The sequence below is a fragment of the Somniosus microcephalus genome, unplaced genomic scaffold (genome assembly GCF_052327205.1).
Source record: "Somniosus microcephalus isolate GS21.2 unplaced genomic scaffold, FLI_Smic_1.0 unresolved_chr2, whole genome shotgun sequence".
Lineage (NCBI taxonomy): Eukaryota > Metazoa > Chordata > Chondrichthyes > Squaliformes > Somniosidae > Somniosus > Somniosus microcephalus.
In genome coordinates this window covers 92,647,459-92,719,547 of record NW_028225180.1, presented here as the reverse complement: position 1 = coordinate 92,719,547, position 72,089 = coordinate 92,647,459, and the positions used below count along the sequence as shown (strand labels likewise).

General features: G+C 50.8%; 1 protein-coding gene across 1 annotated transcript; it reads left to right on the top strand.

The window, feature by feature from the left end:
* Window positions 1-24,718: 24,718 nt before the first annotated feature.
* LOC147093038 (ovomucoid-like) lies at window positions 24,719-32,826 on the top strand. Its single transcript, XM_085975775.1, has 4 exons — window positions 24,719-24,773; window positions 27,465-27,502; window positions 27,679-27,791; window positions 32,727-32,826. Exons 1-4 carry the CDS (start codon window positions 24,719-24,721, stop codon window positions 32,824-32,826), a joined length of 306 nt encoding a protein of 101 aa, XP_085831901.1.
* The last annotated feature ends 39,263 nt before the right edge of the window (window positions 32,827-72,089 follow it).

The following is a 72,089-nucleotide window of genomic DNA, read 5'->3' as shown; positions in this document are numbered from 1 at the left end:
CCCCCGGTACTCACGGTGACCCCGCTCCCCCGGTACTCACGGTGACCCCGCTCCCCCGGTACTCACGGTGACCCCGCTCCCCCGGTACTCACGGTGACCCCGCTCCCCCGGTACTCACGGTCTCCCCGCTCCCCCGGTACTCACGGTGACCCCGCTCCCCCGGTACTCTCGCTGACCCCGCTCCCCCGGTACTCACGGTGACCCCGCTCCCCCGGTACTTACGGTGACCCCGCTCCCCCGGTACTCGTGGTGACCCCGCTCCCCCGGTACTCACGGTCTCCCCGCTCCCCCGGTACTCACGGTGACCCCGCTCCCCCGGTAATCACGGTGACCCCGCTCCCCCGGTACTCACGATGGCCCCGCTCCCCCGGTACTCACGGTGACCCAGCTCCCCAGGTACTCACGGTGACCCCACCCCCCGGTACTCACGGTGACCCCGCTCCCCCGGTACTCACGGTGACCCCGCTCCCCCGGTACTCACGGTGACCCCGCTCCCCCGGCACTCACGGTGACCCCGCTCCCCCGGTACTCACGGTGACCCTGCTCCCCCGGTACTCACGGTCTCCCCGCTCCCCCGGTACTCACGGTCTCCCCGCTCCCCCGGTACTCACGGTGACCCCGCTCCCCCGGTACTCACGGTGACCCCGCTCCCCCGGTACTCACGGTGACCCCGCTCCCCCGGTACTCACGGTGACCCCGCTCCCCCGGTATTCACGGTGACCCCGCTCCCCCGGTACTCACGGTCTCCCCGCTCCCCCGGTACTCACGGTGACCCCGCTCCCCCGGTACTCACTGTGACCCCGCTCCCCCGGTACTCACGGGGACCCCGGTACTTCCGGTGACCCCGCTCCCCCGGTACTCGTGGTGACCCCGCTCCCCCGGTACTCACGGTCTCCCCGCTCCCCCGGTACTCACGGTCTCCCCGCTCCCTCGGTACTCACGGTGACCCCGCTCCCCCGGTACTCACGGTGACCCCGCTCCCCCGGTACTGACGGTGACCCCGCTCCCCCGGTACGCACGGTGACCCCGCTCCCCCGGTACTCACGGTGACCCCGCTCCCCCTGTACTCACGGTCTCCCCGCTCCCCCGGTACTCACGGTCTCCCCGCTCCCCCGGTACTCACGGTGACCCCGCTCCCCCGGTACTCACGCTGACCCCGCTCCCCCGGTACTCACGGTGACCCCGCTCCCCCGGTACTCACGGTGACCCCGCTCCCCCAGTACTCACGGTGACCCCGCTCCCCCGGTACTCACGGTCTCCCTGCACCCCCGGTACTCACGGTGACCCCGCTCCCCCGGTACTCACGGTGACCCCGCTCCCCCGGTACTCACGGTGACCCCGCTCCCCCGGTACTTACGGTGACCCCGCTCCCCCGGTACTCGTGGTGACCCCGCTCCCCCGGTACTCACGGTCTCCCTGCTCCCCCGGTACTCACGGTGACCCCGCTCCCCCGGTACTCACGGTGACCCCGCTCCCCCGGTACTTACAGTGACCCCGCTCCCCCGGTACTCACGGTCTCCCCGCTCCCCCGGTACTCACGGTCTCCCCGCTCCCCCAGTACTCACGGTGACCCCGCTCCCCCGGTACTCACAGTCACCCCGCTCCCCCGGTACTCACGGTCTCCCCACTCCCCCGGTACTCGTGGTGTCCCTGCTCCCCCGGTACTCACGGTCTCCCCGCTCCCCCAGTACTCACGGTGACCCCACTCCCCCGGTACTCACGGTCTCCCCGCTCCCCCGGTACTCACGGTGACCCCGCTCCCCCAGTACTCATGGTCTCCCCGCTCTCCCGGTACTCACGGTGACCCAGCTCCCCCGGTACTCATGGTGACCCCGCTCCCCCAGTACTCACGGTGACCCCGCTCCCCCGGTACTCACGGTGACCCCACTCCCCCGGTACTCATGGTGACCCCGCTCCCCCTGTACTCACGGTGTCCCCACTCCCCCGGTACACACGGTCTCCCCGCTCCCCCAGTACTCGCGGTGACCCCGCTCCCCCGGTACTCACGGTGACCCCCCTCCCCCGGTACTCACGGTGACCCCGCTCTCCCAGTAATCGCGGTGAACCCGCTCCTCCGGTACTCACGGTGACCCCGCTCCCCCGGTACTCACGGTGACCCCGCTCCCCCGGTACTCACGGTGACCCCGCTCCCCCGGTACTCACGGTGACCCCGCTCCCCCGGTAGTGACGGTCTCCCCGCTCCCCCGGTACTCACGGTCTCCCCGCTCCCTCGGTACTCACGGTGACCCCGCTCCCCCGGTACTCACGGTGACCCCGCTCCCCGGTACTCACGGTGACCCCGCTCCCCCGGTACTCACGGTGACCCCGCTCCCCCGGTACTCACGGTGTCCACGCTCTCCCGGTACTCACGGTTACCCCGCTCCCCCGGAACTCACGGTGACCCCGCTCCCGCGGTACTCACGGTGACCCCGCTCCCCCGGTACTCACGGTGACCCCGCTCCCCCCGGTACTCACGGTGACCCCGCTCCCCCGGTACTCACGGTGACCCCGCTCCCCCGGTACTCACGGTGACCCCGCTCCCCCGGTACTCACAGTCTCCCCGCTCCCCCGGTACTCACGGTCTCCCCGCTCCCCCGGTACTCACGGTGACCCCGCTCCCCCGGTACTCACGGTGACCCCGCTCCCCCGGTACTCACGGTGACCCCGCTCCCCCGGTACTCACGGTGACCCCGCTCCCCCGGTACTCACGGTGACCCCGCTCCCCCGGTACTCACGGTCTCCCCGCTCCCCCGGTACTCACGGTGACCCCGCTCCCCCGGTACTCTCGCTGACCCCGCTCCCCCGGTACTCACGGTGACCCCGCTCCCCCGGTACTTACGGTGACCCCGCTCCCCCGGTACTCGTGGTGACCCCGCTCCCCCGGTACTCACGGTCTCCCCGCTCCCCCGGTACTCACGGTGACCCCGCTCCCCCGGTAATCACGGTGACCCCGCTCCCCCGGTACTCACGGTGGCCCCGCTCCCCCGGTACTCACGGTGACCCAGCTCCCCCGGTACTCACGGTGACCCCACCCCCCGGTACTCACGGTGACCCCGCTCCCCCGGTACTCATGGTGACCCCGCTCCCCCGGTACTCACGGTGACCCCGCTCCCCTGGCACTCACGGTGACCCCGCTCCCCCGGTACTCACGGTGACCCTGCTCCCCCGGTACTCACGGTCTCCCCGCTCCCCCGGTACTCACGGTCTCCCCGCTCCCCCGGTACTCACGGTGACCCCGCTCCCCCGGTACTCACGGTGACCCCGCTCCCCCGGTACTCACGGTGACCCCGCTCCCCCGGTACTCACGGTGACCCCGCTCCCCCGGTATTCACGGTGACCCCGCTCCCCCGGTACTCACGGTCTCCCCGCTCCCCCGGTACTCACGGTGACCCCGCTCCCCCGGTACTCACTATGACCCCGCTCCCCCGGTACTCAGGGGGACCCCGGTACTTACGGTGACCCCGCTCCCCCGGTACTCGTGGTGACCCCGCTCCCCCGGTACTCACGGTCTGCCCGCTCCCCCGGTACTCACGGTGACCCCGCTCTCCCAGTACTCGCGGTGACCCCGCTCCTCCGGTACTCACGGTGACCCCGCTCCCCCGGTACTCACGGTGACCCTGCTCCCCCGGTACTCACGGTGACCCCGCTCCCCTGGTGCTCACGGTGACCCCGCTCCCCCGGTAGTCACGGTCTCCCCGCTCCCCCGGTACTCACGGTCTCCCCGCTCCCTCGGTACTCATGGTGACCCCGCTCCCCCGGTACTCACGGTGACCCCGCTCCCCCGGTACTCACGGTGACCCCGCTCCCCCGGTACTCACGGTGACCCCGCTCCCCCAGTACTCACGGTGACCCCGCTCCCCCGGTACTCACGGTGACCACGCTCTCCCGGTACTCACGGTTACCCCGCTCCCCCGGTACTCACGGTGACCCCGCTCCCCCGGTACTCACGGTGACCCCGCTCCCCCGGTACTCATGGTGACCCCGCTCCCCCGGTACTCACGGTGACCCCGCTCCCCCGGTACTCACGGTGACCCCGCTCCCCCGGTACTCACGGTCTCCCCACTCCCCCGGTACTCACGGTCTCCCCGCTCCCGCGGTACTCACGGTGACCCCGCTCACCCGGTACTCACGGTGACCCCGCTCCCCCGGTACTCACGGTGACCCCGCTCCCCCGGTACTCACTGTGACCCCGCTGCCCAGGTACTCACGGTGATCCCGCTCCCCCGGTACTCACGGTCTCCCCGCTCCCCCGGTACTCACGGTGACCCCGCTCCCCCGGTACTCACGGTGACCCCGCTCCCCCGGTACTCACGGTGACCCCGCTCCCCCGGTACTTACGGTGACCCCGCTCCCCCGGTACTCGTGGTGACCCCGCTCCCCCGGTACTCACGCTCTCCCCGCTCCCCCGGTACTCACGCTGACCCCGCTCCCCCGGTAATCACGGTGACCCCGCTCCCCCGGTACTCACGGTGACCCCGCTCCCCCGGTACTCACGGTGACCCAGCTCCCCCGGTACTCACGGTGACCCCTCTCCCCCGGTACTCACGGTGACACCGCTCCCCCGGTACTCACGGTGACCCCGCTCCCCCGGTACTCACGGTGACCCCGCTCCCCCGGTACTCACGGTGACCCCGCTCCCCCGGTACTCACGGTCTCCCCGCTCCCCCGGTACTCACGGTGACCCCGCTCCCCCGGTACTCACTGTGACCCCGCTCCCCCGGTACTCACGGTGACCCCGGTACTTACGGTGACCCCGCTCCCCCGGTACTCGTGGTGACCCCTCTCCCTCGGTACTCACGGTCTCCCCGCTCCCCCGGTACTCACGGTGACCCCGCTCCCCCGGTACTCACGGTGACCCCGGTACTCACGGTGACCCCGCTCCCCCGGTACTCACGGTCTCCCCGCTCCCCCGGTACTCACGGTCTCCCCGCTCCCCCGGTACTCACGGTGACCCCGCTCCCCCGGTACTCACGGTGACCCCGCTCCCCCGGTACTCACGGTGACCCCGCTCCCCCGTTACTCACGGTCTCCCCGCTCCCCCAGTACTCGCGGTGACCCCGCTCCCCCGGTACTCACGGTGACCCCGCTCCCCCGGTACTCACGGTCTCCCCACTCCCCCGGTACTCGTGGTGTCCCCGCTCCCCCGGTACTCACGGTCTCCCCGCTTCCCCAGTACTCACGGTGACCCCGCTCCCCCGGTATTCACGGTCTCCCCGCTCCCCCGGTACTCACGGTGACCCCACTCCCCCGGTACTCATGGTCTCCCCGCTCCCCCGGTACTCACGGTGACCCCGCTCCCCCGGTACTCACGGTGACCCCGCTCCCCCGGTACTCACGGTCTCCCCACTCCCCCAGTACTCACGGTGACCCCGCTCCCCCGGTACTCACGGTGACCCCGCTCCCCCAGTACTTACGGTGACCCCGCTCCCCCGGTACTCACGGTCTCCCCGCTCCCCCAGTACTCACGGTGACCCCGCTCCCCCAATACTCACGGTGACCCCGCTCCCCCGGTACTCACGGTCTCCCCGCTCCCCCGGTACTCACGGTGACCCCGCTCCCCCGGTACTCACGGTGACCCCGCTCCCCCGGTACTCACGGTCTCCCCACTCCCCCAGTACTCACGGTGACCCCGCTCCCCCGGTACTCACGGTGACCCCGCTCCCCCAGTACTTACGGTGACCCCGCTCCCCCGGTACTCACGGTCTCCCCGCTCCCCCAGTACTCACGGTGACCCCGCTCCCCCAATACTCACGGTGACCCCGCTCCCCCGGTACTCACGGTCTCCCCGCTCCCCCGGTACTCACGGTGACCCCGCTCCCCCGGTACTCACGGTGACCCCGCTCCCCCGGTACTCACGGTGACCCCGCTCCCCCGGTACTCACGGTGACCCCGCTGCCCCGGTACTCGCGGTGACCCCACTCCCCCGGTACTCACGGTGACCCCGCTCCCCCGGTACTCACAGTGACCCCGCTCCCCCGGTACTCGCGGTGACCCCGCTCCCCTGGTCCTCACGGTGACCCCGCTCCCCCGGTACTCACGGTCTCCCCGCTCCCCCTCCGTTCCCGAGTCCAGGACTCACCCTTTGGCCCGTTGTCCATGAGGCCATCACTGTTTTTTAACGGGTGTGAGAGGCGCTGGAGCTCGGGCCCTGACCTCCCGTGGGGGGAGCATGTTCCCTGCGCGGGGCCTATTTCAGGCCCGACAGTGGGCCTGAAGGAAATCCCAGCCCACTGTGGCCGAGTGTTAACGGAACTTCTTACTGGAGGCAGTTCAGAGAAGGTTCACGAGGTTGATTCCTGAGATGAAAGGGTTGTCTTATGAAGAAAGGTTGAGCAGGTTGGGCCGATACTCACTGGAGTTTGGAAGAATGAGAGGGGATCTTATTGAAACATGTAAGATTCTGGGGGGGCTTGACAGGGTCGATGCTGGGAGGATGGTTCCCCTCGTTGGGTAATCTAAAACTCGGGGGCATCATTTCAGGATAAGGGAGCACCCATTTAGAACGGAGATGAGGAGGAATTTCTTCTCCGAGGGTGGTGAATCTTTGGAATTCTCTTCCCCAGAAAGCTGTGGAGGCTGGGTCACTGAATATATTAAGGTGGAGATAGACAGATTTTTGAGCTACAGGGGAGTCGCGGGTTATGGGGAGCGGGGCAGGGAAGTGGAGTTGAGGCCAAGATCAGATCAGCCATGATCTTATTGAAGGGCGGAGCAGGCTCGAGGGGCCGAATGGCCGACTCCTGCTCCTATTTTTTATGATCTTACTGCTGCTGTTCGGCTGCTGCTTATTGGGAATAGCCGAGATTTTCTGATCAGCATTAGTTTAGCAGCAATTAGAAAGTCTGGGCAATGTGTTCCTGCATGGGTGGCAGTTCAACAACTACCTCAATCACCGGCCGGTGGAAAAATCACCTCCCAACTTTTAATGGAGTCACAAGAGGCTTTTTTATTTCAGATTGATAGCGTTAGCGATTATGGCTCCTGAGCTTAACCGTAGCTCTTAATGCCTTGTTCTTTTACACTTCCATTTCTGGAGGGTTTTTTTTCTGAACAGTGTCATGTCAAGAGCAAGCTTTGGTTGATAAAGAGTGTACTGAGAACACAGTATACCAGATTGGTTGGTGATGGGCCAAGAGGATATAGTTCTCAGAATATAAAGTACCAGCTTTACTTGGTGCCAGGCCAACAGGACCATGTCTGGAGCTGGGAGCTCCGTCTGATGATGGCCAACAGGACCATGTCTGGAGATTGGAGCTCCGTCTGATGATGGCCAACAGGGCCATGTCTGGAGCTGGGAGCTCCGTCTGATGATGGCCAACAGGACCATGTCTGGAGATTGGAGCTCCGACTGATAATGGCCAACAGGACCATGTCTGGAGATTGGAGCTCCGTCTGATGATGGCCAACAGGACCATGTCTGGAGATTGGATCTCCGACTGATGATGGCCAACAGGACCATGTCTGGAGATTGGAGCTCCGTCTGATGATGGCCAACAGGACCATGTCTGGAGATTGGAGCTCCGACTGATGATGGCCAACAGGACCATGTCTGGAGATTGGAGCTCCATCTGATGATGGCCAACAGGACCATGTCTGGAGATTGGATCTCCGACTGATGATGGCCAACAGGACCATGCCTGGAGATTGGAGCTCCGACTGATGATGGCCAATAGGACCATGTCTGGAGATTGGAGCTCCATCTGATGATGGCCAACAGGACCATGTCTGGAGATTGGAGCTCTGACTGATGATGGCCAACAGAACCATGTCTGGAGATTGGAGCTCCGACTGATGGTGGCCAACAGGACCATGTCTGGAGATTGGAGCTCCGACTGATGATGGCCAACAGGACCATGTCTGGAGCTGGGAGCTCCGTCTGATGATGGCCAACAGGACCATGTCTGGAGATTGGAGCTCCGACTGATGATGGCCAACAGGACCATGTCTGGAGATTGGAGCTCCGTCTGATGATGGCCAACAGGACCATGTCTGGAGATTGGAGCTCCGACTGATGATGGCCAACAGGACCATGTCTGGAGATTGGAGCTCCATCTGATGATGGCCAACAGGACCATGTCTGGAGATTGGAGCTCCGTCTGATGATGGCCAACAGGACCATGTCTGGAGATTGGAGCTCCGACTGATGATGGCCAACAGGACCATGTCTGGAGCTGGGAGCTCCGACTGATAATGGCCAACAGGACCATGTCTGGAGATTGGAGCTCCGTCTGATGATGGCCAACAGGACCATGTCTGGAGATTGGAGCTCCGACTGATGATGGCCAACAGGACCATGTCTGGAGATTGGAGCTCCGTCTGATGATGGCCAACAGGACCATGTCTAGTGCTTGGAGCTCCGACTGATGATGGCCAACAGGACCATGTCTGGAGCTGGGAGCTCCGACTGATGGTGGCCAACAGGACCATGTCTGGAGATTGGAGCTCCGTCTGATAATGGCCAACAGGACCATGTCTGGAGATTGGAGCTCCGACTGATGATGACCAACAAGACCATGTCTGGAGATTGGAGCTCCGACTGATGATGGCCAACAAGACCATGTCTGGAGATTGGAGCTCCGACTGATGATGGCCAACAAGACCATGTCTGGAGATTGGAGCTCCGACTGATGATGGCCAACAGGACCATGTCTGGAGATTGGAGCTCCGTCTGATAATGGCCAACAGGACCATGTCTGGAGATTGGAGCTCCGACTGATGATGACCAACAAGACCATGTCTGGAGATTGGAGCTCCGACTGATGATGGCCAACAAGACCATGTCTGGAGATTGGAGCTCCGACTGATGATGGCCAACAGGACCATGTCTGGAGCTGGGAGGTCCGTCTGATGATGGCCAACAGGACCATGTCTGGAGATTGGAGCTCCGACTGATGATGGCCAACAGGACCATGTCTGGAGATTGGAGCTCCGTCTGATGATGGCCAACAGGACCATGTCTGGAGCTGGGAGCTCCGTCTGATGATGGCCAACAGGACCATGTCTGGAGATTGGAGCTCCGTCTGATAATGGCCAACAGGACCATGTCTGGAGATTGGAGCTCCGTCTGATGATGGCCAACAGGACCATGTCTGGAGATTGGAGCTCCGACTGATGATGGCCAACAGGACCATGTCTGGAGATTGGAGCTCCGACTGATGATGGCCAACAGGACCATGTCTGGAGATTGGAGCTCCGACTGATGATGGCCAACAGGACCATGTCTGGAGATTGGAGCTCCGACTGATAGTGGCCAACAGGACCATGTCTGGAGATTGGAGCTCCGACTGATGATGGCCAACAGGACCATGTCTGGAGATTGGAACTCCGACTGATGATGGCCAACAGGACCATGTCTGGAGATTGGAGCTCCGTCTGATGATGGCCAACAGGACCATGTCTGGAGATTGGAGCTCCGACTGATGATGGCCAACAGGACCATGTCTGGAGCTTGGAGCTCCGACTGATGATGGCCAACAGGACCATGTCTGGAGATTGGAGCTCCGACTGATGATGGCCAACAGGACCATGTCTGGAGCTGGGAGCTCCGACTGATGATGGCCAACAGGACCATGTCTGGAGATTGGAGCTCCGTCTGATGATGGCCAACAGGACCATGTGTGGAGATTGGAACTCCGACTGATGATGGCCAACAGGACCATGTCTGGAGATTGGAGCTCCGTCTGATGATGGCCAACAGGACCATGTCTGGAGATTGGAGCTCCGTCTGATGATGGCCAACAGGACCATGTCTGGAGCTGGGAGCTCCGTCTGATGATGGCCAACAGGACCATGTCTGGAGATTGGAGCTCCGACTGATGATGGCCAACAGGACCATGTCTGGAGATTGGAGCTCCGTCTGATGATGGCCAACAGGACCATGTCTGGAGATCGGAGCTCCGACTGATGATGGCCAACAGGACCATGTCTGGAGATTGGAGCTCCGACTGATGATGGCCAACAGGTCCATGTCTGGAAATTGGAGCTCCGACTGATGATGGCCAACAGGACCATGTCTGGAGATTGGAGCTCCGTCTGATGATGGCCAACAGGACCATGTCTGGAGATTGGAACTCCGTCTGATGATGGCCAACAGGACCATGTCTGGAGATTGGAGCTCCGTCTGATGATGGCCAACAGGACCATGTCTGGAGATTGGAGCTCCATCTGATGATGGCCAACAGGACCATGTCTGGAGCTGGGAGCTCCGTCTGATGATGGCCAACAGGACCATGTGTGGAACTGGTAGCTCCGTCTGATGATGGCCAACAGGACCATGTGTGGAGCTGGGAGCTCCGTCTGATGATGGCCAACAGGACCATGTCTGGAGCTGGGAGGTCCGTCTGATGATGGCCAACAGGACCATGTCTGGAGATTGGAGCTCCGTCTGATGATGGCCAACAGGACCATGTCTGGAGATTGGAGCTCCGTCTGATGATGGCCAACAGGACCATGTCTGGAGATTGGAGCTCCATCTGATGATGGCCAACAGGACCATGTCTGGAGATTGGAGCTCCGTCTGATGATGGCCAACAGGACCATGTCTGGAGATTGGAGCTCCGTCTGATAATGGCCAACAGGACCATGTGTGGAGCTGGGAGCTCCGTCTGATGATGGCCAACAGGACCATGTCTGGAGCTGGGAGCTTCGACTGATGATGGCCAACAGGACCATGTCTGGAGATTGGAGCTCCGACTGATGATGGCCAACAGGACCAAGTGTGGAGCTGGGAGGTCCGTCTGATAATGGCCAACAGGACCATGTGTGGAGCTGGGAGCTCCGTCTGATAATGGCCAACAGGACCATGTCTGGAGATTGGAGCTCCGACTGATGATGGCCAACAGGACCAAGTCTGGAGATTGGAGCTCCGACTGATGATGGCCAACAGGACCATGTGTGGAGCTGGGAGCTCCGTCTGATAATGGCCAACAGGACCATGTGTGGAGCTGGGAGCTCCGTCTGATAATGGCCAACAGGACCATGTCTGGAGCTGGGAGCTCCGTCTGATAATGGCCAACAGGACCATGTCTGGAGATTGGAGCTCCGACTGATGATGGCCAACAGGACCAAGTCTGGAGATTGGAGCTCCGACTGATGATGGCCAACAGGACCATGTCTGGAGCTGGGAGCTCCATCTGATAATGGCCAACAGGACCATGTCTGGAGATTGGAGCTCCGTCTGATGATGGCCAACAGGACCATGTCTGGAGCTGGGAGCTCCGTCTGATGATGGCCAACAGGACCATGTCTGGAGATTGGAGCTCCGTCTGATGATGGCCAACAGGACCATGTCTGGAGATTGGAGCTCCGTCTGATGATGGCCAACAGGACCATGTCTGGAGCTGGGAGCTCCGTCTGATGATGGCCAACAGGACCATGTCTGGAGATTGGAGCTCCGTCTGATGATGGCCAACAGGACCATGTCTGGAGATTGGAGCTCCGTCTGATGATGGCCAACAGGACCATGTCTGGAGATTGGAGCTCCGACTGATGATGGCCAACAGGACCATGTCTGGAGATTGGAGCTCCGTCTGATGATGGCCAACAGAACCATGTCTGGAGATTGGAGCTCTGACTGATGATGGCCAACAGAACCATGTCTGGAGATTGGAGCTCTGACTGATGATGGCCAACAGGACCATGTCTGGAGATTGGAGCTCCGGCTGATGATGGCCAACAGGACCATGTCTGGAGCTGGGAGCTCCGACTGATGATGGCCAACAGGACCATGTCTGGAGATTGGAGCTCCGACTGATGATGGCCAACAGGACCATGTCTGGAGCTTGGAGCTCCGACTGATGATGGCCAACAGGACCAAGTCTGGAGATTGGAGCTCCGACTGATGATGGCCAACAGGACCATGTCTGGAGCTTGGAGCTCCGACTGATGATGGCCAACAGGACCATGTCTGGAGATTGGAGCTCCGTCTGATGATGGCCAACAGGACCATGTCTGGAGATTGGAGCTCCGTCTGATGATGGCCAACAGGAACATGTCTGGAGATTGGAGCTCCGACTGATGATGGCCAACAGGACCAAGTCTGGAGATTGGAGCTCCGACTGATGATGGCCAACAGGACCATGTCTGGAGCTTGGAACTCCGACTGATGATGGCCAACAGGACCATGTCTGGAGATTGGAGCTCCGACTGATGATGGCCAACAGGACCATGTCTGGAGCTGGGAGCTCCGTCTGATGATGGCCAACAGGACCATGTCTGGAGATTGGAGCTCCGACTGATGATGGCCAACAGGACCATGTCTGGAGATTGGAGCTCCGACTGATGATAGCCAACAGGACCATGTCTGGAGATTGGAGCTCCGACTGATGATGGCCAACAGGACCATGTCTGGAGATTGGAGCTCCGACTGATGATGGCCAACAGGACCATGTCTGGAGCTGGGAGCTCCGTCTGATGATGGCCAACAGGACCATGTCTGGAGCTTGGAGCTCCGACTGATGATGGCCAACAGGACCATGTCTGGAGATTGGAGCTCTGTCTGATGATGGCCAACAGGACCATGTCTGGAGATTGGAGCTCCGACTGATGATGGCCAACAGGACCATGTCTGGAGATTGGAGCTCCGACTGATGATGGCCAACAGGACCATGTCTGGAGATTGGAGCTCCGTCTGATGATGGCCAACAGGACCATGTCTGGAGATTGGAGCTCCGACTGATGATGGCCAACAGGACCATGTCTGGAGCTGGGAGGTCCGTCTGATGATGGCCAACAGGACCATGTCTGGAGATTGGAGCTCTGTCTGATGATGGCCAGCAGGACCATGTCTGGGGATTGGAGCTCCGACTGATGATGGCCAACAGGACCATGTCTGGAGATTGGAGCTCCGACTGATGATGGCCAACAGGACCATGTCTGGAGATTGGAGCTCCGACTGATGATGGCCAACAGGACCATGTCTGGAGCTTGGAACTCCGACTGATGATGGCCAACAGGACCATGTCTGGAGCTTGGAACTCCGACTGATGATGGCCAACAGGACCATGTCTGGAGATTGGAGCTCCGACTGATAGTGGCCAACAGGACCATGTCTGGAGATTGGAGCTCCGTCTGATGATGGCCAACAGGACCATGTCTGGAGCTTGGAGCTCCGACTGATGATGGCCAACAGGACCATGTCTGGAGCTTGGAGCTCCGACTGATGATGGCCAACAGGACCATGTCTGGAGATTGGAGCTCCGACTGATAGTGGCCAACAGGACCATGTCTGGAGATTGGAGCTCCATCTGATGATGGCCAACAGGACCATGTCTCGAGGTTAGTGCAGATTTTGCGGGTATTGTGTTTTATTCAAAACAAGAGAAAAATCTTTCCTTTAATTGTTGTGGAAGGAATTATTCCCATTCCAACGTGAACAGTGATAAGTGGTATTTTATTGGAGATAATAGGATTAGGGAATGTTAGCGAGAACCATTTTAACTATCGCTATTCCAAACGGTTGCTGCAACTTGGACCCTTTTTGAACATGTGACTTATTTAAATGTTTAATATGGTTTCAGAGAGAATCCCCATCACTTGTCATGAAAGAAAGACTTGGTTTTCTACAGATCTTTTCACCACCTCAGGACGTCCCAAAGCGCTTCACAGCCAATGAAGTAATTTTTGAAGTGTGGTCACTGTTGGAATGTGGGAAACTCAGTAACCAATTTGCGCACAGCAAGCTCCCACAAACAGCAATCTGGCGGCCCTGCAGTACTCACCAGAGCATGTCTCAAGATTCGCCGTGGTCTGTTACAAGCTGCACAACCTCACCACCATGAGGGAACAGTCATTGCCACCAAGTATACAGTGAAGAGCGGAGGAGGAGGAGGGGGAGCAGGAAGAAGAGGGGGAGGAAGTGGAGGAGGAGGGGAGGAGGAGGATGAGGGGGAGGAAGAGGAGCAGGGGAGGAGGAAGAGGAGGAGGAGGGGAGGAAGTGGAGGAGGAGGGGGAGGAAGTGGAGGGGGAGGGGAGGAGGGGGAGGAAGTGGAGGAGGAGGGGGAGGAAGTGGAGGGGGAGGGGAGGAGGAGGATGAGGGGGAGGAAGAGGAGCAGGGGGAGGAAGGGGGGAGGAAATGGAGGAAGAGGAGGAGGGGAGGAAGAGGAGGAGGAGGGGTGGAGGAGGGGGGAGAAAGAAGAGGAGGTGGGGGAGGAAGTGGAGGAGGGGAGGAAGAAGAGGAGGAGGAGGGGGAGGAGGAAGAGGAAGAGGAGCGGGGAGGAGGAAGAGGAGGGGGAGGGGGTGGAGGGGGAGGAGGATGAGGGGGAGGAAGAGAAGGAGGAGGGGAGGAAAAGGAGGAAGAGTAGGAGGGGGAGGAGGAGGGGGAGGAAATGGAGGGAGAGGAGGAGGAGGGGAGGAAGAGGAGGAGGTGGGGTGGAAGAGGAGGAGGAGGGGTGGAGTAGGAGAAGGGGAGAAAGAAGAGGAGGTGGGGGAGGAAGAGGGGGAAGAGGAGGAGGAGGGGAGGAGGAAGAGGAGGAAGAGGAGGAGGAAGAGGAGGAAGAGGAGGAGGGAGAGGAGAAGGGGGAGGAAATGGAGGAAGAGGAGGAGGGGAGGAGCAGGGAGAGGAGGAGGGGGAGGAGGAGGGGGAGGAGCAGGGAGAGGAGGGGGAGGAGGAGGGAGAGGAGGAGGGAGAGGAGGAGGGGAGGAGGAGGGGGAGGAGCAGGGAGAGGAGGAGGGGGAGGAGGAGGGAGAGGAGGAGGGAGAGGAGGAGGGGGAGGGGAGGAGCAGGGAGAGTAGGAGGGGGAGGAGGAGGAGCAGGGGGAGGAGGAGGGGGAGGAGCAGGGAGAGGAGGGGGAGGAGGAGGGAGAGGAGGAGGGGGAGGAGCAGGGAGAGGAGGAGGGGGAGGAGGAGGGGGAGGAGGAGGGAGAGGAGGAGGGGGAGGGGAGGAGCAGGGAGAGTAGGAGGGGGAGGAGGAGGGGGAGGGGGAGGAGCAGGGGGAGGAGGGGGAGGAGGAGGGAGAGGAGGAGGGGGAGGGGGAGGAGCAGGGAGAGTAGGAGGGGGAGGAGGAGGGGGAGGGGGAGGAGCAGGGAGAGTAGGAGGGGGAGGAGGAGGGAGAGGAGGAGGGAGAGGAGGAGGGGGAGGAGCAGGGAGAGTAGGAGGGGGAGGAGGAGGGGGAGGGGGAGGAGCAGGGAGAGTAGGAGGGGGAGGAGGAGAGGGAGGAGATGGGGAGGAGCAGGAAGAGCAGGAGGGGGAGGAGCAGGGGGAGGAAGAGGAGGAGGGGGAGGAGGCAACCAACACAACTCCTTTCTGGCCGGGCTGTCACTGATCAACTCATCTGACTGCGGTACCACTGAATGCAACCCCAATTCCCCATTCACCAACAGTCCCACACATTACCTTCCCTGTCACCGAGCATCACAACACCCTCTTGGCCACAATGCTACAGTAAAAGCCACCACAAAGCAAACTTTCCAAAGCAACTTTATAAATCAAACCATCCAACATTACATTCCAAAGTCAACTAGTGCATTTATTCATTCACAGGATGTGGGCATCGCTGGCAAGGCCGGCATTGATTGCCCATCCTTGCCCTTGGAGGTGGTGGTGTTCCCATGCGCCTGCTGCCCTTGTCCTTCTAGGTGGAAGAGGTCGCGGGTTTGGGAGGTGCTGTCGAAGAAGCCTTGGCGAGTTGCTGCAGTGCATCTTGTAGATGGTACACACTGCAGCCACGGTACGCCGGTGGTGGAGGGAGTGAATGTTTAAGGTGGTGGATGGGGTGCCAATCAAGCAGGCTGCTTTGTCCTGGATGCTGTCGAGCTTCTTGAGTGTTGTTGGAGCTGCACTCATCCAGGCAAGTGGAGAGTATTCCATCACACTCCTGACTTGTGCCTTGTAGATGGTGGAAAGGCTTTGGGGAGTCAGGAGGTGAGACACTCACCACAGAATACCCAGCCTCTGACCTGCTCTTGTTGCCACAGTATTTATGTGGCTGGTCCAGTTAAGTTTCTGGTCAATGGTGACCCCCAGGATGTTGATGGTGGGGGATTCGGCGATGGTAATGCCGTTGAATGCCATGGAGAGGTAGTTAGACTCTCGCTTGTTGGAGATAGTCATTGCCTGGCACTTCTGTGGCACGAATGTTATTTGCCATTTATCATCCTCCTCATTGTTTACTACATTTCCGAGTTTTGTATCATCTGCAAACTTTCAAATTATGCCCTGTGTGCCCAAGTCCAGGTCACTAACATATATATCGAAAACAGCAGTGGTCCCAACACCGACCCCTGGGGAACATCACTGCACCTCCCTCCAGTCTGAAAAACAACCGTTCACCACTGCTCTCTGCTTTCTGTCCGTTAGACAATCTGTATCCATGGTGCCACTGATCCATTAATCCCATGGGCTTTAATTTTGCTAACAGGTCTGTCATAAACCTCATCCTCATAAAGAAACTACTCATGAAATAACTCTGGACGGCCAGCTGGTGGCGCCGTCCAAGGAGTATAAATACTCGGGCGTGGGCCCAGCTTACCAGGGACATTTTGTAAGACAAGGAACTACTGAAGTACAACTAGACTTCCATGTTCTGAAACAAGTTGATTAAAGCCTTGCTTTATACTCGAACCAAGTGCGTAGTGAGTTTTATTACATCAAGGTCCTGTGGCACTTTAACAAACGCCTTCTGAAAGTCCATATACACAACATCAACCACACTATCCTCATCAACCCTCTCCGTTACTTCATCAAAGAACTCGATCAAGTTAGTCAAACACGGTTTGCCTTTAACAAATCCGTGCTGACTTTTATTTATTAGCCCATACTTTCCAAATGCCAATTCATTTTGTTCTGGATTATTGGTCTGGATTTTACCAATGTCGGTGCGTCGGTGGCGGGTCCCGGCTCCAGCTCGCGCGGCAGAATGATTTCCCCTGATTGGGCTTGTTAAGCACCGCCCAGCGCATTTGCCAGCCAATTGAAGGAAGCGGGTCTGATTACATCATTTGATGACGCGTCATCAGCCGGGTTCCTTAAAGGGACCGTGCGCAAATTTACTTTGACATTTGTGCTGTCAGTGTTCTACAGCATTGAGGTGCTGCAAACACCGACGAGCACTGCACAGATGCACAGGGCTGCACCCAGGCTCTCCCCTGACTCCCTCCATATGCTGATGGAGAGAGTCACAGCATGCAGGGAGGTTCTCTTCCCTTCCAATGGGTGAAAGAGACCTCCCCAGAAGATCAACGCAGCCTGGTTGCACATTGCACAGGAGGACACAAGCAGGGATGTGGTCAGGAGGACCAGGCTGCAGTGGTGCAAACCTTTCAATGATCTCAGTAGATCACAAAACGTTACAGCAAAGCCACACTCAACCTCGTCCTGCTGTGCCTCTCATCACATCCCCATCACTCTGCCTTCCCTACCCTACTCCTGCACATCCTTACTCACACCAACTTACCTTGCACCTCCACCCATCTCTCTCTATCTACATTATCACTTCCCCATCTCACTAGCCACCCCTCACACTCACCCTCATCCTAGTCCAATCATACCAACTAACAACACAGAAGGGTAGGCACTTGTGTGTTTTAGCCAATGTTCATGTGAAGTTTCTGTTAATGTGCTGTCAAACATTGAAACCTTTATTTTCAACACTTTGCATTCTTGGACAGATTTGTGTGCACCTTTGGAAGTGGCTTAGTGAGTTGCAGTGAATGGTGAGACATAACGGTATCCCCCACAATGCTGATGAGTGTGAAAGGAATGGCTTGGACATTGTAAGGATGCTTTATGGTGTTGGTGTGGGGTGGTGCCAATCTGGCGCATTATGTGGCAGCCAGGGTGTGCAGCGTCAAGTGAAGTAAATCTGGCCATGGTGAGGCCATCCCTGGCGTCCTGGGCAGCAATGTGGTCGGGTGCTGATGCCCTGTGTCCTGTGCAGCATCAGTTGATTGCGGAGAAGATTGGTGTTGTTGGTGCTGCTGGTGTTGGGGCTCATCGTGGTGGGATTCTGAGGACCCAGGTGAGAGAGTTTCAAGGGCACCGATGCGGAAGGAATAGATGGCAGGAGATCCGTCAATGGTGGGAGGGGTGATGAGGTCAGACTGGATGGAGACTTGTGTAAACACTTGCAGCTTCCTGAATCTGTAGTGGAAATGCAGTTTAGAGAAGCTAGTGGCTAAGGGAAGCTACTTGATTCAGCTGGGAGCTTTGACTTGACATTTGAAGCTGTCAACTCATCAGCTGAAACAATGGCGAGTGACCTCCCGCCTCAGCTTCACTGACGCGGTCTAGGCACAGCGGGAAACCGGTGGGCGACCTGTCAAAATCAAAAAGCTGGGGAAAAAGCATTGCTAAGTGGCTGTAAACAAGCATCTAATGATTTAATTTGCCTCCCCTGCCGCTGCGTGTCGGATCTGCTCAGTGCTGGCTGACCCGACATTTGACCCCGCTGTCAAAAAAAAACAATTTCCCACCCGACCCGCCACCGATTGTGTCCACTGACCGCCCCCCCGCCCCCCGCTCCCCCCACCCCCCCGGAAAATTCCCCCCATTGTCTGTGAAAGTTTTCCCACCACTGGCGTCAGGCTGACTGGCCTGCAGTAGTCGGGTTTATCGCTCTCCCCTTTATTAAACAGGGATGTAACATTTGCAACCCTCCAGTCCTCTGGCACTACCCCAACATCCAAGGAGGATTGGAAGATTGTGACCAGAGCCTCCATAATTTCCACCCTGACTGCCCTCAGCAACATAGGCTGCAACCCATCCGGACCAGGTGACTTTCCTACTTTGAGTGCTGCCAACCTTTTAAGTAGCTCCTCTTTATCTATTTTTATCCTAACTAATTTCTCTACCCCTCCTCCTTTACTGTGACATTGTACTGCAGAAAAAGGAACACAGGAACAGGAGGAGGCCGTTCAGCCCCTCGAGCCTGTTACACAGGAACAGGAGGAGGCCGCTCAGCCCCTCGAGCCTGTTACACAGGAACAGGAGGAGGCCGTTCAGCCCCTCGAGCCTGTTACACAGGAACAGGAGGAGGCCGTTCAGCCCCTCGAGCCTGTTACACAGGAACAGGAGGAGGCCGTTCAGCCCCTCGAGCCTGTTACACAGGAACAGGAGGAGGCCGTTCAGCCCCTCGAGCCTGTTACACAGGAACAGGAGGAGGCCATTCAGCCCCTCGAGCCTGTTACACAGGAACAGGAGGAGGCCATTCAGCCCCTCGAGCCTGTTACACAGGGACAGGAGGAGGCCATTCAGCCCCTCGAGCCTGTTACACAGGGACAGGAGGAGGCCATTCAGCCCCTCGAGCCTGTTACACAGGAACAGGAGGAGGCCATTCAGACCCTCGAGCCTGATACACAGGAACAGGCGGAGGCCATTCAGCCCCTCGAGCCTGTTACACAGGAACAGGAGGAGGCCATTCAGCCCCTCGAGCCTGTTACACAGGAACAGGAGGAGGCCATTCAGCCCCTCGAGCCTGTTACACAGGAACAGGAGGAGGCCATTCAGCCCCTCGAGTCTGTTACACAGGAACAGGAGGAGGCCATTCAGCCCATTGAGTCTGTTACACAGGAACAGGAGGAGGCCATTCAGCCCCTTGAGTCTGTTACACAGGAACAGGAGGAGGCCATTCAGCCCCTCGAGCCTGTTACACAGGAACAGGAGGAATCCATTCAGCCCCTCGAGCCTGTTACACAGGAACAGGCCATTCAGCCCCCTCGAGCCTGTTACACAGGAACAGGAGGAGGCCATTCAGCCCCTCGAGCCTGTTACACAGGAACAGGAGGAGGCCATTCAGCCCTCGAGCCTGTTACACAGGAACAGGAGGAGGCCATTCAGCCACTCGAGCCTGGTACACAGGAACAGGAGGAATCCATTCAGCCCCTCGAGCCTGTTACACAGGAACAGGAGGAGGCCATTCAGCCCCCTCGAGCCTGTTACACAGGAACAGGAGGAATCCATTTAGCCCCTCGAGCCTGTTACACAGGAACAGGAGGAGGCCATTCAGCCCCACGAGCCTGTTACACAGGAACAGGAGGAATCCATTCAGCCCCTCGAGCCTGTTACACAGGAACAGGAGGAGGACATTCAGCCACTCGAGCCTGTTACACAGGAACAGGAGGAAGCCATTCAGCCACTCGAGCCTGTTACACAGGAACAGGAGGAGGCCATTCAGCCCCCTCGAGCCTATTACACAGGAACAGGAGGAGGCCATTCAGCCCCTCGAGCCTGTTACACAGGAACAGGAGGAGGCCATTCAGCCCCTCGAGCCTGTTACACAGGAACAGGAGGAGGCCATTCAGCCCCTCGAGCCTGTTACACAGGAACAGCAGGAGGCCATTCAGCCCCTCGAGCCTGTTACACAGGGACAGGAGGAGGCCATTCAGCCCCTTGAGTCTGTTACACAGGAACAGGAGGAGGCCATTCAGCCCCTTGAGTCTGTTACACAGGAACAGGCGGAGGCCATTCAGCCCCCTCGAGCCTGTTACACAGGAACAGGAGGAGGCCATTCAGCCCCTCGAGCCTGTTGCACAGGAACAGGAGGAGGCCATTCAGCCCCCTCGAGCCTGTTACACAGGAACAGGAGGAGGCCATTCAGCCCCTCGAGCCTGTTACACAGGAACAGGAGGAGGCCATTCAGCCCCTCGAGCCTGTTGCACAGGAACAGGAGGAGGCCATTCAGCCCCCTCGAGCCTGTTACACAGGAACAGGAGGAGGCCATTCAGCCCCTCGAGCCTGTTACACAGGAACAGGAGGAGGCGAGTCAGCCCCTCGAGCCTGTTACACAGGAACAGGAGGAGGCCATTCAGCCCCTCGAGCCTGTTACACAGGAACAGGAGGAGGCCATTCAGCCCCTCGAGCCTGTTACACAAGAACAGGAGGAGGCCCATTCAGCCCCCTCGAGCCTGTTACACAGGAACAGGAGGAGGCCATTCAGCCCCTTGAGCCTGTTACACAGGAACAGGAGGAGGCCATTCAGCCCCTCGAGCCTGTTACACAGGAACAGGAGGAGGCCATATAGCCCCTTGAGCCTGTTCCGCCATTCAATCTGATCGCGGCTGATCTGTATATTAACTCCATCTACCTGCCTTGGTTCCGTAACCGTTAATACCTTTACCCAACAAAAATCTCTCCATCTCAGTTTTGAAATTCTTTTTTTGGCGAGAGTTCCAGATTTCCACCACCCTTTGTGTGAAGAAGTGCTTCCTGACTTCACCCCTGAACGGCCGGGCTCTAATGTTAAGGTAATACTCCTGTGCAGCGCCTTGGGACGTTTTACTACGTTAAAGGCGCTATATAAATACAAGTTGTTGTTGTTGTTGACCAACACCACCAAAACCGAGCAACTGGTCACTTCTCTCATCGCTGGAAGGGTTTGTCTTGCTTGCCTACTGACTAACCGTGGCTACACGTGAAATGTCGATCACTGGCTGTCAGGCACTTTGAGGTGTCCCAGGAATGTGAAAGGCGCTAGACAAAAGCAAGTTCTTTCTTTCAAACCCCACTTCAGAAATATCGAAATCACTTAGGCCACAACTGGAGTATTGGGCCCAGTTCTGGTCACCACACTTTAGGAAGGATGTGAAGGCCCTTGAGAGGGTGCAGAGATTTACCAGAATGGTTCCGGGGATGGGGGATCTGAGCTACAAGGACAGGTTGGAGAAGCTGGATTTGTTTTCATTAGAGCAAAGGCGGTTGAGGGGTGATTTGATCGAGGTGTACAAGATTATGACGGGTTTGGATAGGCTAGACGGGGAAAGGCTGTTCCCACTAGTTGAAGGTACAAGGACTAGGGGACACGGATTGAAGGTTTTGGGCAAGAGATACAGGGGGGGACGTGAGGAAAAACTTTTTTACGCAGCGAGTGGTGAGGACCTGGAACTCGCTGCCGACGGAAGTGGTGGAAGCGGAGACACTCAGTGTTTTCAAGGGGAGACTGGACAGGCACTGGAGGGAAATAAACTTGCAGGGCTCCGGGGATAGAGCGGGGGAATGGGACTGACTGGATGGCTCTACAGAGAGCCGGCACCGATTCAATGGGCCGAATGGCCTCCTTCTGTGCCGTTATGACTGTATGACGTGTTTGAGGGGCCGAATGGCCTCCTTCTGTGCCGTTATGACTCTGTGACTCTGTGACTTGCCATTTTATGTCATTTTTCCTTGCGCAATAAATGATGTAATATTGGGTCTGCCTCCAGACAACATTGTCACGAGCTTGTGTCCCTCACGGCTCTTTCAGTTGAACTCTTTGTTTTCACATCATAGACATTTACTTTTCACAGATTGAACTGCGGAATGGGATCCCTAAAATTCTGATGAAAAATTAGGGACCTCATTTAATTAAAAAAATGCAATTCAATCACCGTGAAGCAGTGACCCTGGACTTTCAGAAGGCTTTCGATAAGGTCCCGCATAAGAGATTAGCGTGTAAAGTTAAGGCACATGGGATTGGGGGCAAGGTACTGACTTGGATAGAGAACTGGTTGGCAGACAGAAAGCAAAGAGTTGGAATAAACGGGTCTTTTTCCAAGTGGCAGGCAGTGACTAGTGGGGTACCGCAGGGATCGGTCCTTGGGCCCCAGCTATTCACAATATATATTAATGATCTAGACGAGGTAACTAGATGTAATATCTCCAAGTTTGCAGACGACACAAAGCTGGGTGGGCGTGTGTGCTGTGAGGAGGATACAGAGAAACTCCAGTATGATTTGGACAGGTTGGGTGATTGGGCAGATGCAGTATAATGCGGATAAATGTGAGGTTATCCACTTTGGTACCAAAAACAAGAAGGCAGATTATTATCTGAATGGCAATAGATTGGGAGAAGGGGAAGTGCAACGAGACCTGGGTGTCCTTGTGCACCAGTCGCTGAAGGTAAGCATGCAGATGCAGCAGGCGGTTAAGAAGGCAAATGGTATGTTGGCCTTTGTAGCGAGAGGGTTCGAGTACAGGAACAAGGATGTCTTGCTGCAGTTGCACAGGGCCTTGGTGAGACCACACCTTGAGTATTGTGTGCAGTTTTGGTCGCCTTATCTGAGGAAGGATGTTCTTGCCATGGAGGGAGTTCAGCGAAGATTCACCAGGCTGATACCTGGGATGGCAGGAATGACGTACGAGGAGAGATTGTGTTGATTGGGCTTATATTCGCTGGAATTTAGAAGAGTGAGAGGGGATCTCATTGAAACTTATAAAATTCTAACAGGACTAGACAGACTAGATGCAGGAAGGATGTGCTCGATGGTCGGGGTGTCCAGAACCAGGGGGCACAGTCTAAGGATAAGGGGTAAGCCATTTAGGACAGAGATGAGGAGGAATTTCTTCACCCAGAGAGTGGTGAACCTGTGGAATTCTCTACCACAGAAGGCAGTAGAGGCCAATTCATTAAATATATTCAAGAATGAGTTGGATATATTTCTTAAGGCTAAAGGGATCAAGGGATATGGGGAGAAGGCAGGGACAGGGTACTGAATTTGGATGATCAACCATGATCGCATTGAATGGCGGAGCAGGCTCGAGGGGCCGAATGGCCGACTCCTGCTCCTATCTTCTATGATGTTTCTATGGTCACAACCCGCTGGCCCGGATTCTGGGCTGATACGGAGCTGTCAGTTGAGTGTCAGATTTTACATACGAACATACAAATTAGGATACTTCCTTTTTATTCTTCCTGTCAAAATGGACAATTTCACATTTTCCCACATTATACTCCATTTGCCAGATCTTTGCCCACTCACTTAACCTATCTATATCCCTTTGTAGCCTCCTTATGTCCTCTTCACAATTTACTTTCCTACCTACCTTTGTGTCATCAGCAAGTTTAGCAACCAAACCTTCGGTCCCTTCACCCGTGTCATTTATATTGGGGCTTGCTTGAAGATATTTAAGAACATAAGAACATAAGCGACAGGAGCAGGAGTAGGCCATTCGGCCCCTCGAGCCTGCTCCGCCATTCAATAAGATCATGGCTGATCATCGACCTCAACTCCACTTTCCCGCTCTCTCCCCATAACCCTCGACTCCCTTACCGTTCAAAAATCTGTCTATCTCCACCTTGAATATATTCACTGACTCGGCCTCCACAGCTCTCTGGGAAAGAGAATTCCAAAGATTCACCACCCTCGGAGAGAAGAAATTCCTCCTCATTTCCGTCTTAAATGGGTGCCCCCATATTCTGAGACTATGCCCCCGAGTTCTAGATTTCCCCACGAGGGGAAACATCCTCTCAGCATCTACCCCATTGAGCTCCCTCAGAATCTTATATGTTTCAATAAGATCATCTCTCATTCTTCTAAACTCCAATGAGTATAGGCCCAACCTGCTCAACCTTTCTTCATACGTCAACCCTCTCGTCCCAGGAATCAGCCTAGTGAACCTTCTCTGAACTGCCTCCAGTGCAGGTATATCCTTCCTTAAATAAGGAGACCACGACTGTACGCAGTTTAGTCCGCTTTTGCTCATTTTTTGAGCTTTTTGAACGCGCAAAGCGTCAGACAGGTGCTGAGCGAAGCTCCAGTCACACTGCCCTCAGCCAAGTAGCTCGGGCTAAATTCTGGGTCCCAGAGGTGAAAGGCCACGTTCTCACTCGGCAGGGCATGGAATTTTGTCCAGCTGCCCATCCAAGTGCGAATGCACGGCAACCCATTCCTGAAGAGGACTCGAAGAGCAGCATTTAGTCATTCATTCACCACAGGATTGCAGGTGTCTCTTGGTGCAGGTGACTCCCAGGGTATCACCGTATAAATACCGCCTGCACCGAACTGTTTAACTCACTCCCAGGAACCTCACCATGAAGATGGATGGGGTGTTTCTCATCGCCGCTATTGTGGTTCTTGTTTGCACTGGTGAGTGAGATTTATACCCGTAACGTGGACATTATCACTTAATAGGTGTAGAATAAGCAACTCGGGAAAGGGAATTCTTTTATATGTAAAATACCATGTGTGCTGTTAAAACTTGGCATTTTTTAAATTACAAATATGCGATGATTTAAGTTATAGAGGCATAGGCCTAGAAATTCATTGTAGCCACTTTTGGGGCGGTAAAGTCGGGCGGCCGCTAAAGTTTGCGCCCGCCGCCAAATCGAGGCCACTTCTCCGATATTCATTAGCTTCGCCCTAAGAGTTTGCTCGAGCGCTAAAACTGGCACTGCATGCCTCTCTTTAGGCGCTAAGCCGGCGGGCCGGGGCGCTTAACCGGAAGTTGGGCGCAGGGCAGGTGCGGCGAGCTGCTGATTGACGGCAGACACTCTGGCTCCGGTGAGCTCTTAAAGGGGGAGGGGGGATTTGTTTTTTTGAAAGGCCGACACTGGTGTATTTGTGGTTTTGGGGAGGGTTTCTCTCCATCAGTTTGTTATGTGCCACCACCACCACCACCACCACCACCACCACCACCACCACCACCACCACCCTTCCTCCTCCGCAGCCAGCCGTACCATTTCTAGTACAGGAGCCCTTTAATTTGTGCTCCCTGCAGCCCGCATCGGCTGTGTACCGTTCCACTTCACAGTCGTTAGGGCCGCCCGGCGCACAATGGGCCGGCGCAAGTGAAGTTCCGGTTCGGGGTGCACAAAGGGCGTTGCACGACGAAATGACGTCATGATCTGCGCGCGCAGCAGGGCGCGCGCTAAGACTTTGCGCCGGCGCTAAATGTGTACTGAAGTTGGGGCGAGGCGCAGATCGCGCTGCGCCCGGGCGCTAAGCGCCTAGCGCTCGAGATCTACTCCTCCTAAGGCGCTAACGGCTGGCGCGCCCAACTGAATTTCTAGACCATAGAGTCATAACGGCACAGAAGGATGCCATTCGGCCCATCGAGTCCGTGCCGGCTCTCTGTAGAACAATCCAGTCAGTCCCATTCCCCCGCTCTATCCCCGGAGCCCTGCAAGTTTATTTCCCTCCAGTGCCTATCCAGTCTCCCCTTGAAAACATTGAGGCCTAGAAATTCATTATAGCCACTTTTGGGGTGGTAAAGTCGGGCGGCCGCTAAAGTTTGCGCCCGGCGCAAAGTCGAGGCCACTTCGCCGATATTCAGTTGCATCGCCCTAAGAGGTTGCTGCTGCGCTAAAACAGGCGATGCACGACTATCATTAGGCGCTAAGCCGGCAGCCTGGGGCGCTAACACCGGAAGTTGGGCGCAGGGCAGGTGCGGCGAGCTGCTGATTGCCGGCAGACACTCTGGCTCCGGTGAGCTCTTAAAGGGGGAGGGTGGATCTGTTTTTTTGACAGGCCGAGACTAGTGTATTTGTGTTTTTGGGGAGGGCTTCTCTCCATCACTTTGTTCCTCCTCCTCCTCCTCCTCCTCCTCCTCCTCCTCCTCCTCCTCCCAAAGAAGGAGTGTTGCAAAACGGCTGCCTTTTCTACTGCAGGAGTGCCCTTTAATTTGCGCTCCCCGCGGCCCGCCTCGGCTGTGTACCGTTCCACTTCACAGTCGTTCAGGCCGCCAGGCGCACAATGGGGCGGCGCGAGTGAAGTTCCGGTTCCGGGCGCACAAAGGGCGTTGCACGACGAAATGACGTCATGATCTGCGCGCGCAGATGAGCGCACGCAATGACTTTGCGCCGGCGCTAAATGTCTACTGAAGTTGGGGCGAGGCGCAGATCGCGCTGCGCCTGGGCGCTAAGCGCCTAGCGCTCGAGATCTACTCCTCCTAAGGCGCTAACGGCTGGCACAGCCAACTGAATTTCTAGGCCTGAGTGTCTCCGCTTCCACCACTTCCGTCGGCAGCGAGTTCCAGGTCCTCACCACTCGCTGCGTAAAAAAGTTTTTCCTCACGTCCCCCCTGTATCTCTTGCCCAAAACATTAAATCTGTGTCCCTGAGTCCTTGTACCATCAACTAGTGGGAACAGCCTTTCCCCGTCCAAGCCTATCCAAACCCGTCATAATCTTGTACACCTCCAGCAAATCACCCCTCAACCGCCTTTGCTCTAATGAAAACAAATCCAGCTTCTCCAACCTGTCCTTGTAGCTCAGATCCCCCATCCCCGGAACCATTCTGGTAAATCTCCTCTGCACCCTCTCAAGGGCCTTCACATCCTTCCTAAAGTGTGGTGACCAGAACTGGACGCAATACTCCAGTTGTGGGCTAATCAGCTCTTTATAAAGGTTCAGCATAACTTCTCTACTTTTGTACTCAATACCTCTATTTATGAAGCCCAAGATCCCGTATCTATTAAACTATTTTCATCTGAAGCATCCTGATGTCAATCGATGGCGAAGCCTCGATACTGCAGGAAGAGTTTTATTCAAATCTTGGCTTCCATGCAGGAACCAAGCACATTCCAAATCCCAACAGCAACACTCGGAATTTTATTGGAGAGAACAGGATGGGGAGTTTCCAAGGAAGCCCTGGGCTAATGGACGATAATCTGAGAGGTTATTGTTTGTTGGAGACAGTTTGAGGATGTGATTCACTGAAACATGTGAGACAGCTTCAGGGAGAATCTCCAGCACTTTCCAAAGTCCTCGTGTTGAAAATAGTCAGTGTGTACAAGTGGTCTCGTATTTCAATTAATGATCTGTCCGCTTTTATATTTCAGACTTGGCCACCACAGCTTGGGGCTCTGCTGGCATTGAGGTGCTCCTGTGTTTAAATCTGTTTATTTTCTGAATTACCCCCTCCCCCACCCACCCCCCCACATACCTACTTAAGTTTAATATTCCCTTGCTTTGGTGAGCTTGTTTCTCGTTTTAAAATAAATGGTGACTGTTCTATTATTCTTCATTCTAATCTAATAATCTTATCTCTCGCAGCCTAAATGCCAGGATTTCCCCTATCACCCAGTCTGTCCCTTGTATGTACAGCCATTGTGTGGTACCAACAGTGTGACTTACACAAACCTCTGTAACCTGTGCCTTTATAACTGGTAAGTCCTCTTACAGTTTGTTCTCTGCGTGAAATATTTTACTGAAGGTTCATAATATGAACAGAGACTAAACGGAGTCAGTAGATCGAGTAACAAGAAAGACAAAGGGCTCACTGGGGGATTCGCATTTTATGCTGAGATACAACTGATCGAGCTCCCCTCTACCCCACCCCCAGCGTTGTAAAATCTACAAGTCGTTTTTCATTGAATTGGACAGGTGAGGCGAATGTTCCCTGTGTCAAGCTGACTGGTTTTAGCCAGGGCAGGCTGGGTCAGGTTTTCCCTAATACAAAGTAGCCTGTTGACGATTACTCTCACAGCTCATACAAGACCAGTTCTGGTCACCACATTACAGGAAGCATGTGATTGCGCTGGAGAGGGTGCAGAAGAGATTTACGAGGATTTACTAGGAATTGAATACAAAAGTAGGGAGGTTATGCTTCAGTTATACAGGGCATTGGTGAGACCACATCTGGAGCACTGTGTACAGTATTGGTCTCCTTATTTAAGGAAGGATGTAAATGCGTTGGAAGCAGTTCAGAGAAGGTTTACGAGAATGGGCGGGTTGTCTTATGAGGGTAGGTTGGACAGGCTAGGCTTGTATCCGCTGGAGTTTAGAAGAGTAAGAGGTGCCTTGATTGAAACATAAAAGATCCTGAGGGGTATGGACAGGGTGGATGTGGAGAGGATGTTTCCTCTTGTGGGAGAATCTAGAACTAGGGGTCACTGTTTAAAAATAAGGGGTCGCCCATTTAAGACAGAGATGAGGAGAAATTTTTTCTCAGAGGGTGGTGAGTCTTTGGAACTCTCTTCCTCAGAGGGCGATGGAAGCAGAGTCTTTGAATATTTTTAAGGCAGAGGTAGATCGATTCTTGGTAAACAAGGGGGTGAAAGGTTATCGGGGGTCGGCGGGAATGTGGAGTAATCGGATCAGCCATGATCTTATTGAATGGCGGAGCAGGCTTGAAGGGCCGAGTGGCCGACTCCTGCTCCTAATTCGTATGTTCGTATGTTCGTGTGATGTTGCCAGGACTGGGGAAGTTTAGCTATGAGGAAAGATTGGACAGGCTGGGGTTGTTTTCTTTGGAACAGAGGATGCTGAGGGGAGATTTAATTGAGGTGTATAAAATTATGAGGGGCCTAGATAGAGTGAATAGGAAGGACCTATTTCCCTTAGGAGCGAGGTCAATAAACAGGGGCAGAGATTTAAAGTAATTGGTGGAAGGATTAGAGGGGATTGGAGGAGAACTTGTTTCACCCAGAGGGTGGTGGGGGTCGGGAACTCACTGCCTGAAAGAGTGGTCGAGGCAGAAACCCTCATCACATTTACAAAGTACTTGGATATGCGCTTGAAGTGCCGTAACCGACAGGGCTACGGACCAAGAGCTGGACAGTGGGATTAGGGTGGAGAGCTCTTTATTGACCGGCACAGACCCGATGGGCCGAATGGCCTCCTTCTGTGCCGTAAATTTCTCTGATTCTATGAAGAACAATGACTTGAGCAATCTCCTGGAGAGACACCATTGCCCACGAAATCACACCACACAGGTCCACACCTTCAGGGGCAAAACCATAGGGAGAAAGGATTTGGAAAAATGAAATGAATAGCCAAAGATTGAATGGGTTTTAGCAACCGGACAAACACACACTTCAAAATGCTAGGAAATTAATTTGGGAAAGTTCAAAATAGAAGTGAATAATAATTAAACCTGATGTAGAATCACAGAGCACAGGAGGAGGCCATTCGGCCCATCGAGCCTGTGCCGGCTCTTTGAACGAGCTCTCCAATTAGTCCCACTCCCCCCTGCTCTTTCCCCACAGCCCTGCACATTTCTCCTTTTCAAGCAATCCTGAAATACATAACGTTACTGTACCGATATTTATAACTATGCTGACAAGCTTGCTGTATTACCGTGTTCTCCTACAAATACCACGCCAAGTACCAATGGGCAGAGCATGGCAGCAACAGCGACTAACCCACCACAGCTTGAGCATCTTCCTGCCCTTTGATGGAGCAATGAAAAGCTTATTTCTTTTAATCCTTCACGGGTTATAGCTTCTTAATGCCTCTCACATGACCAACTACCAGTGAACACCTCTCACCTTCCGTGGTTCCAACCTTCCCATGTCAAATGGAACTCCCACATTTTCTTCTTTGTTTCCCTGGCCGGCAGGACCACTGGTTAAGTTGACACTTGATTTCAGTGGCAGGTTAGAAGGTTCAAACTGGATTCAAACACAGTGAGAATGATGTCTAACAAGACTTCACCAGCCATTATTATCTTCATCTCACCTACCGCAGCAGTTTATCTCCATTAATGCCAACACAGATCCAAAATATTATGCTTGATTTTGAAATATGTTTAACAGGAGAATTTTCAACTGGTTTGAGGGGCAGAAGATAGAAGTAAGCATCCTGACTAGTTAAGGCTGTTTGGAAGGTATAGCAATACACTCATTGGACAGCATATGATAACCTGGTGGAGGTCTTTAAGATTATGAAGGGGTTCGATAGGGTAGACGTAGAGAAGATGTTTCCATTTAGTGGGTGAGACAGAACTAGGGGCCGTCAATATAAGATAGAAACAGAAAAATAGGCGCATGAGTCGGCCCTTCGAGCCTGCTCTGCCATTCAATATAATCATGGCTCTATCTCAATACCATATTCCCGCTCTCTCCCCACACCCCTTGATGCCTTTTGTGTCTAGAAATCTATCTATCTCCTTCTTAAATATATTCAGTGACTTGGCTTCCACAGCCACTAATAAACCCAATCGGGAATTCAAGTTAAACTTCTTTACCCAGAGAATGGTGAGAATGTGGAACTCGCTGCCACAGGGAGTGGTTGAGGTGAATAGCAGAGATGCATTTAAGCAGAGGCTAGATAAACACATGAGGGAGAAAGGAATAGAAGGATCTGCTGATAGGGTGAGATGAAGAGGGCGGGAGGAGGCTCGAGTGGAGCAGAAACACCGGCACGGAGCAGTGGGGCCGAATGGCCTGTTTCTGTGCTGTAGACTTGATGTAACAAAGGGAATATGCCGTGTCCCTCTATAAGCTGAGTCGACTGGTCCTCTGAAGTTGGGAAAGACGGGACCATTTACTTTCAGAGAACATAAGAACATAAGAAATAGGAGCAGGAGTCGGCCATTCGGCCCCTCGAGCCTGCTCCGCCATTTAATATGATCATGGCGGAGGTCACCATAGTAATGGACCCTACCTCTGGGCACTGCCGAGAGACATACAGAGAAACTGCTCAGGCAGCTATTGCCCACATGGAGCCACGGTGGAGGCAAGGAGAGAATAATCGGAGATTCTCTGCGACTCACCTGCGAGGACCCTGGTGTAAACTTGGCTGTGGGAGGTCGATGTGGGACTGGGGGTGGTTTTCTCAATGAGCAATAAAGATTGGGGGGTTGGGGGAAATCAATTAATAAAAAACTGCCCCTGCTCGTGCCTCCACCTATTACTTTAACTTTTAGCTAACCTCATGGCTACAATTATAGTGTCACTGTGTTAAGACAGACACAAAGACTCGCATTCCTCCAGCGCCTTTCACGACCACCGGACATCCCAAAGCGCTTCACAGCCAATGAAGCACATGAAGAATGTTTAAGAACATAAGAAATAGGAGCAGGAGTCGGCCATTCGGCCCCTCGAGCCTGCTCCGCCATTCAATGAGATCATGGCTGATCTTCTGCCTCAACTCCATTCACCGGCCCTATCGCCGTATCCCTTGATGCCCTTACTAGTCAGAAATCTATCGACTTCTGTTTTGAATATACCCAATGACTGAGCCTCCACAGCCCTCTGGGGTAGAGAATTCCAAAGATTCACCACCCTCTGAGTGAAGAAATTTCTTCTCATCTCAGTCCTGAATGGCCGACCCCTTATCCTGAGGCTGTGGCCCCTGGTTCTAGACTCCCCAGCCAAGGGAAACATTCTCCCAGCATCCACCCTATCAAGCCCTGTAATAATTTTCTATGCTTCACTGAGACCCCCTCATTCTTCTGAATTCAAGAGAATACAGGCCTAGTTTACTCAATCTCTTCTCATACGACAGTCCCGCCATCCCAGGAATCAATCTCGTGAACCTTCGTTGCACTCCCTCTATGGCAAGTATATCCTTCCTTAGGTAAGGAGACCAAAATTGTACACAGTACTCCAGGTATGGTCTCACCAAGGCCCTATATAATTGAAGTAAGACTTCTTTACTCCTGTACTCAAATCCTCTTGTAATGAAGGCCAGCGTACCATTTGCCTTCCTAATGGCTTGCTGCACCTGCACATTCACTTTCAGTGACTCATGTACAAGGACACCCAGGTCCCTTTGAGCATCTGCATTCCCCAATCTTTCACCATTTAGGAAATACTCTGCCTTTCTGTTTTTTCTACCAAAGTGGATAACTTCACATTTATCCACATTATATTCCATCCGCCATGTTCTCACCCACTCACTGAGCCTGTCGAGATCCCCTTGAAGCCTCTTCACATCCTCTTCACAACTGACACTGCCACCTAGCTTTGTGTCATCAGCAAATTTGGAAATGTTACATTTAGTCCTCTCATCCAAATGATTGATATAGATTGTGAATAGCTGGGGCCCAAGCACCGATCCTTGCGGTACCCCACTAGTCACAGCCTGCCATCCTGAAAAAGACACGTTTATCCCTACTCTTTGTTTTCTGTCTGTTAACTAATTCACAATCCATGCTAGTATATTACCCCCAATTCCATGTGCCCTAATTTTGTTCACCAACCTCTTGTGTGGGATCTTATCGAAGGCTTTCTGATAATCCAAATACACCACATCTACCGGTTCCCCTTTGTCTACTCCACTAGTTACGTCCTCCAAGGGTAGCAGGCTGCTAACTGTGTCTAAATGGAGCTGTAGATGGGACCAGCAATTGATGAATGTCTTTCATTCTATTTCAGGGGAACAGGTTTTAAGGTTAAAATCCTGCATGAGGGAGCGTGCAACGCTGCAACAGGACCCAACGAGTTAAAAAAAAAGAGAGTTCGGAAAATGAACTGACGCACTTCTTAAAAATCTTCGCCTCATCCGCTGAATGCTAAATAAAATAAAATCTCACCTCAATCAGGTGTTGCTGTTTTCTTTGTCAGCTTGCGAGTCCGGTAAGGCGCACAAGGCAGACCAACAGACATCGTTATCCTGGTTTCGGGCGGGATGTCGGCTGGCGGCATGTTAACGAAGCCCAACTGTTAACATCGGCCCAGCAGCCGCTCGCTAGGCCACTTTCCCCGCCCCTGCGCAGGTCTATCTCCAAGCAACACGTCTGAGGGATAATACACTTTAACAAGGGGTGACACCACCGAGCGAGCGGACAGCGGGGCTGGTTTTCCACCCAAAGTGCGCTGCGGCTCTCCAAGGCCGAGTGGCGCTGAAATGCTGGGCCTTTGACACAGAGCCAGGGAACCAGGGAGGGAAGAGCCCTCCTGGAAACTGGCCTCGGGCCTTCTGGCCGTCATTCACTCAGATTACAAGTTTCCAGCTCCATTGGGGCGGGCCTCAAGGAGAGCAAAAAGAAAAGAAAGACAGACGCCCGTTTACTCCAGCGCCTTTCACGACCACCGGACGTCTCAAAGCGCTTCACAGCCGATGAAGGACTTTTGAAGTGTGGTCACTTTCACTGTTGGAATGTAGGAAACGCGGCAGCCGATTTGCGCACAGCAAGCTCCCACAAACAGCAATGTGATAATGACCAGATAATCTGTTTTTAGTGATGCTGATTGAGGGATAAATATTGGCCCCAGGACACCGGGGAGAACTCCCCTGCTCTTCTTCAAAATAGTAGCCAAGGAATCTTTTATGTCCACATGAGAGAGAAGACAGGGCCGCGGTTTAGCGCCTCATCCGAAAGACGGCACCTCCGACAGTGTGGCACTCCCTCAGTACTGCCCCTCCGACAGTGCGGCGCTCCCTCAGTACCACCCCTTCGACAGGGCGACGCTCCCTCAGTACTGCCCCTCCGACAGTGCGGCGCTCCCTCAGTACCACCCCTTCGACAGGGCGACGCTCCCTCAGTACGGCCCCTCCGACAGTGCGGCGCTCCCTCAGTACCACCCCTTCGACAGGGCGACGCTCCCTCAATACTGCCCCTCCGATAGTGCGGCACTCCCTCAGTACTGCCCCTCCGACAGTGCAGTGCTCCCTCAGTACTGCCCATCCGACAGTGCGGCGCTCCCTCAGTACTGCCCCTCCGACAGTGCAGTGCTCCCTCAGAACTGCCCCCCCGACAGTGCGGCACTCCCTCAGTACTGACCCTCCGACAGTGCAGCACTCCCTCAGTACTGCCCCTCCGACAGTGCAGCGCTCCCTCAGTACTGACCCTCCGACAGTGCAGCACTCCCTCAGTACTGCCCCTCCGACAGTGCAGTGCTCCCTCAGTACTGCCCCTCTGATAGTGCAGCACTCCCTCAGTACTGCCCCTCCGACAGTGCAGTGCTCCCTCAGTACTGCCTCTCTGACAGTGCAGCGCTCCCTCAGTACTGCCCCTCCAACAATGCGGCACTCCCTCAGTATTGACCCTCCGACAATGCGGCGCTCCCTCAGTACTGACCCTCCGACAGTGCAGCACTCCCTCAGTACTGCCCCTCCAACAGAGTGGCGCTCCCTCAGTACTGCCCCTCCAACAATGCGGCGCTCCCTCAGTACTGACCCTCCGACAATGCGGCGTTCCCTCAATCCATGCTAGTATATTACCCCCAATCCCATGAGTTCTACTTTTGTGTAATAACCTCTTGTGTGGCACCTTATCAAATGCCTTCTGAAAATCCAAATACACCACATCCACTGGTTCTCCCTTATCTATTCTGCTAGTTACAACCTCAAAACAATCTAACGGATTTGTCAAACACAATTTCCCTTTCATAAATCTGTGTTGACTCTGCCCAATCATATTACGTATGATTTTTCTAAGTGCCCTGATACCCCGTCTCTAATAATAGATTCTAACATTTTCCCGACAACTGATGTCAGGCTAACTGGTCTGTGGTTCCCTGTTTTCTCTCTCCCTCCTTTCTTGAATAGTGGAGTTACATTTGCCACCTTCCAATCCATGGGAACCGTTCTAGAATCTAGGGAATTCTGGAAGATAAACACCAATGCATCCGCTATCTCTATAGCCACCACTTTCAAAACCTGAGGATGTAGGCCATCAGGTCCAGGGTATTTGCTGGGTTTTAGTCCCATTCATTTCTCCAGTACTATTTCTTTACTAATACCAATTACTTTAAGCTCTTTGTTCTCGCTGGACCCTTGGTTCCCCATTATTTACAGAACATGTTTTGTGTCTTCTCCCATGAAGGCAGACACAAAGGGCTGGATTTTACCTTTCGGTGTGGGTTAGGGGCGGGACAGCTTCCTTCCGGGTTCTGATCCCGCCCCCAACGACGTCCGACGCACAGACGCTATTTTGCGTCAATTGGCCTTGTTTAGCCCTGCCCAGTGGGCTTGCTGGCCAATTAGGAGAAAGACAGTGTCAGATGACATCGCTTGATGATGCGTCATCTGCCAGTTTTCTTAAAGGGGCCACGCTCAATTTAATTTGACAGGTGATTTTTCAGTGTTTGACAGCATTGATGTGTTGCAAACACTGACAATCACTGCACAAAGGTGATCCCTTGCACCCAGGCTCTCCAGTGACTCCCTCCTTAGGCTAGAACAGATGGCAGGCAGCTGCAGGTGAGGTTACAGAAGTGATCGGTCACTGGTGAGAGAGGTTCTCCCAATGAGGTGGGATGGCAAAAACATTTCAAAACTTGTTACTTCCAGAAAAGTCTAAATAGATTTTAAATGATTTTCCCAACATTTTCTTACCTCTGAAACTCACCAGTGCACCATTGGATCCTTCACACCACTTCTGCAGCTGTCATCAATGCAGAAACATAGAAACATAGAAGATAGGAGCAGGAGTAGGCCATTTGACCCCTCGCGCCTGCTTCGCCATTTAATGCGATCATGGCTGATCATCCAAATTCAGTACCCTGTCCCTGCTTTCTCCCCATATCCCTTGATTCCTTTAGACTTAAGAAATATATCTAACTCCTTCTTGAATATATTTAATAATTTGGCCTCAACTGCCTTCTGTTGTAGAGAATTCCACAGGTTCACCACTCTCTGGGTGAAGAAATTCCTCCTCATCTCTGTCCTAAATGGCTTACCCCTTATCCTTAGACTGTGACCCCTGGTTCTGGGCTCCTCCGCCATCGGGAACATCCTTCCTGCATCTAGTCTGTCTAGTCCTGTTAGAATTTTATAAGTTTCAATGAGATCCCCTCTCATTCTTCTAAACTCCAGCGAGTACAAGCCCAATCGACCCAATCTCTCCTCATACGTCATTCCTGCCATCCCAGGAAACATTGCAGTATGTAGAAACAGGGGGGGTTTTGTGGGGTTATTGTCTCTGGCCAGTCAGAAGTATCTGAGCTGCTCCAGAGCCCCGTGCAGTTTTGAATCACTCCCCTTTTCTGGTTCTGACCGCCGGACTTATTTCAGTAGCGATGTAGACAAAACGAGACTCGTGGTTGGGTGCAAAGAAGACCAGTATTTATTGAAAATAAGAATACATTGAAAATAATGAAGATACAGCACTCTTTTACTTAATACAGCACACCTTTGCTTAATACAGCACACCTTTGCTTAATACAGCACACCTTTGCTTAATACAGCACACTTTTGCTTAATACAGCACACTGTTGCTTAATACAGCACTTTTACTTAACAGGGGAGGAGAAACAGACACATCGAGGGAAAATTGACTAAAATTACAATTTAACAAAATCCCCCTTTAATTCCCACCCCTAATATCTGTCTAGGTTGCCTTGTAAAGGGCCAGAAAGTTTTATGCTCACCAGTAAACGCCTGCTCCATGCCCCTGCGGTCCTGCCTTGGATTCTTCACTGCCTCGAAGTAGAGATACCCCAGTAATTCAAAAGTAACTGCTGGTATTCCACTTCTTTGGGCGGGCTGTTGAGCTGTTCTTCTGGTAAGCAGGGCACTGGAGGCGAGGCGGCAGAGAGATTGGGAGCCGTAATCTTCGCACCCAAATCTGGATGTATCTGGGCTATACAAAAGGAACCGAACTGTCCCCATTGACTGTAATGGGTTTGAATGTATTTCCCATTCATTTAAACTGGTTTGTGCTCAGTTTAAAAATGACCCACTGATTTATCAAATGTTCAGTCAACAGCACTCAAGTGCTTTGTAAACAAACCATTGTCCTGCGGTCACCGCCCAACCGCAATTGATTGACAGCTTTAAGTACTTAAGCCTTTGAGTCAACATTGTAGAGAGTTCTGTAAACAAACATCCTTTGTCCTGTGGGTGAAACTTCCTAAACTGCAGTTGATTGACAGTTTCAAGTACTTCAACATTCGCGCAGGCTGGTGTTTTTTTTCAAATCCTTTGTCAGCCCGTGATTGAAGATATACAAGTGGGCTGTCTTTGTCTTCTGCCATGAGGCCTGACAGCCATTTTGATACCCTGGGTTTTTAAGGTATATTCCACCCAGGTTTTCTTTAATCAAAAATAATCTTCGGGGTCTGTAGAAATTTTCCGAAATTCTTGCGAACCTTACAAGTAGACCCACAGCACACCACACTTACCCTGGCGTGGTGTCCGGATGTCGGAAAGCCCACAGTAGACGTGTCAAAATTGCAAAAAGCCTCTTAACTGCATGTTAACAACTAACAATATTAACAACAACTAGGTAATATTGGGCCACCGCGACCAACAAGACACCAACCTGGAAGAAACTGAAGATTCGCAAGTTTGTTTTCACTCTACAAGCTATCCTGACTTACCCCTGGATAAGATTTGATGAAAAAGACTCTAGATGTTCTTCTATTTTCTCCTTTAGCAGGGATTCCATTATTTTTCTACCACCGATGTTAAGCTGACTGGTCTATAATTCCCTGGACATGTTCTATCTCCCTTCTTAAATATAGGTATTGCATTAGCTATCCACCAGTCCTCTGGCACTACACCTTTTTCTAATGAATTACTAAATATGTGTAGTAATGCCTCTGCTATTTCTTCCCTAGATTCTTTTAAAATGCGTGGATGCAATCCATCCGGACCAGGCCACGGTGCCTTGGTCTGCACTGTGGCTGCCCTCCCTGCAGTCTTTCTCCTTGTCCTCACAGGTAGTGAGTACATCGGACCTGTTGGACAGGACCAGTGTCTGTGGGACCTGCTTCTCAACCTCTCCTAAATCCCCGCTACCCATCTCCCTAGCAGTCACACTGTCCCCTTCCTGAACCTGCACTTTCCTCTGGGGTGTGACTGCATTCTGGATAAAGCTGTCCGGAAATTCCTCCCGCATCCCTTATGTGTCGGAGTGTCTCCAACTCACGCCCCAGCTCAGTGACTCTGAGCCAGAGAGACTGAAGGCAGAGACATTTCCTGCAGATATGGGAATCCGGGACAGCCTCGCTGTCCACAAATTCCCACATACTACAGTCCCAACACATAGCCTGCCCTGCCATTGCTAGTCTTTATTTATTTGCTTATTTAGTTAGTTAAATTTTTTAATCAAACGATTATTTATAGTTATATTAATTATTTAGTTGTTACTATTTAATAACGTAAAAGTTAAAGTTTGTCTTAGTTTAAAGACAAAAACAGCTGTACTACTCACCCACCAATCACCTACCTGCTGTCCTGTGATCACACTCCTTGATTTTTTTTTTGCTCTCTTTCCTCAGGTCACTGCTCCTTTTATCCCTGGCACTCTTGCTGGTCCCACTCTCGCTGTGCTCTCTCCCTGGGTCACTGCTCCTTTTATCCCCGGCGCTCTCGCTGGTCTCGCTCTCGCTGTGCTCTCTCTCCCTGGGTCATTGCTCCTTTTATCCCCGGCGCTCTTGCTGGTCCCGCTCTCAATGTGTTCTCTCCCTGGGTCATTGCTTCTTTTATCCCCGGCGCTCTCGCTGGTCCCACTTGTAATGTATATACCTTTAAGGGAGGAACTACTTTTTACAGCTCATGTATACTGTAGTACCGGCAGTGACCACACCTGTATATAGCACTGAGTAGTAATCTGTACAGGCAGTTCCACTGTGAGCCACGTTGAGTAAACAACTGTTGTGTCATTTCTCCTGCAGTCTGTGTCTTATTATACACAGACACAACACCACTCTCGCTGTGCTCTCTCCCTGGGTCGCAGCTCCTTTTATCCCCGGCGCTCTCGCTCTGGTCTTGAAATTCCGCCCCCGCTCCTTTTGTCGCTGCCGCTCTTCTGTTTCCTGGCTGGCAGCCGGTCAAATTGATAGGCGGTGCCGTCTGCCGGGCGGGAAAACCATCGGTGGGAGGCTACAGCCGGTGACCCTTGGGGAAAAGCCCCGGCGATCGGGAGGGAGGTTGCCAGAGATCAGGGCTTGGCTGGGGGATGGGGTATGGGGGGGCGGGCGGTGTCTTGGTGTTTCTTAATTCCACCCAGACTGTTTCCACATCCTGCTCACCTTTACTGATAAGAGAAGTTTCAATCATATACAGCAAAGAACAGAATGTGACATCTTTGGCTAGTGACTGTGCCAAGATCACGCTGTGGGGGTGGCAGCTCCAGCTGGCGATGGAACAACAGGACGTGGTCAGGATCACAATTTATAGTTTGCGATGAGCCAAAGGGCCCCATTCAGAGAGTGATGCACCAGCTTCAACTGGTGATGGGCCACGGGGACGGCGCACAGCCCATGAAATGTCCAGCTCGGTTACCGGTGGCCAACAGAACCGATTCTTGCGGAACTCGAAGTGCCAAAAGGATAAAATAAAGTAAAAATTCTGATCATTGATTTCACCCACGGCCGAGACAACACAGTCAGAATCTCGTTTTATCACTCCTGAGGTTGGCATTTTCTACACTCATGTCCAAATGACATTCACACTCTGGGGGAAGAATTCTTCCTTGTAGTCTGTGTGGTGAAAGCTAACCACACTTGGATGTGGGTGTACAGGGCACAATTTCAAAATTTGCAGATGACACAAAACTTGGAAGTATAGTGAACAGTGAGGAGGAGAGTGATGGACTTCAAGAGGACATAGACAGGCTGGTGAAATGGGCGGACACGTGGCAGATGAAATTTAACGCAGAAAAGTGTGAAGTGATACATTTTGGTAGGAAGAACGAGGAGAGGCAATATAAACTAAAGGGTACAATCCTGAAGAGGGTGGAGGAACAGAGAGACCTGGGGGTATATGTGCACAAGTCATTGAAGGTGGCAGGGCAGGTTGAGAAAGCGGTTAAAAAAGCTTACGGGATCCTGGGCTTCATGAATAGAGGTATAGAGTACAAAAGCAAGGAAGTTATGAACCTTTATAAAACACTGGCTCGGCCTCAACTGGAGTATTGTGTCCAATTCTGGGCACCGCACTTTAGGAAGGATGTGAAGGCCTTAGAGAGGGTGCAGAAAAGATTTACGAGAATGATTCCAGGAATGAGGGACTTCAGTTATGTTGATAGACTGGAGAGGCTGGGGTTGTTCTCCTTGGAGCAGAGAAGGTTGAGAGGAGATTTGATAGAGGTGTTCAAAATTATGAGGGGTCTGGACAGAGTAGATAGAGAGAAACTGTTCCCATTGGCGGAAGGGTCGAGAACCAGAGGACACAGATTTAAGGTGATTGGCAGAAAAACCAAAGGCGACATGAGGGAAAACTTTTTTACGCAGCGAGTGGTTAGGATCTGGAATGCGCTGCCTGAAAGGGTGGTGGAGGCAGACTCAATCACTGCTTTCAAAAGGGAGTTGGATAAGTATTTGAAGGAAAAAACATTGCAGGGCTCCGGGGAAAGGGCGGGGGAGTGGGACTAGCTGAAGCGCTCTTGCAGAGAGCCGGCACGGGCTCGACGGGCTGAATGGCCGCCTTCCGTGCTGTAACCATTCTATGATTCTTATAAGCGCATTTATGATTTCATTACATGTGAATGTTATGGTAAGATAAACCCCTTGCATGTCCTTGGGGAGGCCCCGAGAATTCACAGCAATTGAGGTGAAGGTCACCACATCAAGGAGATTTCATGCCAACAAATCCTCCCACGTCACCTGAGAGGTATCTGCCACATCAGGCTGTCCGCAGTGTGCGCATGGAGCAGGAAAGTGACAAGCAGTACGGTCGCAAGGGACATCAGTCTTTCTGTGAAAAGGGAACAGATGGCCAGGAGGCACGAATTTCACCAGATCGCAGGGTTCCCTCGAGTGCAAGGAATAGCACATTGAACCCATCTGTGTATCCGGGCTCTGAAAGAAAGAAAGAAAGAAAGACAGACAGACAGACAGACAGACAGACAGGCAGATAGACTGACGCGCATTTCTCCCGCGCCTTTCACGACCACCGGACGTCCCAAAGTGCTTCACAGCCAATTAAGTACTTTTTTTGAAGTGTGGTCACTGTTGTAATGTGGGAAACGCGGCAGCCAATTTGCGCACAGCAAGCTCCCACAAACAGCAATGTGATAATAACCAGATCTTCTGTTTTAGTGATGTTAATTTGAAGGGGAAAAGTCACACTCAGTTAATACTCTGGTGATATCTGCCCACAGAAACATCATCCGTCTGTTATCCAGGAATCCGTGATACCGTCAGTGTGCGGCAACCCTTGGTGCCCACGTTATTTGGAGGAGTGGAAACACGGATGGATGGCTCTCAGGAGAATAGGGATCTCCTCTGTCCCCAGGACTCATGACCCCAATGAGAAAACCTCAGCCTCGGTATCTCAGCATCTGTTTGCTGTTCCTCCAGCTTCAAGCAAGGTGGGCCACTCAACTCAGGCACACATCATGCATGCAGCAGGACAATGGTTGTGCATAATGCACCCTAAAGGCTTGATGAGCCTCATAGAATCAAAGAAATTTACAGCACTGAAGGAGGCCATTCAGCCCATCGTGTCTGTGCCGGCCGACAAAGAGCTCTCCAGCCTAATCCCACTTTCCAGCACTTGGTCCGTAGCCCTGTAGGTTACGGCACTTCAAGTGCATATCCAAGCATCCAGATCAGACCAGGAGAGCACCGAGGCAGCAGTTAAAAGGAGGAGCGAGGCGAGGCCCGACCAGATCGGACCAGGAGAGCACCGAGGCGGCAGTATAAAGGAGGAGCGAGGCGAGGCCCGACCAGATCGGACGAGGAGAGCACCGAGGCGGCAGTATAAAGGAGGAGCGAGGCGAGGCCCGACCAGATCAGACCAGGAGAGCACCGAGGCGGCAGTATAAAGGAGGAGCGAGGCGAGGCCCGACCAGATCGGACCAGGAGAGCACCGAGGCGGCAGTATAACGGAGGAGCGAGGTGAGGCCCGACCAGATCGGAGCAGGAGAGCACCGAGGCGGCAGATAAAAGGAGGAGCAAGGCGAGGCCCGACCAGATCGGACCAGGAGAGCACCGAGGCAGCAGTATAAAGGAGGAGCGAGGCGAGGCCTGACCAGATCGGACCAGGAGAGCACCGAGGCGGCAGTATAACGGAGGAGCGAGGCGAGGCCCGACCAGATCGGACCAGGAGAGCACCGAGGCGGCAGTATAGAGGAGGAGCGAGGTGAGGCCCGACCAGATCAGACCAGGAGAGCACCGAGGCGGCAGTATAACGGAGGAGGGAGGTGAGGCCCGACCAGATCGGACCAGGAGAGCACCGAGGCGGCAGTATAACGGAGGAGCGAGGCGAGGCCCGACCAGATCGGACCAGGAGAGCACCGAGGCGGCAGTATTACGGAGGAGCGAGGCGAGGCCCGACCAGAGCGGACCAGGAGAGCACCGAGGCGGCAGTATAAAGGAGGAGCGAGGCGAGGCCCGACCAGATCGGACCAGGAGAGCACCGAGGCGGCAGTATAACGGAGGAGCGAGGCGAGGCCCAACCAGATCAGACCAGGAGAGCACCGAGGCGGCAGTATAACGGAGGAGCGAGGCGAGGCCCGACCAGATCAGACCAGGAGAGCACCGAGGCGGCAGTATAAAGGAGGAGCGAGGCGAGGCCCGACTAACTCAGCAGCGGGGAAAGAGGTAAAAAGTAATCAGAGTGTGACGTCACCAGGGAGCAGGTAAGTGATTGGTTGGTGAGTATTTCTCTTTTTTAAACTTTAACTCTGTAGTTTATAGTTGCTAAGGTCTTTTCTGGTGTAGTAGGGACTGTTGGTCAACCATACAAGCGCCTTAGAGTTATCCTTAATTGGTGATAGTGCATTAATTTAAATTAATTAAAGGGTAAGTCATGCCAGGAGAGCCCAGCCCCGTGTTATGCACCTCTTGCTCTATGTGGGAATTCAGGGACACTGCCGGTGTCCCTGATGACCACGTGTGCCAGAAATGCATCCAGCTGCGGCTACTAGCAGACCGCATTGCGGCGCTGGAGCTGCGGATGGATGGGCTTTGGAGCATTCACGATGCTGAGAGGGTCGTGGATAACACATTTAGTGAGTTGGTCACACTGCAGATAAGGGCTGCACAGGCAGAAGGGAAATGGGTGACCATCAGGCAGAGCAGTAGAGGCAGGCAGGTAGTGCAGGGGACCCCTGTGGCCATCCCCCTCTCAAACAGGTATACCGATTTGGATACTGTTGAGGGGGATGACTTACCAGAGGAAGGCAGCAGCAGCCAACTTCCTGGCACCAGGGGTGCTTCTGCTGCTCAGGAAGGGAGGAAAAAGAGTGGGAGAGCAATAGTGGTAGGGGATTCTATCGTAAGGGGTACAGATAGGCGTTTCTGTGGCCGTAGACGTGACTCCAGGATGGTTTGTTGCCTCCCTGGTGCCAGGGTCAAGGATGTCACTGAACAGCTTCAGGGCATTCTGAAGGGGGAGGGTGAACAGTCAGAGGTCGTGGTTCACATTGGGACCAATGACATGGGTAGGAAGAGGGATGAGGTCCTGCAGCAAGAATTTAGGGAGCTAGGTAGCAGATTAAAGAGCAGGACCTCAAAGGTTGTAATCTCTGGATTACTCCCGGTGCCACGTGCTAGTGAGTATAGGAATAGGAGGATAGAGCAGATGAATGCGTGGCTAAAGAGTTGGTGCAGGAGGGAGGGCTTTAGTTTCCTGGATCACTGGGCCTGCTTCTGGGAAAGGTGGGACTTGTACAAGTCGGACGGGTTGCACCTGAACCAGAGCGGGACAAATATCCTTGCGGGGAGGTTTGCTAGCACTGTTCGGGGGGGTTTAAACTAAAATGGCAGGGGGTTGGGAACCTGAGCAGGGAGACAGAGGAAAGGGAAACAGGGATAAAAGCAAAAGATAGGAAGGAGAAAAACAAAAGTGGCAGTCAGAGAAATCAACGGTTTAAATCAAACGTGGCCACAGTAAATAATAATTCTAATAGGTCTAAGTGCGTTAAAAAAACAAGCCTGAAGGCTTTGTGTCTTAATGCGAGGAGCATTTGTAATAAGGTGGACGAATTGGCTGCGCAAATAGAGGTAAACAAATATGATTTGGTTGGGATTACGGAAACGTGGCTCAAGGATGGCCAAGACTGGGAACTCAACATCCAGAGGTATTCGATATTCAGGAAAGATAGGCAAAAAGGAAAGGGAGGTGGGGTAGCATTACTGGTTAAAGAAGGGATTAATACATTTGTAATGAAGGATATTAGCTCTGATGATGTGAAATCTGTATGGGTAGAATTGAGAAATACTAAGGGGAAAAAAACATTAGTGGGAGTGGTATATAGACCTCCCAACAGTAAGGCGGAGGTTGGGGATGGCATTAAAAGGGAAATTAAAGAAGCGTGCAATAAGGGCACAGCAGTCATCATGGGTGACTTTAATTTACATATAGATTGGGCCAACCAAATTAGTAACAATACTGTGGAGGAGGAATTCCTGGAGTGTTTACGGGATGGTTTCCTGGACCAATATGTCGAGGAACCAACCAGAGATCAGGCCATCTTAGACTGGGTATTATGTAACGACAAAGGATTAATTAGCAATCTTGTTGTATGAGGCCCCTTGGGTCTGAGCGATCATAATATGATCGAATTCTTAATTAAGATGGAGAATGAAGTAGTTGACTCAGAGACTAGGGTCCTCAATTTAAATAAAGGAAACTACGATGGTCTGAGGAGCGAGTTGGGTAGGATTGATTGGGAAATGGCACTCAAAGGGTTGACGGTGGATAGGCAATGGCAAACATTCAAAGACCGAATGGATGAGCTACAGAATTTGTTCACCCCAGTTTGGCATAAAAATAAAACAAAAAAGGTGACTCAACCGTGGCTAACAAGGGAAATTAGGGATAGCATAAGATCCAAGGAGACGACATATAAATTGGCCAGTAAAAGCAATAATCCTGAGGATTGGGAGCAGTTTAGGATTCAACAAAGGAGGACAAAGGGATTAATTAAGAAAGGGAAAATAGAATATGAGAGTAAGCTAGCGAGGAACATAAAAACTGACTGTAAAAGCTTTTATAGATATGTGAAGAGAAAAAGATTGGTGAAGTCAAGCGTAGGTCCCTTACAGTCAGAATCAGGGAAATTTATAATGGGAAACAAAGAAATGGTAGACCAACTAAATTCATACTTTGATTCTGTCTTCACAAAGGAGGACACAAATAACCTCCCAGAGATGCCGGGGAACATAGGGCCTGATGACAGGGTGGAACTGAAAGAAATCAGTATTTGTAGGGAAATGGTGTTAGGAAAATTGATGGGACTAAAGGCCGATAAATCCCCAGGGCCTGATAATCTACATCCCAGGGTACTTAAGGAAGTGGCTCTGGAAATAGTAGATGCATTGCTGGTCATCTTCCAGAACTCGATAGACTCTGGATCAGTACCCATGGATTGGAGGGTAGCTAATGTTACCCCACTATTCAAAAAGGTGGTCGAGAAAAAGCGGGGAATTAAGCCTGACATCGGTAGTGGGGAAAATGCTAGAGTCCATTATAAAAGATGTAATAGCAGAGCACTTGGAAAGCAGTGACAAGATCGGACAAAGTCAACATGGATTTACAAAAGGTAAATCATGCTTGACTAATCTACTGGAATTTTTTGAGGATGTAACTGGTAAAATAGATAAGGGAGAACCAGTGGACGTGGTGTATTTGGACTTTCAGAAGGCTTTCGATAAGGTCCCACATAAGAGATTAGCGTGTAAAGTTAAGGCACATGGGATTGGGGGCAAGGTATTGACTTGGATAGAGAACTGGTTGACGGACAGAAAGCAAAGAGTTGGAATAAACGGGTCGTTTTCCGAGTGGCAGGCAGTGACTAGTGGGGTACCGCAAGGATCGGTCCTAGGACCCCAGCTGTTCACAATATATATTAATGATCTGGACGAGGGAATTGGATGTAATATCTCCAAATTTGCAGACGACACAAAGCTGGGTGGGAGGGTAAGCTGTGAGGAGGATGTCGTGAAATTCCAGTACGATTTGGAAAGATTGGGTGATTGGGCAGAAACATGGCAAATGCACTATAATGTGGATAAATGTGAGGTTATCCACTTTGGTGGCAAAAACAGGAAGGCAGATTATTATTTGAATGGCAATAGATTGGGAGAAGGGGAAGTGCAAAGAGACCTGGGTGTTCTTGTGCACCAGTCGCTGAAGGTAAGCATGCAGGTGCAGCAGGCGGTTAAGAAGGCAAATGGTATGTTGGCCTTCGTAGCAAGAGGGTTCGAGTACAGGAACAAGGATGTCTTGCTACAGTTGTACAGGGCCTTGGTGAGACCGCACCTTGAGTACTGTGTGCAGTTTTGGTCACCTTACCTGAGGAAGGACGTTCTTGCCATGGAAGGAGTGCAGCGAAGATTCACCAGGCTGATACCTGGGATGGCAGGAATGACGTATGAGGAGAGATTGTGTCGATTGGGCTTATACTCACTGGAGTTTAGAAGATTGAGAGGGGATCTCATCGAAACTTATAAAATTCTGTCAGGCCTGGACAGACTAGATGCAGGAAGGGTGTTTATGATGGCCGGGGAGTCCAGAACCAGGGGTCATAGTCTAAGGATAAGGGGTAAGCCATTTAGGACTGAAATGAGGAGGAATTTCTTCACCCAGAGAGTGGTGAACCTGTGGAATTCTCTGCCACAGAGGGCGGTGGAGGCCAGTTCATTAAATATATTCAAGAAAGAGTTGGATATATTTCTTAAGGCTAAAGGGATCAAGGGATATGGGGAGAAGGCAGGGACCGGGTACTGAATTTGAATGATCAGCCATGATCTCATTGAATGGCGGAGCAGGCTCGAAGGGCCGAATGGCCGACTCCTGTTCCTATCTTCTATGTTTCTATGTTTCTATGTTTAAATGTGATGAGGGTTTCTGCCTCTACCACCCTTTCAGGCAGTGAGTTCCAGACCCCCACCACCCTCTGGGTGAAGAAATTTCTCCTCAACTCCCCTCTAAACCTTCCACCAATTACTTTAAATCTATGCCCCCTGGTTATTAACCCCTCTGCTAAGGGAAATAGGTCCTTCCTATCCACTCTATCTGGGCCCCTCATAATTATATACCTCAATTAAATCTCCCTTCAGCCTCCTCTGTTCCAAAGAACACAACCCCAGCCTATCCAGTCTTTCCTCAGAGTTAAAATTCCCCAGCCCAGGCAACATCCTCGTAAATCTCCTCTGCACCCCCTCCAGTGCAATCACATCCTTTCTGTCATGAGGTGCCCAGAACTGTACGCAGTACTCTAGCTGCAGCCTAACTAGTGTTTTATACAGTTCAAGCATAACCTCCCTGCTCTTCTATTCTATGCCTCGGCTAATAAAGGCAAAGTGAAAAGTGTGCAAAGTGAGGTGCACTCTCACTGTCATCTCCTTGTGGCAGTGGTACAAGTCCTCCTGGCCTGCAGCCAGGTACTAGTGAGCTGGGTGACAGCACCGACTTTTGCTGGAAAATGTGCTTTAACTGGATGATGGTCTTTAGCCCCAGATAGTGACATCTTCCTTTGTAGGGTCTGTTATGTTCATAAATAAATAGACGCTTTTGTTGTGTATGTAATATGTGTGCTACTTTGAACCTATGGACAGGACTGCACTACTTGTAGGGCGTAGTGATACGCAGTACCACTCCTGGCCATAGGGGTATAAATAGTACTGTGGGTACTGATCTCCCCTCAGTTCCCGCCTGTGGGCATGAAGTAAAGACCTACGTATAGTCCCTACCTCCAACCAGTAAAGACCTGTTTTATTGTTACTGATTAAGTCTGAGTATTAATTACTTGAACAACTCACAGATTTAACACTGGCGACGAGTCTGATTCGGACCCTGCGGCAGTCACTCCACGGCAGCTTCGTCCACAGCCAGGACGTTGCAGAGAGGTTTCCACCCTCTCCACCCCACTGGAAGACATCCTGACCTCGGAGCCTCCATCGGCGACCGTCAGCTTCTTCTCCAGCTTGGTGGTGGGTAAGCCGTTGTCTGAGCCGGGCAGCGACGCGACAGGCAGTTGGCCGCACGAACGGGGCTGGGGGAGCTGGAGGAATAGGGCGCGAGAGCCGCTTCGAGCGGGAGGCGTTTCAACAGAGCGATCGCATCCGCTGATAAGGGCCGCACTCGGGCGATCGCGGCGAAGATAAGGGCCGCACTCGGGGGCTGAAGGGAGATGGCGTTGGGGGACGGGTGAAGACCGCCAAGCGCGGGAAAACCGCCATTTTGTGGGCGGAGGACGACGGCAAGAGCGGGAAGCCGCCATCTTGGATAGCAGTAAAAAAAAATTAAAAAATCTGAGAAATTGCAAATCTACAATGCCTAAACACGGGAATATTAGCACCTTTGATAGTGACCTCGAAGATTGGGCCATATATGTTGAAAGAGTAAAAAATTATTGTAAGGCCAATAAAATTCATGACCAAGATAAAGCTCTAACATTATTAAATTTAATGGGTGCGAAGACATACGGGCAATTGAAACACCTGTTATCACCAGATGAACCGGCGGATAAGACGTTCGATGAGATTGTTACTGTCCTGAAAGATCATCTAAACCCCACGCCGCTGATGCTAGCGGAACGATTTAAATTTTACGACAGAAGGCAGCTACAGCATGAAAGCAATGCTGATTATTTGCTGGAATTGCGTAAATTAGCGAAATATTGCCAGTTTGGAACGGGACTGACAGAGGCACTTCGAGACAAATTTGTGTGTGGTTTATTTAAACAGGATACACAAAAGCGACTGCTCAAGGAGAATGAGCTGACGCTTGAGAAGGCGGTCACTATGGCAGCAGCACACGAAGCCGCAGCGAGAGGCACGGCAGTAATGCAGCTACGGTCACCGGAGCTCAGTGCACACAAATTGGGTGTGAGTTCTGGCAAATGTTATCGTTGTGGAAAGACAACGCATGATCAGAACCAGTGTTGGTTTAAAAACCAAGAATGTAGAACTTGTGGTAGGCTTGGACATATAGCTAGAGTATGCAGGTCAGGGAAGAAGACCAGCAACAAGAAGTCACCGCAAGGAAAATACGCAAAGGTACACAAGGTGACCGAACAGGAGTCCGATTCAGACGCTAGCAGTAATGAACTGGCTAGCTTAAGCTGTAATGAACTGGCTAGCTTAAGAGTACTCAACGCTGGTAAGGGTGCAGACCTCCAGACAATTTGGGTCACTCTTCAGATAGAAGGAGTCCAAGTAAAACTGGAATTGGACACTGGATCGGCATTGACGGTCATAAATAAGAAAGATTACGGAAAGTTATTCCAACATATTCCCCTACAGGATACGGGGATTATATTGAAAACATACACGGGGCAAAGAGTGTACCCCATCGGGAAAATAGAGGTTGCAGTGGCCCACAAGGGCGAAGACAGTCAAATAATGGACTTATATGTGATATCTGAAGGAGGTCCTCCACTACTAGGACGGGAGTGGATTAGGAAAATGAATATGGACTGGCATTTCCTACAAACAATAACGAGTGAGAACTCGGTGAAGATAGTCGGCCCAGACTCTGGAACGGATGATGGTAAGCCCAACTCAGGTGCAAAAGACAAAGTTTCAGCACAGAATTCCACTGAGCAACAACAACATAGTTTAACTGTGGATTCTGAGTCTGGCAAGTCTACTGATGTGCCCATTTCTGAGGAACACCGGGCTCGAACTCAACTCCATTTCAAACTACAACAGCAATTAGAACAAATGCTTCGCCGTTTTGAGCAAGAGTTGAATGCAACGAAAGAGTTCTTTGATATAGAGTTGGAGAATCTGGAAAGACAACAGAAGCAGCTGATGGAGAAAATGGAGCAGGAGCACACAAAACGTCTGATGTCAGAGGAGTTAACGGTCAGCCAACTCCTGCATATGCTGAAGGACAGGACTCTGAAATGGGAAAAACTTGAACACGAACTTCAATATTCAAACGAAAGGGGTTCGGAGCTCTCAAAGGTTATTGGAAGAGCTGAGGTGGCAACACAGACTGAGATGACTGCAACAGAGCAGCCCTTGGATGCCAAAAGTGCGCTGACTCACGTCAACGTAGAACAACAGACCGCTGAAACAGCTGCTCCGGTAGAGGGATTGAATAGTCCGATCAATCAATCTCCAAAAGAAGTTGAAGTAGTAAAATCTCAAATGAGGTCATTAGTAAACGACTTGCTGAAAGCCCAGAAAAAGCTGGATGAAGAGGTACGCATGAAGAAGTCTCTTCAGGAAAGATGTCTGGACTTGGAACAAAAGCTGGCTAACGCCCAGCTGGGTATGGAGGAAATAGAAGACCCTCTCGCTGGCCTAGATCAGGACGACACCGAATATTACTATGTCCTGTCCTGCCCAACTTGTAACTTCGACTCCCACCATACAGAAATCATGGAGGAGCACCGAAAGTCTACGGAACATCGGGAGAAGGTGGCTCTACTACGGAAAAAGGAGGAAGAGAAGGAGGAACTGCGCATGCAGCTGGCAGCTGACAGTGGAGCCCAGAGAGTCTCCAAGAAGCAGAAAAGGAAAAGTCGAAACAGAAGATGACCCATCTGAACCATTATTACCTCTACCAGATCACACACGTGGTCCCTCCGAACGGAGCCAATTCAGTTCGGAAGTTCAAACTGTTAAATCCATGGAAGGACTATTGAATGAGTCACTCCAGCAACGTGAACCGACTACACCACAGAGATTGAATCTGTGAACTGTTTTCCGCAGAGACTGAATCTGTGATCTGTTTTGACATGAAGTTATCTATGTATCTATGTTATTCTGTTATGTAAACCTGAAGTTATATATGTATATATGTTATTACGTTATGTTAAATGGGGAGATGACTGTAAAGCTAGGAAGGGAGGAATGTTGTGTATGTAATATGTGTGCTACTTTGAACCTATGGACAGGACTGCACTACTTGTAGGGCGTAGTGATACGCAGTACCACTCCTGGCCATAGGGGTATAAATAGTACTGTGGGTACTGATCTCCCCTCAGTTCCCGCCTGTGGGCATGAAGTAAAGACCTACGTATAGTCCCTACCTCCAACCAGTAAAGACCTGTTTTATTGTTACTGATTAAGTCTGAGTATTAATTACTTGAACAACTCACAGATTTAACAGTTTTCATTATGAACAGCTAGCTTGAGCTAGTCACTTTATTGAGCCATGTGGACGAGTGTACAGGCATCCATCTTGACTACTGCTTTGTGGGTAGCCTGGTGCATCATGGGTAGCCTACTATTTAAACATACAGCTCCACCTAGTGTACCATTCTATAATGACATGTTACTGATCATTACATCCCCCTTTCTTTGAGGTTAAACCAAATCAATATCAATCAATATCAATCAACTTTCAAGAAACACAATAAAGATGATATCAGTAACACTTTTGTTAGTGCTCTATAAACATAAACATTTTCACAACAGTCAACACATTTTCAAAGCTTTACTTTATACTCAAAGATTAAGTCTATCAGGCTTTTTTACTTCACGTGTGGATCTTCTCAGCACAGGTAAGTCTGATGTGTTTTCATGAGAGCCTGTATGTGTGTTTGTGTTAGATTGTTCTGGTGGTGAGTGACAAGATTCAGTTGCGGCATTGTCATCGATTTGCTCTTGGATAGTTTCTTGTGTTTTCAGGAGGGAACGGCGGTTCCTCCTGAGACTCTGTCCTTCCTCAGTTCGAACAGTGTATGACCTTGGTCCTACTTCCTCAAGAACTGTAACTTTCCTGTTCCATGCATCTGGATCCTCAATCCTGACAACATCATCCCTTGTCAATGGTTTCAGAGTTTTGGATGACTTGTCATAGTGTGATTTCTGTTTCAGCTTTAACAGTTGAAGTCTCTGTCTCAGTGCCTTACTCTGCTTTTCTTTTGCACAGCAGGGTAGCATGGTACGCAACTTGCGACCCATTAGGAGTTCAGCAGGTGAAGAACCAGAGTCTAAAGGGGAGGCTCGGTAGCTCAGCAGGGCGAGATAAGGATCAGACTTGCTTTCTGTTGCTTTCTTCAGTAGCTGTTTGAGAACTTGAACACCTTTCTCTGCCTTACCATTCGACTGAGCATACAGACGACTGGATGTGATGTGCTGAAAGTCATAATGTGCTACAAACTGTTGCCACTCCTTACAGTTGAAGCACGGACCATTGTCGCTAACGGCAATCCTAGGAATTCCATGTCTGGCGAAGATGGATTTAACATGCATTATGACACTGCTTGCTGATGTGCTTGAGAGCAGCGCCATCTCAGGATAGTTAGAATAGTAGTCAATCACTAATAGATAGTCTTTACCGTTCAAATGAAAAAGGTCCATACCAACCTTTTGCCATGGTGTTGTTGGTATGTCAGCTACTATCATTGGTTCCTTTGCTTGTTTGTTTTGGTGTTTCTGACATGTCTCACATTCGCCTATCATGTTCTCAACGTCCTTATTTATGCCAGGCCAATAAACAGTGTCTCTTGCTCTCCTTTTGCATTTTTCAATTCCGAGGTGTCCCTCATGAATCCTTTTGAGCATGTCTTGACGTAGAGCCTGTGGAATGACTATTCTGTTCTGTTTTAGTAATAGTCCACTTGCGACACTCAACTCTGACCTGATGTGAAAGTACTTTGGACAGGAACCTTTTGGCCAACCATGATGAATGTTCTCTATTACTGTTTGCAACACTGTATCTTTTACTGTTTCTTCTGCTATTTGCTTTGATTATGTGTCTGACACGGGCAGAGCAGCAGTGACCATACTCACATGAGCATCCACGTCTTCCTCAGTAGAGCTCACATGACTCATTGTGGGTGCTCTGGATAGTGCATCTGCTAACACTATGGCTCAGTAATTCCGGGCCCAACGCGTGAGTACGGACGGGGTACTCATGCGTGGGCCCGATGGAAGTGCCGGGTTTCAGCATGCACAGCGCATGCACGGAAAACCGTCATTTCCTGTCCTCTGAACCAAGGAGTTCAGAGGACGAACGCGTGCGCGCAGGAGTCTGCGCGTGCGCGCTGAAATTCCTTTTTTCCCACAGGTTTGCGCGTGTGTAAGGGCCTCTCCTTTTTACGAATGTAAAAAGGAGACGTAAGGACTTCATTCTTTAAGGTAAGTGGTCTATTACTTAAAATTATAACATTTTTTCCACAGCTTTATTGTTTTTAAGGTAAGTGTAGTTTTAGACCCGATTTTTTTAAAAATTATTTTTTTCAAAAATTTGATTAATTGTTTAAAATAGTTTTTTAAAGTTATTTATAGTTTATTTAATTATTGGGATTTTTTTTTAAATTTTATTTAAAGTTAAACTAGTCTTTTGGGCACCGTACTTTTCATGAGTTTGACAGTTCTTACTATCAAACTCATGAATGAAGTTTCCCCTCCCCTGATTGGCTGCACAGTGCTCACCTGATCCTAGCCGGCACATCGAACTAACTACGCCGCTGGATCAGGTAAGCACAGCGCGCCGACATCTGAACCGGGCCAGTGACAGGAATTCCAAGCGGGCCCAGGCTTCAGATGTCGGCGCGCCGGGTGAGTGCACATCGGGGGCTTGCACGCGCGGCAAGCCCCCGAACCTAATTTCTGGGCCAACGTGTTTGCCTGGTGTGTAGATCAGTTCAAAGTCATATCTTTGCAGCTTCATCATGAGTCGTTGAATCCTTGGAGACATCTCATTCAGGTTTTTTTTTATGATGGCAACCAGTGGGCAGTGGTCTGTCTCAACTGTGAAGGTGGGAAGTCCATATATGTAGCCATGGAACTTTTCTAGTCCAACTACCAAGCCTAGACATTCCTTTTCAATCTGGGCGTATCGACACTCAGAATCAGTCATAGACCTGGAGGCATAGGCAACAGGCTTCCAATCTTCACCCTCTGCTTGTAGCAAGACCGCGCCTAGGCCATCTTTTGATGCATCCATTGACACTTTGATTCTCTTTGTTGGGTCAAAGAGGGTGAGTACAGGTGTGGTTGTCAGCACTGTTTTGAGGTTCATCCACTTTTGTTCATGTCTTTCTGTCCATGCAAACTCATTTGTTTTATGTAGCAGGTCTCGCAGACAGGCTATCTTGGCTGACAAGTTAGGAATGAACTTTCCAATGAAGTTTATCATCCCCATGATGCGTGGCACTCCTTTTTTGTCAGTGGGTCGGGGCATGTTGAGTATGGCGTTTACTTTTTCCATATCTGGCTCTATTCCTTTACCAGATAGATTATGTCCTAGGAAAGTGACTTCCTGGATGTCAAACTGACACTTGGCTTTGTTGAGCTTCAGTCCATTCCGGCGTATGCTCTGTAGCACTTTAGTCAGTCGCTCATTGTGTTCTTTCAGTGTGGAGCCCCAGATGATGATGTCATCAACATAGACCCGAACTCCTTCCAGACCTTCAATTATGTGTTCCATCGCTCTATGAAAGATTTCAGATGCAGATATTATCCCAAAAGGCATTCTGAGGAAACAATACCTGCCAAATGGTGTGTTGAAGGTACAGTATTTGATGCTCTCTTCATCCAGTTTTAGTTGCCAAAATCCTTGTGAGGCATCGAGCTTTGTGAAGTATCTGGCACCTGACATTTCACTGGTGATTTCTTCTCGGTTGGGAATCTGATAGTGTTCACGTTTTATGTTTGCATTTAAGTCCTTTGGATCCATGCATACTCTTAGATCATTGTTCTTTTTCTTTACACATACCATGGAGTTAACCCGGTCTGTTGGCTCTTCGACTTTCCTGATGACTCCTAGTGTGGTCATTCTGTCCAGTTCTTTCTTGAGCCGGTCACGCAGGGGTGCTGGAACTCTCTGTGGAGCATGTACCACTGGCTGAGCATCCTCCTTTAGCTGGACCTTGTAAGTGAATGGTAGAACTCCAAATCCTTTGAACACATCCTTGAAATTACTCACCACAGAATCCACCGAGTCACCTGGTCTACTTATGGCACAGTTTATATGGTAGACTCTCTTGACTAGTTCTAAGTCCTCACAAGCTTTGTCACCTAGTAGTGAATCAAGTCCTTCAGCCACAACAGAAAACATGAGATGATGCACTTTGTCTTTGACTGTCACTTTAAGTCTGCGTACACCTAAGCTATCTATTTTCTGTCCATTATAGTTCTTCAGTAGTGCTGACTTTTTCTGTATTTTGGGCTTTTCTTTCATATTTTTAATGTCACTTATACTGATTAAGTTTGCTTTTGCCCCGGTGTCTAGTTTCAATGTAACTAATGCTCCATTTACCTGCAGTGGTATCATCCATTTGTCCTCTTTTACTGCATTAACTTTATGTTCAGCATTGTCCGTTCCTGAGGGCTGCACATTTTCTGTATCCTTTTCGATATTGTCACATAACACCATTCCTACAAAAAATGTCTCACTTAAATCAGTGTCCTCAATCACATTGACTTGTTGCCCTTTCTTTGTTTTTACTTTTGAAAAGCATTGTTTGGCAAAGTGATTCTTTCCATTACATTTTGTGCACATTTTTCCAAACGCTGGGCATTGTCGTGACTGGTGTTTGTAACCACAGTGTTTACAATAAAAAATTCCATCCTCCGATTGCTTTGCATTTCTGTTCTGCCCATGTTTCTTCCCCTTGTAGGATACAGCACCGACATTCACTACAGTCGCACCATTATTAATTTCACTGAAAGTCTTCGCGTGCTTTTGAGCTAGCTCACTGGCATGGCATATTTTCACAGCATCCTTCAATGTTAGTTCGGTTTCTCTCAACAAACGTTCCCTGACTTTTTTTATCATGAATACCAAACACAATCTGGTCACGAATCATGGATGATTTCAGTTCAGAGAAATTACATGTCTGTGCTTTCAGTTTCAGATCGGTCACAAAGCTATCAAAAGTCTCATTTTGCTGCTGTGTCCGTGAACGGAACACGTACCTCTCATAGGTCTCGTTCTTTTTGGGAGAACAATGTGTATCAAACTTCTTTAGCACATCATCCATTTTTTCTCTGTCCTCCTCTTGATCAATTACAAACATATTAAATACCTCTATCGCCTGTGGGCCTGCAACCGTGAGCAGCAACGCTATTTTCCTTGCATCTGGCATCGTACCGAACCCGATGGCGGCAATGTAGAGTTCGAATTGTTGTTTGAAATTCCGCCAATTGCAGTCGACATTCCCCATGAGTTTCAAACCCTCCAGTGGCTTCAAATTCTCCATGTCGCATTTCACAATATTCAGCAGATATTACCAATCCTGGCACCCTGTTATGTTCATAAATAAATAGACGTTTTCATTATGAACAGCTAGCTTGAGCTAGTCACTTTATTGAGCCATGTGGACTAGTGTACAGGCATCCATCTTGACTACTGCTTTGTGGGTAGCCTAGTGCCTCGTGGGTAGCCCCACTCTTATATACATACAGCTCCACCTAGTGTACCATTCTATAATGACATGTTACTGATCATTACAGGGTCTCCGATTATTCGGCATCAAAAGGAGCCGTGTTGCTCATATATCTCCACTGTACCATTGGGAACAATTTGCCCACGTTTCTTTGACCACTACAACTTCCTATTTTAACGCAACAAGACCTGGACGACGTTCAGGCTTGGGCTGATAAGTGGCAGGTAACATTCGCGCCACACAAGTGCCAGGCAATGACTATCTCCAACAATCAGCAAAGTGATGGAAGGTGTCATCGACAGTGCTATCAAGCAGCACTTACTCACCAATAACCTGCTCACTGATGCCCAGTCTGGGCTCCGCCAGGACCACTCTGCTCCCGACCTCATTACAGCCTTGGTCCAAACATGGACAAAGGAGCTGAATTCCAGAGGTGAAGTGAGGTGAGAGTGACTGCCCTTGACATCAAGGCAGCATTTGACCAAGTGTGGCATCAAGGAGCCCTAGTAAAACTGAAGTCAATGGGAATCAGGGGGAAAACGCTCCACTGGCTGGAGTCATACCTAACACAAAGGAAGATGGTTGTGGTGATTGAAGGTCAATCATCACAGCCCCAGGACATCACTGCAGGAGTTCCTCAGGGCAGTGACCTAGGCCCAAACATCTTCAGCTGCTCCATCAATGACCTTCCCTCCAACATAAGGTCAGAAATGGGGATGTTCGCTGATGACTGCACACTGTTCAGTGCCATTCACAACTCCTCAGATAATGAAGGAGTCCATGCCCGCATACAACAAGACCTGGATGACGTTCAGACTTGGGCTGATAAGTGGCAGGTAACATTCGCTCCACAGAAGTGCCAGGCAATGACTATCTCCAACAAGCGAGAATCTAACCATCTCCCCTTGACATTCAATGGCATTACCATCACCGAATCCCCCACCATCAACATCCTGGGGGGTCACCATTGACCAGAAACTTAACTGGACCAGCCACATAAATACTGTGGCAACAAGAGCAGGTCAGAGACTGGGCATTCTGCAGTGAGTGTCTCACCTCCTGACTCCCCAAAGCCTTTCTACCATCTACAAGGCACAAGTCAGGAGTGTGATGGAATAGTCTCCACTTGCCTGGATGAGTGCAGCTCCAACAACACTCAAGAAGCTCGACACCATCCAGGACAAAGCAGCCCACTTGATTGGCAACCCATCCACCACCTTAAACATTCACTCCCTCCACCACCGGCGCACCGTGGCTGCAGTGTGTACCATCTACAAGATGCACTGCAGCAACTCGCCAAGGCTTCTTCGGCAGCACCTCCCAAACCCACGACCTCTACCACCTAGAAGGACGAGGGCAGCAGGCTCATGGGAACACCACCACCTCCAAGTTCCCCTCCAAGTCACACACCATCCTGACTTAGAAGTATATCGCCGATCCTTCATCGTCGCTGGGTCAAAATCCTGGAACTCCCTCCCTAACAGCACTGTGGGAGTAACTTCACCACACGGACTGCAGCGGTTCAAGAGGGTGGCTCACCACCACCTTCTCAAGGGGCGATTAGGGATGGGCAATAAATGCTGGCCTTGCCAGCGATGCACACATCCCAGGAATGAATAATAAAAAAGATCTGCTCCTGTGGCAAAATTGTGATCTGACAGCAAAATGTGCTGTGGGCCATTCTCTCTGGGCACACTCTCCCTTTGCCTCTGGCTTAGTCAAATGAAGGGGCTGGGGCTGATATTGCAAAGCTCGCACAGCCCACCCTATCAACCATTAGTGCAGGAGCATCTGCACGTTGAACCAACACAACTTTGAAACATACAAAATTCTTACAGGCTTGACAGGGTAGATGCAGGGAGGATGTTTCCCCCTGGCTGAGGAGTCTAGAACCAGGGGTCACAGTCTCAGGATAAGGGGTCGGCCATTTAGGAGTGAGGTGAGGAGAAATTTCTTCACTCAGAGGGTGGTGAATCTTTGGAATTCTCTGCCCCAGCCGTTGAGTATATTCAGACAGAGATCGATAGATTTTTGAATATTAAGGGTATCAAGGGATATGAGGATAGTGCAGGGAAGTGGAGATGAGGTAGAAGATCAGCCATGATCTTACTGAATGGCGGAGCAGGCTCGAGGGGCCGAATGGCCCACTCCTGCTCCTGTTGCTTGCTATTGAACACAAAATTAGAAGCTTTACGAGCCATTTTCCTTGGAACTGTATCCAAATCCGAAGTAGGAGACAGTGTTCCGGCATGTTCAATGGATGGGATTTCACCCAATTATCTGTGTAATGATCTGCAAGTCATCATTCTTTTAATAAGTTCCAAAAAAACAATATTTAGCCACTCATTCAGGCAACTATCAAGGATCGCCCCTCGGTGTATAAATACTGAACAGTTTAACTCACATCCAACAACTTTAGAATGGAGACTGGCGGAGTGTTCCTCATTGCTATTGTAGCTCTGTCTTTCACTGGTGAGTGATGTTTCCAAGTGTATATTATTATAGATTACTGTTTAAAACTTACTGAACGGGGGCGACGATTCTCCCAGTGAGGCAATGTTAAAACCTTCTGATAACAGATGGTTTGTGTGCTGGGGACATTTTAAAATGACACGTGTACCATTCATTTAACTTACCCGATGGCCAATATTGTGGAGATCAGTTTTAGTGAAATCCTGAGCGAGAGCTTCCTTCCATTACTACTGAAGGAACCATTCCCATTACTACTGAAGGAACCATTCCCATTACTACTGAAGGAACCATTCCCATTACTACTGAAGGAACCATTCCCATTACTACTGAAGGAACCATTCCCATTACTACTGAAGGAACCATTCCCATTCCAAAAGTGATCTTAAGGATTTTAACAAAAAGAATGGGATTGCGGACTGTTGGGGGAAATTCAGGCTCACGGCCAATGGTCTGAAAGGTTGTTGCTGTTTGAGACGGTTCAGGTGTTAACAACCCTCACTTTTCAGATGCTATGATTTATTAAAATGTTTTTTTTGTGATTCCAGTGAGACGGTTTTTAAACCTCCTCTTCTTCATCAGTCAGTCAGTGAGCAGTAGCCCGGACACAATGCCAGCTCTTGTAACAAACGGTGTGTTTTTCTGTTTCAGAAGCCGGGGCGGCAATCGGCCGGGATGTCAGTAGAGCAACTTACATTTATTTCTGCTTCTTCAACATTTTGTAGTTTTTAATATTGATTTGCTAATAGTGATTTTCTAATATTGATTTTCTAATATTGATTTTCTAATAATGATTTGCTAATATTGATTTTCTAATATTGATTTGCTAATATTGATTTGCTAATATTCATTTTCTAATATTGATTTTCTAATAGTGTTTTGCTAATATTGATTTTCTAGTATTGATTTGCTAATATTGATTTTCTAATATTCATTTTCTAATATTGATTTTCTAATAGTGATTTGCTAATATTGATTTGCTAATAGTGATTTGCTAATAGTGATTTTCTAATAGTGATTTTCTAATATTGATTTGCTAATATTGATTTGCTAATAGTGATTTGCTAATAGTGATTTGCTAATATTGATTTTCTAATAGTGATTTGCTAATATTCATTTTCTAATATTAATTCTCTAATATTGATTTTCTAATATTCATTTTCTAATAGTGATTTGCTAATATTGATTTGCTAATAGTGATTTGCTAATAGTGATTTTCTAATATTGATTTTCTAATAGTGATTTGCTAATATTGATTTTCTAATAGTGATTTGCTAATATTCATTTTCTAATATTAATTCTCTAATAGTGATGTGCTAATATTCATTTTCTAATAGTGATTTACTAATAGTGATTTGTTAATAGTGATTTTCTAATAGTGATTTACTAATAGTGATTTGCTAATAGTGATTTTCTAATAGTGATTTACTAATAGTGATTTGTTAATAGTGATTTTCTAATAGTGATTTGCTAATAGTGATTTGCTAATAGTGATTTTCTAATAGTGATTTACTAATAGTGATTTGTTAATCTATTCTCTTGAAGCCTCATTGTGAACGGTACCGTCTCCCATTTTGTCCTCGGTCATTTCGCCCCGTGTGCGGAACAAATGGTATCACTTACTCGCATCCCTGTGTACTCTGCCTTGAAATGATGTAAGTGTTTCGACAGTTCCTCCTGTGCCAGACAGCGAGATACCTCAGTAAAGATCCATATTGTGAATGAAAAACAAATGGAGTTGTGAGAAGTAAGAATGTGGAACGGCTCCTCATTATTCATCTGCTTAAGCCCACCAACAAAGCCAGTTAGTTGCAGCATTACAGATGATAGTGCCTTGCTTTCCGGTCAGTTACAATTAGGGAAATGTATCCTGTGGTGCAATCAGAGCTTTGTGTGCGCCAGCCCACTCGAGGATTTGACCACATAATCTAGGGCTGCACACGGCAGTGCTCAGGGACTCCTGCAGTGACAACCGTTTGGATGAGATGTCAAACTGAGGTACAAGAGCCCCGGCACTCCAGTCTCTCCACATCACGGAATCCCTGGACTCATTCTAGTAAACCTCCTCCACACCCTCTCCAAGGCCTTGACATCCTTCCTAAAGTGAGGTGCTCAGAATTGGACACAACAAAGATTTGTAACGGTTTAGCATGACTTCCTTGTTTTTTGTATTCAATGCCCCTATTTACAAAGCCAAGTATACCATACGCTTTCTTAACCGTCTTATCAACTTGCCCTGCCACCTTCAAAGGTTTGTGAATATGCACCCCAATTCTCGCTGTTCTTGCACCCCCCTGAAAATAGTCCCATTGAGATCACACCGCCTCGCCATGATGTCTCTCCCAAAGTGCATCACTTCACACTTACCTGTATTAAATTGTAGCTGCCACATGTCTGCCCATTTCACCAGACTGTGTCCTCCTGAAAGGATTGAACTTCAGGGTCTTCCCATAGGGCTGGGCAGTAATGACACCATTTCTCTTACCTGTATTAAATTGTATCTAAGAACATAAGAACATAAGAAATAGGAGCAGGAGTAGGCCAATTGGCCCCTCGAGCCTGCTCCGCCATTCAATAAGATCATGGCTGATCTGATCCTAACCGCCAATCCACTATGACAGGACTATCTCCTGAATCTAACAGCATTAGACACACAAAAACAGGAGCAGGATCAGGCTACACGGCCCCTGGGCCCGCTCCGCTACCCACAGGGCCATGACCTATCCGAACCTAGACTCATGTCCAAATTCCTGCCCGCTCCCCGTAACCCTTAATTCCCTTTTCTACTAGGAAACTGTCTATTTCTGTTTTAAATTTATGTAATGATGTAGCTTCGACAGCTTTTTGGGGCAGCATATTCCATGGACCTACCACCCTCTGAGTGAAGTAGTTCCTCCTCATCTCAGTTTTGAAAGAGCAGCCCCTTATTCTAACACTATGCCCCCTAGTTCTAGTTTCACCCATCATCTGGAACATCCTCCCTGCATCCACCCGATCCAACCCCTTCATAATCTTATATGTTTCAATAAGATCGCCTCTCATTCTTCTGAACTCCAATGAGTAGAGTCCCAATCTACTCAACCTCTCCTCATATGTCCATCTCCTCATCCCCGGGATTAATCGAGTGAACCTTCTTTGTACTGACTCGAGAGCAAGTATGTCCTTCCTTAAGTATGGACACCAAAACTGTATGCAGTATTCCAGGTGCGGTCTCACCAATACCTTGTACAACTGAAGCAATACCTCCCTATTTTTATATTCTATCCCCCTAGCAATGAAAGCCAACATTCCATTGGCCTTCTTAATCACTTGCTGCACCTGCATACTAACCTTTTGAGTTTCGTGCACCAGGACCCCCAGATCCCTTTGTACTTCAGTACTTTCAAGTTTCTTGCCATTAAGATAATAACTTGCTCTACGATTTTTCCTGCCAAAGTGCATAACCTCACACTTTCCAGTATTGTATTCCATCTGCCAAATCTCTGCCCACTTACTTAGCCTGTCTATGTCCCCTTGCAGGTTTTTTATGTTCTCCTCACTCACTACTTTCCCTCCCATCTTAGTATCATCTGCAAACTTTGATGTGTTACACTCGGTCCCCTCCTCCAAATCGTTAATATAGATTGTAAAGAGTTGGGGACCCAGCACTGACCCCTGTGGAACACCACTGGTTACTGATTGCCAGTCTGAATATGAACCATTTATCCCAACTCTCTGCCTTCTGTTAGATAGCCAATCCTCTATCCATGCCAGAATATTACCCCCAATCCCGTGATTTTTTATCTTAAGCAATAATCTTTTGTGTGGCACCTTGTCAAATGCCTTTTGGAAGTCTAAATACACTACGTCCACTGGTTCACCTTTATCCACCCTATATGTTACTTCCTCAAAGAACTCCAGCAAATTTGTCAAACATGACTTCCCCTTCATAAAACCATGCTGACTTTGTCTTATTAAATTATGATTATCCAAATGTCCTGTTACTGTCTCCTTAATAATGGACTCCAAAATTTTACCTACCACAGATGTTAGGCTAACCGGTCTATAGTTTCCAGCCTTCTGTCTACTGCCCTTTTTAAATAAGGGTGTTACATTAGCAGTTTTCCAGTCTGCCGGGACCTTTGCTGAGTCCAGGGAGTTTTGGAAGATTATTACCAATGCATCCACAATCCCTACCGCCACTTCCCTCTGCCACATGTCTGCCCATTTCACCAGACTGTCTGTGTCCTCCTGAAAGGATTGAACCTCAGGGTCTTCCCATAGGGCTGGGCAGTAATGACACCATTTCTCTTACCTGTATTAAATTGTATCTGCCACATGTCTGCCCATTTCACTCTGTCCTCCTGAAGTCTGCTGTTATCATGCTCACTATTTACTACGTTGCAGAGTTTTGCATCATCCACAATCTTCGAAATTGGACTCCCTGTACCCAAGTTCAAATCACTTATATATAACAAGAAAAGCAATGTCCCTAATACCGACCCCTGGGAGACCTCACTGCATCCTCCTCTCCAGTCAGAAAAACATCCGTTCACCACTCCTCTCTGCCTCCTCTTCTTCTTCTTCTTAGTCCCTCGGAACCGAGGATGACTTGCTTCCACACTAACAATGAGTTCTCAGGTGACTGATGAGTCCAATGCAGGACCTACAGTCTCTGTCACAGGTGGGGCAGACGGTGGTTGAAGGGGCGGTTGGGTGGGGTGCTTGGGTTGACGTGCGCTCCTTCCGCTGCCTGCGCTTGGCTTCCGCTTGCTCCCGGCGAAGAGGCTCGAGGTGTTCGGCGCCTTCCCGGATGCTTCTCCTCCACTTTGTGCAGTCTTGGGCCAGGGATTCCCAGGTGTCGGTGGGGATATTACACTTTTTCAAGGAGGCTTTAAGGGTGTCCTTGAAGCGTTTCCTCTGCCCACCTGGGGCTCTCTTGCCGTGTTGGAGCTCTGAGTAGAGTGCTTGCTTTGGGAGTCTTGTATCGGGCATGCGGACGATGTGACCCGTCCATCGGAGCTGAATGAGCGTGGTCAGAGCTTTGATGCTGGGGATGTTGGCCTGAGCAAGAACACTGATGTTGGTGCGTCTATCCTGCCAATGGATTTACAGGATCTTGCGGAGGCAGCGTTGGTGGTACCGCGCCAGTGCTTTGAGGTGCCTGCTGTACATGGTCCATGTCTCTGAAGCATACAGGAGGACGGGTATTACTACTGCTCTGTAGACCATGAGCTTGGTGCTGGGTTTGAGGTCCTGGTCTTCAAACACTCCCCTTAGCCAATTACATACCCGAGTTACCACCGTCCCTTTAATACCATGTGCTACTAATTTCTGATTAAGTCTGTTAAGTGGCACTTTATCAACCACACGGACTGCAGCGGTTCAAGAAGGCGGCTCACCACCACCTTCTCAAAGGGGCAATTAGGGATGGGCAATAAATGACGGCCTTGCCAGCGACGCCCACATCCCATGAACTAATGAAATCAAAACAAATGCCTTTTTGAAAGTCCACATACACAACATCTACTGCACTACCTTCATCAGCCCTCTCTGTTATTTCATCAAAGAACTTATGAATCTATCTTGTCAGTAAGTCAGTGATGTAGAATTTGTCTGAATGGTTTCAATATCATACCATGCAGGATTAAGGGACAGCAATGCTATGCAGGACACAGCAAACCACAATTATGCGGGAGACTCCCCAAAAAGAGGCTGGAGAAGCTGGGATTGTTCTCCTTAGAGCAGAGAAGGTTAAGGGGAGATTTAACAGAGGTGTTCAAAATCATGAGGGGTTTTGATGGAGTAAATAAGGAGAAAGTGTTTCCAGTGGCAGGAGGGTCGGTAACCCCCGCGGCCGGCGCCCACCCATACCGTGTAACCCCCCCTCCCCCGCCCGTACTGTGTAACCCCCCCTCCCCCACCCGTACCGTGTAACCCCCCCTCCCCCGCCTGTACCGTGTAACCCCCCCCGCCCGTACCGTGTAACCCCCCTCCCCTGCCCGTATCGTGTAACCCCCGCGGCCAGTGCCCGCCCGTACCGTGTAACCCCCCCTCCCCCGCCCGTACCGTGTAACCCCCCCTCCCCCACCCGTACCGTGTAACCCCCCTCCCTCGCCCGTACCGTGTAAACCCCCCCTCCCCCACCCGTACCGCGTAACCCCCCCTCCCCCACCCGTACCATGTAACCCCCCCTCCCTCGCTAGTACCGTGTAACCCCCCTCCCCCGCCCGTACCATGTAACCCCCTCTCCCTCGCCCGTACCGTGTAACCCCCCCTCCCCCGCCCGTACCGTTTAACCCCCCCTCCCTCGCCCATACCGTGTAAACCCCCCCTCCCCCACCCATACCGTGTAACCCCCGCGGCCGGTGCCCGCCCGTACCGTGTAACCCCCCTCCCCCGCCCGTACCGTGTAACCCCCCTCCCCCGCCCGTACCGTGTAACCCCCCCTCCCTCGCCCGTACCGTGTAACCGCCGTGGCCGGCGCCCGCCCGGTGATTTTTGTTCTCCGCGGCGCCTGCAAGCTGCGTCTGCTGTTGGGACTCTGCCACCTGCAGCTCTCCAATGGTCAACGAGTGAGTCTGGCAGACCGGCTCCGCGCGGTCCTGCCACCTCCCTCAGCACGTGCAATGCGCAGGGATTTCGCCCCGATTCAGGCGCGATCCAATTCTGGGCTACTTTATTACAAAGGGTATGGAGTATAAAAGTAGGGAAGTCCTGCTACAACTGTACAGGGCATTGGTGAGACCGCACCTGGAGTACTGCGTACAGTTTTGGTCTCCTTATTTAAGGAGAGATATACTTGCGTTGGAGGCAGTTCAGAGAAGGTTCACGAGGTTGATTCCGGAGATGAAGGGGTTGTCTTATGAGGAAAGGTTGAGCAGGTTGGGCCGACACTCATTGGAGTTTAGAAGAATGAGAGGTGATCTTATTGAAACATAGAAGATTCTGAAGGGGCTCGACGGGGTAGATGCAGAGAGGATGTTTCCCCTCGTGGGGGAATCTAGAACTCGGGGGCATAGTTTCAGGATAAGGGGGCACCCATTTAAAATGGAAATGAGGAGGAATTCCTTCTCTCCGAGGGTGGTGAATCTTTGGAATTCTCTTCCCCAGAGAGCTGTGGAGGCTGGGTCATTGAATATATTAAGGTGGAGATAGACAGATTTTTGAATGGTAAGGGGTTCGAGGGTTATGGGGAGCGGGCGGGGAAGTGGAGCTGAGGCCAAGATCAGATCAGCCATGATCTTATTGAATGGCGGAGCAGGCTCGAGGGGCCGAATGGCCGACTCCTGCTCCTACATCTTATGTTGTTATGTAAAGCTGAGTATTGGGAGCAGTTTAGGATTCAACAAAGGAGGACAAAGGGATTAATTAAGAAAGGGAAAATAGAGTATGAGAGTAAGTTTTCAGGGAACATAAAAACTGACTGTAAAAGCTTTTATAGATATGTGAAGAGAAAAAGTTTGGTGAAGTCAAGCGTAGGTCCCTTGCAGTCAGAATCAGGGGAATTTATAATGGGGAACAAAGAAATGGCAGACCAATTAAATACATACTTTGGTTCTGTCTTCACAAAGGAGGACACAAATAACCTCCCAGAGATGTCGGGGAACATAGGGTCTGATGAAAGGGAGGAACTGAAAGAAACCAGTATTTGTAGGGAAATGGTGTTAGGGAAATTGATGGGATTGAAGGCTGATAAATCCCCAGGGCCTGATAATCTACATCCCAGGGTACTTAAGGAAGTGGCCCTAGAAATAGTAGATGCATTGCTGGTCATCTTCCAACATTCGATGGAATCTGGAACAGTTCCCATGGATTGGAGGGTAGCTAATGTTACCCCACTATTCAAAAAAGGTCGTAAAGAGAAAATGGGGAATTACAGACCGGTAAGCCTGACATCAGTAGTGGGGAAAATGCTAGAATCCATTATAAAAGATGTAATAGCAGAGCACTTGGAAAACAGTGACCGGATCCGACAAAATCAATATGGATTTACAAAGGGTAAATCATGCTTGACTAATCTACTGGAATTTTTTGAGGATGTAACTGGTAAAATAGTTAATGGAGAACCAGTGGATGTGGTGTATTTGGACTTTCAAATGGCGTTCGATAAGATCCCGCATAATAGATTAATGTGCAAAATTAAGGCACATGGGATTGGGGGCAAGGTATTGACTTGGATAGAGAACTGGTTGGCGGACAGAAAGCAAAGAGTTGGAATAAACGGGTCTTTTTCCGAGTGGCAGGCGGTGACTAGTGGGGTACCGCAGGGATCGGTGCTAGGACCCCAGCTATTCACAATATATATTAATGATCTAGACGAGGTAACTAGAAGTAATATCTCCAAGTTTGCAGATGACACAAAGCTGGGTGGGCGTGTGTGCTGTGAGGAGGATGCCGAGAAACTCCAGGATGATTTGGACAGGTTGGGTGATTGGGCAGAAGCATGGCAGATGCAATATAACGTGGATAAATGTGAGGTTATCCACTTTGGTGTCAAAAACAGGAAGGCAGATTATTATCTGAATGGCAATAGATTGGGAGAAGGGGAAGTGTAACGAGACCTGGGTGTCCTTGTGCACCAGTCGCTGAAGGTAAGCATGCAGGTGCAGCAGGCGGTTAAGAAGGCAAATGGTATGTTGGCCTTCATAGTGAGAGGGTTCGAGTACAGGAGCAAGGGTGTCTTGCTGCAGTTGTACAGGGCCTTGGTGAGACCACACCTTGAGTATCGTGTGCAGTTTTGGTCACCTTATCTGAGGAAGGATGTTCTTGCCATGGAGGGAGTGCAGCGAAGATTCACCAGGCTGATACCCAGTGTTATAAATGTCATCATTCATCAAGAAACTACTCATGAAATAAGGCTGGACGGCCAGCTGGTGGCGCCGCCCAAGGAGTATAAATACTCGGGCGTCGGATCCAGCTTGCCAGGGACATTTTGTAAGACAAGGAACTAGTGAAGCACAACTAGACTTCAATGTTCTGAAACAAGTTCATTAAAGCCTTGCTTTATACTCGAACCAAGTGCGAAGTGAGTTTTATTACGTCACCTGGGAAGACAGGAATGACGTATGAGGAGAGATTGGGTCGATTGGGCTTATATTCACTGGAGTTTAGAAGAATGAGAGGGGATCTCATCGAAACCTATAAAATTCTAACAGGACTGGACAGACTAGATGCAGGAAGGATGTTCCCGATGGCAGGGGAGTCCAGAACCAGGGGTCACAGTCTAAGGATAAGGGGTAAGCCATTTAGGACTGAGATGAGGAGGAATTTCTTCACCCAGAGAGTGGTGAACCTGTGGAATTCTCTACCACAGAAGGCAGTGGAGGCCAATTCATTAAATATATTCAAGAAGGAGTTGGATATATTTCTTAAGGCTAAAGGGATCAAGGGATATGGAGAGAAAGCAGGGACAGGGTACTGAATTTGGATGATCAGCCATGATCTCATTATCATAATCATAATCAACTTTTATTGTCATTGTTAGTGCACAAGTGCAGTACAACGAAATGTAGGCTTGCGGCTCCCGAGAGTGTACATTTAGATTAAGACATTTAAACATTCAACATACATTTGGCTTGTAATATATTAACATAAACATAACCATAATAAAGTGCATTGGCAGATGTGCAGGCTTTAGAGTTTATTTGTGGAGTTCAGTAGGATGACAGCCCTGGGAAAGAAGCTGTTCCTAAATCTGGTCGTACGGGTGCGAATGCATCTGTAGCGTCTCCCAGATGGCAGGAGGGTGAACAGACTGTGGCTGGGGTGGGTAGGGTCTTTGATGATGGACCGTGACCTCCGTAAACAGCGTTTCTGGTATATGTGCTCTATGGTCGGTAGCTGGGTGACGGTAATGCGTTGGGCAGTTTTGACTACCCGCTGCAGGGCTTTCCGGTCATAGTAGCTACAGCTGCCATACCATACTGTGATACAGTTCGTCAGGATGCTCTCTATTGTGCAGCGGTAAAAGTTAGAGAGGATCAGGGGTGACAGGTTACATCCCTTCAGCCTCCTTAGGAAATATAGGCGCTGCTGGGCCTTCTTCACCAGAGATGAGGTATTGAGGGACCAGGAGAGGTCTTCCGTGATGTGGACTCCGAGGAACTTAAAGCTGTCCACCCTTTCCACCACAGCCCCATGGATGTGGATGGGGGGGGTGACTTCCGCCTTTAGACTTCCTGAAGTCCACAATGATTTCTTTGGTTTTCTTGATGTTCAGGGCCAGGTTGTTATCGGGGCACCACTTCACGAGATGCTGGACCTCCTCCCTGTAGGCTGACTCATCGTTGTTGGTGATCTGGCCTACTACCGTGGTATCATCTGCAAACTTGATGATGGTGTTGGAACCATGAACAGCCACACAGTCGTGGGTGAAGAGGGAGTAGAGGAGGGGGCTCAGCACACATCCTTGTGGGGCCCCCGTGTTCAGGGTCAGGGGGGGGAAGTGTTTACCTAATTTGACAGACTGGGGTCTGTTTGGCGGAGCAGGCTCGAAGGGCCGAATGGCCGACTCCTGCTCCTATCTTCTATGTTTCGATGTTTCTATGTTTCTATGTTTCTAACTCCACAGGTTGGAGGGAGCTCATTATGTCTGAATTGGGAGGAAAGCGCTGACATTTTTCCCGTTCTCCTTCAGGGAGAAAGGCACAGTTGCCAGAATCAGATACAAAGCAAGATGCTGGAACGGCAGAATTGGAACCGCTGATGTAATTTGAAGCTCTGATTATGGATCACATTTGTTTAAAAACCCTTCAATCATTTGGATGAACGCTGAATAAAATCCAATCATAGCATAACCCTGTGTGATGGTGGTTTCTTCATAAGCAAGTGTGGGAGGAATGGGCACAGCGCGAGGCAATTCCCGGGCCGTAGGTACTCGGTGAAAATTTGCCACGTAGTTGACATTTGAAAGCACGGTTTGAAGATAAGCCATTCGGCCCATCATGCTTGCTCCTTTCACAGACCGTGCAGTCCAATGGACTCCACTCCGGGGACTTAATCTACCAAAACAAAGTCCTGCAAAAGTGTTCTGTGATACTCGCACGGGATTAAACTCCTGAATATTCATCCATTCCCATACTTCCACCAGTTGGCATCCAACAGCATAAGAACCATTGTGTCCCACACCACCTGTGTCTGCCCTGGCCTGTACATAGAAACATAGAAACACAGAAGATAGGAGCAGGAGTAGGCCATTCGGCCCCTCGAGCCTGCTCCGCCATTCAATGCGATCATGGCTGATCATCCAAATTCAGTACCCTGTCCCTGCCTTCTCCCCATATCCCTTGATCCCTTTAGCCTTAAGAAATATATTCAACTTCTTCTTGAATATATTTAATGAATTGGCCTCAACTGCCTTCTGTGGTAGAGAATTCCACAGGTTCACCACTCTCTGGGTGAAGAAATTCCTCCTCATCTCTGTCCTAAATGGCTTACACCTTATCCTTAGACTGTGACCCCTGGTTCTGGACTCCCCCGCCATCGGGAACACCCTTCCTGCATCTAGTCTGTCTAGTCCTGTTTATAAGTTTCAATGAGATGCCCTCTCATTCCTCTAAACTCCAGCGAATATAAGCCCAATTGACCCAATCTCTCCTCATATGTCATTCCTGCCATCCCAGGTATCAGTCTGGTGAATCTTTGCTGCACTCCCTCCATGGCAAGTACCTCCTTCCTCAGATAAGGCGAACAAAACTGCACACAATACTCAAGGTGTGGTCTCACCAAGGCCCTGTACAACTGCAGCAAGACATCCTTGTTCCTGTACTCGAACCCTCTCGCTACGAAGGCCAACATACCATTTGCCTTCTTAACCGCCTGCTGCACCTGCATGCTTACCTTCAGCGACTGGTACACAAGGACACCCAGGTCTCGTTGCACTTCCCCTTCTCCCAATCTATTGCCGTTCAGATAATAATCTGGCTTCCTCTTTTTGCCACCAAAGTGGATAACCTCACATTTATCCACGTTATACTGCATCTGCCATGCTTCTGCCCAATCACCCAACCTGTCTACATCATACTGGAGTTTCTCGGCATCCTCCTCACAGCACACACGCCCACCCAGCTTTGTGTCGTCTGCAAACTTGGAGATATTACATCTAGTTCCCTCGCCTAGATCATTAATATATATTGTGAATAGCTGGGGTCCTAGGACCGATCCCTGCGGCACCCCACTAGTCACTGCCTACCACTCGGAAAAAGACCCGTTTATTCCAACTCTTTGCTTCCTGTCTGCCAACCAGTTCTCTATCCAAGTCAGTACCTTACCCCCAATCCCATGTGCTTTAACTTTACACGCTAATCTCTTATGCGGGACCTTATCGAAAGCCTTCTGAAAGTCCAAATACACCACATCCACTGGTTCTCCCTTATCTATTCTACCAGTTACATCCTCAAAAAATTCCAGTAGATTAGTCAAGCACAATTTACCTTTTGTAAATCCATGTTGACTTTGTCCGATCCCGTCACTGTTATCCAAATGCTCTGCTATTACATCTTTTATAATGGACTCTAGCATTTTTCCCACTACCGATGACAGGCTTACCGGTCTATAATTCCCCGTTTTCTCTCTACCACCTTTTTTGAACAGTGGGGTAACATTAGCTACCCTCCAATCCATGGGAACTGTTCCAGAGTCTATAGAATTTTGGAGGATGACCAGCAATGCATCTACTATTTCTAGGGCCACTTCCTTAAGTGCCCTAGGATGTAGATTATCAGGCCCTGGGGATTTATTGGCCTTCAATCCCATCAATTTCCCTAACACCATTTCCCTACAAATACTGATTTCTTTCAGTTCCTCCCTTTCATTAGGCCCTATGTTCCCCGACATCTCTGGGAGCTTATTTGTGTCCTCCTTTGTGAAGACAGAACCAATGTATTTTATTGGTCCAACATTTCTTTGTTCCCCATTATAAATTCCCCTGATTCTGACTGCAAGGGACCTACGCTCGACTTCACCAATCTTTTTCTCTTCACATATCTATAAAAGCTTTTACAGTCAGTTTTTATGTTCCCTGCAAGCTTACTCTCATAGTCTATTTCCCCCTCTTAATTAATCCCTTTGTCCTCCTTTGCTGAATCCTAAACTGCTCCAAATCCTCAGGTTTGCTGCTTTTTCTGGCCAATTTTTATGTCCTCTCCTTGGA

Coding starts and splice junctions, on each gene's coding strand:
- LOC147093038 (XM_085975775.1), top strand. CDS start 24,719: ATGAAGATGGATGGGGTGTTTCTCATCGCCGCTATTGTGGTTCTTGTT. Junction 24,774..27,464: donor TGTGGTTCTTGTTTGCACTG/GTGAGTGAGATT, acceptor TTTATATTTCAG/ACTTGGCCACCACAGCTTGG. Junction 27,792..32,726: donor AACCTGTGCCTTTATAACTG/GTAAGTCCTCTT, acceptor ATTCTATTTCAG/GGGAACAGGTTTTAAGGTTA.